Here is a 72,089-nt window from a genome sequence, read left to right on the forward strand (position 1 = left end):
ACCATGGATTTTCCCAGTTGGGTTTCCACATGAAAAATGTGTGTGTCATGTGTGATGCTTTCTTCATGTGATGTTATGATTGTTTCCTGATTAAGCGGTGATGCATGTTGATCTTGTTGTAATATGTACATCTTTCATGGTAGATTGCCTATTCATGCATTAGGGTGAAATGGGAATGAAGAGTTAGATTATATGAGAAGATAAGTGTCAACCGGTCTTTGCTTGTCTCAGTTATCCTGGGTTTTGCCGATTGAACTCTGTTGAAGGACTGGTGTTGTTGTTTGTCTATCAGTGCATAAGTGTTAGTTGACAAACCGGTTTAAGGTTGAGTTTTTGCCTGTACTAATTCACCCCCCCTCTCAGTACCGGTTTGGTACTATTTGTTCATCATTAAGTTATCAGGTTGCGCATCACAGAGGTTGGAGACATGCATAACATGCAGGTTATCTCTATGTAGTAGAGTTCATGGGTTGTAGAGGTGATCATGTGTGGAATTCATGTCACTCAGGTTTGGAATATTTTTCTATAGTGGTCTCTCAATGTGTTTTGTCCTTTGTGTTCCATCTATGTGAGTTGCAAATGGAAAATATTGAAATTCCATGTGATTGACAATTTTTGGCAAGACCCTCCTTCCATCTCAGTGACATCTCTGCATTTCGATGTGAGAGGGTCTATTGTCAAGACCCCTTTTTATCTCTTATCGTCTCTTTGGAGTTATACTGATGTCCTCCTTTGGTGTGATAGTAATCATGTTTTGGCGACATGATGTATTTCAGTGTAATTAGGCAGTTCAACAAGATCATTTTCCTTTCTTATTGACCTTTATGTGCTATGCCAATAGAGTCCCTTTTTGGTGTGATGGAAGTCTCATTTACATGACATGGATTCTAGTTTGGTGTGACATTTCTCAGGTCTGGTCAACATACCTTCATGTGGAGCTGTGAGGTTAGCGTCATTTTTCAAGATCATCTAGTCGTGCAATTGCACGTTAATCTAGACCATCAATTTGAAGAAAATTGGTCTTCATTTAGTGCGTGAGTATCCTTGGAATGTCAGACCCACTTCTCCCTTGTGTCTGTTGATACTCATTTGGCAACTGCTGATTGGTCCACCCAAGTCATGATTTATTCGTGTAGGGCCTTATCGGCCTATCGTGTCCGATTGGAAAAGTGGAAGTGTATTGCTTTTGTTCTCACTTTTGATTTCTAGCTGATCTTTGACCTTCGATATTCGGACCCACTTTGTCCAAAGTGTCTACAAAATTCTAGTTGGCAACTATGTGTTGGTCCACCTAGATGGTGATGTGTGCATGTGGAACCTTCATGTTCTTTCCTGTCTAGCCCTTTCCTTGATTTTGGTGTGACTGTGATGTCTTAACGACATGATGCATTTCAAGGTAACATTGTTTTTTGACATGACCAATTGGAGTCTTATCGGCCTTTGGAAGCTATGTCGATAAGTTCTTTTTTGACATGAATCTTTGAGTGTCTTAGTGATAAGGTTGATCCTTGTATCTTGCACAAAGGAAGGCAAATAAATGAATACCTTGCGAGGTAACAAAGATAGAGGTAGATGAAGGTATCTCGCTACCCCACAACATTGAAAAGGGTGAGATGCAGGCATCCGAGTTAAGATAAAATAAAGAGGAGAGAGGATCCCTCCATCCCTCACTGCAGAAAGTCAAGTTCAAATGAACATGCAGGGTAACTTAGTTATGAGGTCAATGGTTGACCCTGCTACCCCACACCATAGAACACTAGAGCGATATGACCGTGCGGGCTAACATGGACAAAGGCAATATATGGTCACTGGCTATCCCATGTCATGCTTGAGTTGAGAGTCATGGTCATGCAAGGAAACATAAAAGAAAGGCAAACAGAGTTCCCCACCATCCCGTGAAAATAGAGGGTGAAGGAATAGGTGCGTTTGGGGCATCTAGAAGAAAGAAGTAGTGGATTGCTGCCATCCTGCAGGATGGAAAATTGAAATGTGATGGTCGCCTGGGGCAAGAAAAAACAAAGAAGCTCAAGGCTCCCTATTATCACGAGCCATGCAAGATGGATGCGCAATGGCCCTACGGGGTAAGTAATAAAAAGTAGAAGGAAACTCCTACTATCCCGCAATGTCAAAGACCAAATTCTAGAAGTACCGAGGAGAAAGTTAAATAGTCCACATGGGCATTGACTAAGTTTGACCAAGTGACTTGGATGTCCAATGAGAACTCTTTGAGGATACATTTGCATCCCGATATATATGTAGTCCATGTGGACGATGGACTTAGGTTGACCCAATGACATGGACGACCAAATTGGAGACATGAAGCATTCAAAATGGATGAAAGACAAATCAAACTTATAGAAGACATTACTTGTAGAGATGAAGTATATTAATGAGGTAGATTTCTATCCAATCAAAGTAGGTTGAGAGGAGATGAAGTTGTATTTAATGGAGGCCCTGTTGTAGTTCATTGAGAGGCTCAAGAATATCCATGACAAAGACATCAGAGGAAAGATTACTAAATATAGTAATATATGCTTAGAGATATAATCTGAATACAGAAGAATGCCAAGAGGATGCATTTATTATTAACAACTATCTGATTGAGAAGAATGTATAGAGAATCTAATCAACATACAAACACAATCTCTTAGAGACTCAAGAAGATCATATTTTGAATCTATTCTAGGAGGGAAACCATTATTGGTATAGAATTGATTGAACAAAGAAGTGGTTGATGAGCTTTGACAGCTGTAGTTGAGGTAGCTGAGTTGGCAGATGTACACAAGTAGTTGGTGATAAAAGATAGAGACGTGCATTCAGGCTGTTATGAGTAATAGAAAAGAGTGCAGCTAGGGTGACATGAAGCAAGGTGTGAGAAGAAGAAGGAAGTTTTGAGTTGCAGCAGTGTGGGAGCTAAAATTGAAGGAAGAGATAATAGAATATAGTAGTGAAGAGCAGCAGTGTGGATAGATAATAGAGGACAAAAGACAGAGAGACAAGAGGAAAGTTGAGGCAGATAACACAATGGATTATACACACTATAAGAGTCAAAGAAGTAGGGATTATGAGTGTAGAAACTAGATATTTTTTTGCAGAGACAAGGAGACGAGAAAGAGCATAGAACAAAGATTGACAAAAAGTCCAGCAAGAAGAGGTCAAAGCTAGTAAGCACAAAAGGATCAGGTCAATCTCAAAAGAAGAATTTGTAAGTGTTATAAAACACATTTGTAACAAGGCTTTTCATTATATCAAACTGTTTATTAAATCTTTGTAAATCTATGAGTGGGTACTCAGAGAAGGGGTAGGTGCTCCTTTGGGTTGGTGCTCCTTTGGGATGGTGCCCATAAATTTTAAGGGTTGGTGCTCCTTTGGGTTGGTGCCCATAAAAGTTGTAACTAGTGATGTTATTGTGAGGCTGAATTGGAGCAGTAGAATCTAGCAACATTTCTCACCAAGGTTTTTCCCCATTGTGGTTTTTTCTCGTATATTTATGTGTTACGGGCTTGCATTTTATGTGTGTGTGTTTAAATGTGTTTAATACCTCTACTCATAATTTTATGATTACTATTATAAAAGCCTAGATCATTTAGAAGTTAAAGTTTTTGATTACCACTGATTCACCTCCCTCTCAGTGGTCCATTGTGATCCTTCAATTGGTATCAGAGCCCTAGGTTCTTGGTTAGATAAGCTTTCTCTAGCTTGGGTAGATTTTGGTGTGTCAACACAATGGTGATGTATGAGTCATCGTCTGTTGGTGTACCAATGTTTGATTGTTCAAAATATTTCATTTGGAGTTCTAGAATGGATGTCTATTTGTCCTGCTTAGGTTATGATGTCTGGATGTCATTCAAGAATGGTTACACTTCCACTGCCACTCCTCCTACTATACATGAAGCTAAAAGAGAATATAAATGCAATGCTAAAGATAAGAAGGCTATACTCAGCAGGTTGTTTGATATTGTGTATTCAAAAGTTAAGAAAAGTAAATATGCAAAGAGCATGTGGGACAAGCTGAAAAAAATCTATGGAGAAGAGCCTAGCACTACTGAATCAGATTGTGAAAGGAAGAAGATTAAAGGAGCAGCCAAATGTGTAGATGATAAAAGTAGATCTGTTAGTTTTTGCAACATAGATGGAGAGGAAACTCATCTACTTATGGCACAAGAGATCCAAAATGAGGAGAAGACATCAAGTTGTGACAGTGGATCTAATTCTAAAAATCAGAGCTTCTTCGGTAGCGATGATGAAGATGAAGGTAATATTGAACTTGAATTTGGAGGATAACTATTATTTACCCTGGAGGAATGGAAAGAATTAAAAGATTATAAGAAATCAACCACAAAGGAACATGATCAGTTGATGAAAACCCTTGAAGAATCAAATCAAAATATTGTTGCTTTAACAACTGAATTAGAAGAACTCAGAAAGGTGAAGACAAAATACAAATTCTATGAGAATGCTGCTACAGAGGAACAAGATAGATTAAAAAAATACCTTCAAGAGTCAGAGCTAACAATTTCTAGTCTGAAAGCACAAGTTGATGATGTTAAAAGAATAAATGAAGAATCAAAATCAGATTTTGATACCAAAAAGTATAGGTGTAAGGAGTTAGAATAAGAAGTTGAGACAAAACAAAAGGAGTGTCAAATTCTAAAGGATGAAATAGAAAAGCTAACAATAGAGTTGGAGAAGTGCAATGATGAACTCAAGCTAAGGAAGAAGTATGATGGTGGCACCAAAGCACTGGATGAAATGCTGAGTAAACAAAAGCATTATAAGGATATTGCAAGCTTTTGATATGATAGTGATCAATGTTCCACAAGTAAGGATTCTTCCAACAAATAAATACACTTTGTCTCTTCAAGTGATAATGGTAGTAGGCAAACTTTCACAGTTAGGAATGCTCTAAGGAAGAAAATTGATTTAACTACCATTGCTGAAAGTAAAAAGACACAGGCTCCTACTACAAGGAAGAATGACGTTGATCCAAATGGAAAAGGTAAACTGATTGATGATAGATTCAACCAAGTTAAAGATACAAGGAAGAGCTCTAGAAGACCAAGAAATGTTGCTCACAAGACTAAACAATTTTGGAGACAAGAGGGATCAGCTGAAAGGACTACTACAAACATTCAGCCCAAGATCAATCATTGAGGAAGACGAAACAACACAAACAAGTCTACAAGATCTCCACCTTTTTGGTAAAATAAATTTGTAAGTCAAAATTCCCCTTTCTCTAGTTATTGTTTTTCATGCAAAGGTTATGGTCATAGAGAAAATGAATGTATAAAAGGGTCTAGGAATGATCAATGTGCATTTTCTAGAAATAGAAATGTAGTCTATCAAAAATGCAATACATGTGGACATAGTACATCAAGTTGTAGACACATGCATAGATCTGCTCTCATTTATGATATGAAGATTGTAGTTACTGCTCCAAGAAATGTAAATGTTGTATGTCATTAACTGTAACCAAGTTGGTCAGAGGAATTATAATTGTAGAAGAAAATCATTTTAGTCATATGACATCCCCTCCACTTTCTCTTCCAACATAAATGCAAAACATAACCACTATAGGCAACATGAGAGAGTGGGTAGAAGTGATGTAAAACAAAGATATACATAAAAAAAAAATAGAAGGGTTTTAGGTATGTCAAAAAGTTAATTTTTTCCATCTAATGGTTACAAAGGTATGGTTTGGAAAGGGAGATCAATCCAATTTGATAGATACCCCTCTACCTCTCTGTTTGGTATGAACATATTATGCTATAGCTGCAAAATATTGTAGATCAAGGGTGGTCAAGAAAAGAAAGATAATCAATGCTTCTCTGAATGTTGCAAATGAGAGACAAAGGAAGATTTAGCAAATTTGGAGGAGAAAGTGCATCTAAGGAGTTGAAAAAGGCAAGGATTTATTCATGAGCAGACACTATGTATTTCATGCAAAAGGGACATCTCCTCAAGTTTAGGGGAATGCAGGACCTCAGGGGGAGATACATACTGATCACATCCTTTGCCCCCAAATGTTGAAAAGGACAAGTGTAAGAATAGGATGTTGCAGATATGATGAAAACCAACTCTAAGAAGAAGACATGGAGGAAGAAGATGAGATGGCAGATTTTTATAGTTGATAATGAGTTAGTTTAAAATGTTTGTAAATCATCTCTAGTTGTTGGTGTTGGAGATTTTTATGCCTTGGCTGTATATTAAGGCAAAACATTATTGGCATGATGATCTTTGTGAAAAGATGCGGTCAAAACTACACATTTGCATATGTAAGGTTGATTACTGCTGCAAGTGCTAAAGATATTTTGAAGACATCCACATTGTAAAGATGGCTGAGTGGTTGAAGACAATGCATATTGAAGTTTATTGAATAGTAAACGTGGAAACAACAGTGTGTGCATGAAATACTTAATACTACGCTATGTGATTGCAAGGACAAAGACTGCAATAGGATTGATTGATGCATCAGGGCATGCAAAGAAAAATAATAGGGCTAAGAGTATGTGTACAACATATGGAATAAAATAAAGAAGATGGAGTATATTGGTTTTGGCTCTCAAGGGGATACAAAATGCATATGCTAGCCATGGACCATAGGGGGAGCTGAGAAGACTTGATTAGAGTTTAATTTTGTAATGTTGGATCATTTCTAACATATATTGTAATAATGGTTCATCTAGTATATAGGTAGCAGAGGTGCACACAATCATATTGGTGCATTAGACACAGGGGAAAACTAATGAATCGGTTATATTTAGGCACAACAAATAATTAAAAGGGGGAGCTTATTCATATTCATGTTGGAAGCCAACCCCTTTGCCATTGTTTTCAAAGGGGGAGAGTGAGGAGTGGTGTTGAAATCAATGCCAAAGTGGGAGATTGTTGGCATTGAGGTTGTCATTGATGTCAACATGTGTGTGTGTGTGGATTGATTTGATGAAGTTATAGGTTGCAGGTTGCAAACAAGATGATTGATGTCAACTACTGAGGAGTCTTAGTGTATAGGCATGAAGATCATGTCAGTACTAGTGAAGATGTATCATGATATGTTCCTAGCAAGAAGATGAAGATCAGATTGGTCAAAGATGCAGAGGATTAGATTGACAACATAGTGAGAAAGTGTAGATGTATAAATGGATAACACACCAGGTTAGTCGCACTTAGTTATAGGGAGTGTTAATCACAAAAGGGGGATGCATAAGGAAATCATGGAGTATGTACATTTGGATAGGTCAAAGATGACCAAAGGCTACTACAATAAGAAAAGGGTTGCGCATAACACATAGGTTATCTCTATGCAGTAGAGTTCATGGGTTGTAGAGGTCATCATGTGTGGAATTCATGTCATTGAGGGTTGGAATATTTTTCTATAGTGGTCTCTCAAAATGTTTTGTCCTTCGGGTTCCATCTATGTGAGTTGCAAATTGAAAATGTTGAAATTCCATGTGATTGGCAGTTTTCGGCAAGATCCTTCTTTTGTCTTAGCGACATCTCTGCATTTTGGTGTGAGAGGTGTTGGAAAATTGGAGGAATTGATTATGTGTTGCATTTATGTTTTGTCATTGATGGCAACACCGACTATTTTGATTGTTTATCGGTTTTTGGTAGGTTCCGGTAGAGCGGTTGGATTATGATATTGATCCAGTATGCTTCGATATGCTTCGGTTTGTGGAATTAGTTTGGATCTATCATTCATGCTATTCAGATATATATCACAATCAGTTGATTCAGGATTTGATGACTTAGGAGCTATCATTTGTTCTAGTAAGCCTTTTGGTCACCGATAAGGGTTTTACCGATAGAGCTTTGTTGAAGATATTTTGATGCACTTGATAAGTGGTGTTAGTGTGACTTCTAGATGGCTTTTAGGATGTTGTTGGTTATCTTGTTCATGTTCCTATTGATCGGTGGTGTTGAATTTGGGTCCGGACCTAATGCTATCTTATTCTGCTAGGTTATGGACTAGTTTATGTAATGTGTTGGTGGATGATCCCTATGAGTTTCTAGTTGGATCTATTGATTAGATTATGTTGTTTCAGTCTTAGGCCGACTTGGTTGATCATTGGATTGCAGGTTTATGTTATGAAATTATTGTATTATCTTTTAGGTGGCCAACCTAATTATTTAGGTCCTGGGTTGGTATAAATATGATGTAAGATCTCTTTGTAGATCATGGGCATATGCATGGGTTTTTTGGATATAGGATTATCTATGTGCGAATAAGGTTGTAATCATATGGAGAGGTTTTGGTTGATCATAGGTGATTGAATTGGGGTGGTGGAAGAGGTTTAAGACCTTCGGTACTGAGATTAACCAAAACTGTATGCGGGCATAGGAGATGCTATTCTTGCAGTTCACTCTTCTTTCCGGACCGTATTCTGGATTTATTTTGTAGTCAGTAAGGCTGCTTTTGTGATGAGCAATGCGCTCTACATTGTTGTCCTTCTTTCATGTGCATGACCCTCTTTTTGTAATCACACACTTACTACAAAAGTATTATCTGACTATGGGTAGGCTTCCCACCATGGTTTTTCCCTTTACCGGGTTTTCCACGTACAAATCTTGGTGTTATCTTTTGTGGATGGTTGGTAAATATTCCGTGGTTTATATTTGTGCTTAACTATTATATTTTCTATTATGGTAATAAGGTTTTAATGCTTAAAGTTCTATAATATGTTAACAATTGATTCACCCCTCCCTCTCAGTTGTTCACCGATTATCTGATTTGTCTAACAATTGGTATTAGAGCCTAATCCTCTCTACAGAAGCTTAACCACTCGAAGAAGATCCCATGTCATCTAATATTTCAATTTTATCAAGTTCATTTGCAACTGTTTTCCGGAGAGAAATTCCTAGGCTTGATGGAACAAATTATAGAGCATGGAAGATTCAGATGGAGACTCATCTGAGATGTCTTTGTAAGGAGATTTGGGAGATCAATGAGAAAGGATATATACCTCATAATCCGGCATCTGGCAATGCTCCTCTGACAGGATTGGATAATGACATTGAAAATGATTGTAGAATTAGAGAAGCCCTTTTGTGTGCACTTTCTAATCAACAAGTTATGAGACTAATCAACAAATCAACTACAAAGGCTATATGGGATAAATTGGAGACTCTGAATGAAGGTGACCCTACTGTTAAAATTGCTAAACATGATGGTTACCAGGTGAGATATGAGAACCTGAAGATGGAAGAATATGAAAGGATTACTGCTTTTATGGAGAGAGTTAATGAAATTGTTCTGGGAATTTAGTGCTATGGTGGATCCCTGAGCGAAGATGAAATAGTTTCTAAAGTATTGAGAGCTTTGCCACCAGCTTATAAGATGAAGGCTACTACAATTAATGAGTTGAGAACAATGGAAAACACCTTTTTTAATAGGGATACCTTGTTTGGGAATTTATCTGCTTTTGAGCTTGAGGAATTTGGTCCTTCTAGAGTTGCAAAATCTGAACCTGCTTTTCATGCATCTACTTCATCTACCGGCAAGAGTGATTGGAAAGCCTTATATGATAAGGAACTAGAGGAAATGAGGAAAGAAGATGAAGAGTTTGAGAAACTTGATGCCCTATTTTATAGAAGAGTACCTAAAGGTCCAACAAGAAGTAAGTATGAAGGAAAATCACCTTTTAAATGTTTCGCATGTAATAAGATAGGTCATTTCGTATCTAGATGTCCTGAAAGGAACTCAAGATTTGAGGAAAGAGATAGAAGATCTTTTAGGCCTAAAAATGATTATCAGAACAAGAATAAATACAAGAGGAACAAAGACAAATCATGCTACTATGCGGATGAGGAAGGTGTGAATGATTCTGATGATGAATCAACATAAGATTCAGCTAGTGGATCTTGCAATGGAAAGGAATGGGTATTCTTGGCTATCAAGGAAGATGATCTGGTACCTGAAGAAAAGGCCCTTGCTTCTAAATTTGAAGACAAAGATGAATGGGTGAAAGACAGTGGATGTTCACATCATATGACTAGAGATAAAAGGAGGTTTTTATCTTTACAAGAATTTGATGGTGGTCTAGTTAGATTTGGAGATGACAAAGCATTCATGATCAAGGGAAGAAGAACTATATCATTTGATGGTAAGCATGATAATGATAATGTTTATTATGTTGAAGGTTTAAGGCATAATGTTTTGAGTGTAGGATAGTTGATGGATAAGGGATTTCAGTTACAGTTCAGGGATGAAAAATGCAATATTATCAACAGATCTAGATTGGAGATTGCAACCGGTACTCAGAATAAAGGTAACATCTTTCATTTGAACTCCGGTGAGAAGACATGTTTGATTTCACAAATTGATGAGAGTTGGCTATGGCATAAGAGGTTGTGTCATGCAACTTTTGATTGTATTGTAAAGATTAGTTCTACTAAGGCAATTAGATATATACATAAGATTGTGAAGCCCTATAATCCGGTATGTAAGAAATGTCAAATGGGAAAGCAAGTCAAAACTTATTTTAAGAGTATACAAGATAAATCTAATGATGTTCTTGATCTTATTCATACTGATTTGTGTGGTCCTGCTAGAATCAAAAGTTTTCAGGGTGATAGATTTTTTATGCTAATCATTGATGACTATTCTAGAATGATGTGGGTTACTTTTCTAAGGGAGAAATCTAAAGAATTCAAAAAGTTAAAGCTAAAGTTAAGACAGAGACAAGATTGAAGATTAAATGCTTAAGGTCTGATTAGGGTGGATAATTCACATCCAGTGAATTTAATAGTTATTGTGAAAAGAATGGGATAAGGAGACAGCTATCTGCACCCTGAACACCTCAACAAAATGGAGTTGTGGAAAGGAAGAACAAAACTATCTTGGATACGACTAGAACTATGATGATGGAAGCTAGTCTGCCTCATATCTATTGGAGAGAAGCTGTGAGCACGATGATATACACATTCAATAGAGTTCATATTAAAGGAGACACTGGTAAGACACCTTATGAGTTATGGTTTAGTCATACACCTACAGTTAAGTATTTCAAAATCTTTGGTAGTAAATGCTATATCAAAAGAGATGATTCCATTGGAAAGTTTGATCCTAGATGTGATGAAGGGATATTTCTTGGCTATTCTAAAGAAAACAAATCATATAGATGTTATAATAAAAGATTGCATAGAATTGTAGAGAGCACTAATGTCAAGGTGGATGAGCTGAACAGAAGTCAAATTAGAACTTATGAGAGAGAACTGGTAGTGGAAATGATCATAACTGAATTGGTAGTACCTACACCAGAACATAATGTTGAACTAGTTAATTTAGTAGTATTAGAAAATTCAACAATAACTGAAGATCAGAGAAGAGGAACAAAAAATCAGAAAACTCCTAAGCATGTTAGGTTAAATCATTCAAAAGATCAGATCATTGGAGACAAGAATAAAGGAGTGATGACAAGAAGAAGGTTGGCAACTGATGAGGTATGTTTAATTTCTCAAACTGAACCTGTATTGGTAATTGAAGCATGTAAAGATGAATGTTGGATAAAAGCTATGGAAGAGGAATTAGATCAGATATAAAATAATAATACATGGACTTTAGTTCCCCGAGCTAAAAATTAGAATGTTATTGGGACTAAATGGGTTTTTAGGAATGAATTGAATGAATATGGACAAGTTGTGAGGAATAAGGCTAGATTGGTTTGTAAAGGATATTCTCAAAAGGAAGGAATTGATTATGATGAAACTTTTGCTCTGGTATCTAGGATTGAAGCTACACTAATACATTTGGGGTCAAATTCCGACGGAGGTTTCCGACAGACAAGGAGCATTGTGTGAAAGTTTGATTTTTCTTTTTAAAAATGCCTGTGTTCGTCGGAATTTCGATGACCTCGGGCATTTTATTTTAAAAAAAAAACACAACGCATTTTCATTTTGAAAGCAAACCGAAGCAAGCGGCGACCGTCTTGCCTCCCTGCCCTTCCCCGTTGGAGCGATCTTTGCACAAGCAAGGTAAGGTTTTTTTTGCAATCAAAGGAACTCTTTGTTTTTCAATGAAGGGCAACTAATTTTTTTCGCAATCAAGGGCAACTGGTTTTTTTTTGCGAATTAATCCATTTTGTGCATATCCTGCGATCTTAAAATTCCATGAAATGACATCTCTTTGAGGTATTCCGTCATACAATTCACATGCCATGTGTATGCTACCCCATTTTGTGATTTTTGTTATTGGAGCATTTGCAACTAATTTCTGACAAAAAACCCCCTTTGATTATGCTTTGATGGATGTCCATACCTTGTTCCAAAGCTCCTATTTTGGCACACGCAGGGAGGATGCTGGCAAACGTTGCATTGAGATAAACATGACTGTATTTCATGAGGATTTGAACTCAAAGCATTGGCACTATCACTTATGGCTATATTATCTTTTTAAGACACTTTCATAGTGCACTTCACCTGTCCTCATAATGGACTATCATGAGATTCTTAAGAATGGAAATACTCCAAACATTCATGCCCTCTATGTTGTCATTGTGGTTTTCAATCATTGCGACTACATGCTTTTCAAGGACCAAGTAGTGTTCTTTTTTCATTGTTCTATTGTGCTTCTCAAGCTGCACCAACATAGTTTTATTTAATGGCTTTGTTTTGATAGTGATTTCTCCATGGTTTCCACTGTCTTTTTCTTGGCACATTCAATGCATTGTCATCTATCACTACTATTTTTTGTCATTTTTACCTTTATTGAGGTTGTTCTCATACATGTCATTCACTTTGTCTATGAGTATATCTCAACCAATTCACTGTTGTAAGTAGAAATAAAAGATTAGTCTCATCTCTTTTACTATTTTAGACCTTCATAGTAATCTTTGCAATATATCATTTCCTTCTAATTATATGGAATAATGATTTTCTTTTCATGGAATGTGATGAAGGCTTGAGTGTGTCTTCTTGAACTCACTTATTATCAGCTCCTCTATGATTACCTTAGATCTTTGTGGCTAAGAATTGTTCTTGATGAACTTATGCTCTTTATTGATTTCTTTTAATACCATTATATTATCCTGAAAAAGGCTTGTTCAATGCTCCCTTAGCATGCATGTGCTCTCTTTGTATTGATCTAGGGCTACTCATTAATGTATCTATGGATTTCCCTTATTCACTATGTTGTGACAGTCATTTGCAGATTTGGGACTATCATCTTTCATAATTTGATGTCTTTAAGATGTGGGTACATTGCTTGACAAGAAAAGCTCAAGCATTTGTGAAGTTCAAAGAGTTTAAACCCCTTGTTGAATGGTCATCCAGTTGTTCTCTAAATGCAAAATGCTCAAGTAAATGAGAAATTAACTCAAAATGGTTTATCCACAACTAAAAGAAAACGACTAACCACTACATATATGCATCAACAAAATAGTGTTGTATAGAGACCTAATCATGCCTTCATGGATATGTAGATCAAGTTCCTACATTTTAGACAAAAGCAATTCACACAATAATATATTTGTTGAACTCACCCACCACAAAGATTTGCTTATGCAATAATATATTTGTTGTTAACTTTATCATGGAGGATTTGGTTATGCTTGTTACAATCAAGGTTTGACCAAACTAATTCTTAAATATACAAATGAAGAGAGTGGTTGGTTGGTGACTAATTACTCTTTTTAACACCATTTACAAGATCATATCTAAATCAAGTGTCTCAAGAATTAAGCTACTACTAAGAAGATAGTTTTCCTAAAGAAAATGGGTTTCTTGTGTGGCTATTTATTGTAGATAACTTAGTTCCTTCATGAGAATCAATCAATTTGGAACATGTATAACTCACATTTGTGACATGTCACTAATGCAATTCCTTAGTACTTGTTTGAGTACTATCTCCTCTATTGTTTTCTATCCACTTTTGTGTCCTTCCTAGAACAAATAATAGATTAATGAGAAGGTGGAAAAGGTGGATTCACCTAAGAGGGAGTGGATTTTCCCAATAATATGTTAGATTCTCCCAAGGATGGATGGACTATACACTTGAAAGGTAGATGATTAAGGATGATGACAAGGTGAATTTTCCTTAGAATGATAGGGTTGATTTTCCTAAGAACAAGTAGATTCATGTAAACTAGAGGATACAAATTTGAACAAAATAATGGAAGGAGACTAAAACTAGATAGATTCACCTAAATGGGAGTGTAGTCATCTAAGGATAGGAAAAATTCACCATTTGCGTAAGAAAGATGGATAAGATAAATGATTTATGTGAAATAGATTCACCTAAGAGAAAGTAGATTCACATAAGGATAGGTGGATTTTCCTAAAGATGAAGGGATAAGACTTAACAAAAAGAGGTCTTAGGATGATGGCAACGAGGATTCATTTAAGGATATGGCATATTCACCTAAGGGATAGTGTATTCTCCCAAGAATAAGGAAAAATTATTGATTGGTGGAATGACATACTAGATCAAGGAATGATACAAGGGTAGATTCACCTAAATATAGGGTAAATTCAGCTAAAAGGGTACCCATGAGATTGCGGTACTGAGTACCTATCTATGGATGGTGTATTTGGATACAAGTATGATGAAACAAAGTCCAAATCTCTATTATAGGTCCAACATAATCTCTATTATTTGAGACACCATTTTATTAGCATATCCAATTAGGGTAATTTATGGGTTTAATTATGGATCATGTTGTCTATTTCCATGCACTATTGAACTTATTTGGATGTATTGTGATTATTTTAATTTTGAAGTTATAAATAAATTATGTTTGTACCTTAGAAAGGGTAACTCCAATTGATGTTTGGGCAGTTTATTTGAAAACTTATGGTGATTATTGCCCTATGTTATGTAATGGAGTTATTTTTACACTAAGTAATTAACTAGAAAAATGAATTTGTATTGTTGTACAAGTATTATGAAACCATGCTTGTGTGTTTACATGTTTGCGCATCCTATTGAGAACCAACCTCGCTGTTGAGGAACTCAATAAATGTGGTGTTAAGTAGAAGAATGGAAAACTCAAGAAGCTATGGTGACATATTGTGGCATTAGTAGGGATTATCTCTATTGACCACACCTTTCAAAGATAGTATCCCCTAGTTCTCCTCATAGAATGGACTATTGGGTGGCTCATAGTGGTATCCTATCCTACATTAATCTTGATGGCATTGCTGATAGTTGGTATGTGGTTCTTGGTACGGGTTTCGTCGTACCCTATTATCTTATTTATATCTTTGTTCCAACATGTGGAGATTGATTTTTGTCATGCTATGATGATTTTCATGTTTGCATGTGTTCTGACATTATGCAAATAGATATGATGTCACACCATACTTATGTTTTGATATAGTGTAGGTGATGGTTACATGTTGTTGATGGTAGTGATTTGGGTTCAATGACACAATTCCGCACACACACACAAATATTTGAAGATGCATTTTATATTATTCCTTCTTAGTGGTGATTAGTGTTGGAAGATTTGCACACATGTAGAGAGGAACTCAAGTTAGATACAATAGGTTGTGTTTGATAACATATGAATGTGCCTCATGATGTATACATATAGCTTTGGTGTGTGACATGCATGCACATTTTTCCATAAGACACATTGCTATGTGGCATGTGCCCTATGCATGTCTTCTTTGTGAGGCACGTTGCTATGTGCAATGTGGCCCTAGGTGTGTCTTCTCTATGAGGTGTATTGCCATGATATGTTAGGATTTGTAGTGTGCAGGCCACAAATGCATGCATGAGGGACTATTATTATAGTCATGTTTTTTGGGCATGTAGCCTAGGCATGTCTTCTCCATTAGGTACATGGCCATGCCATGTGGGATTTTTTGTGTTCATGCCACAAATGCACACATGAGGGACTATTATTGGAGTCATGATGAATCTTCACTCTATTTAGCCAGAATTTCTAGTCGTATAGTTATGTAATGTGCACTTTTAAGGATTGTGAAGTTTCCTTCAATTATTGATGATCTCTCATCTTTGTTGCATGGACCAACAATTTTATTTTATCTTGTTTGAATTAGTTTAATCACTATTGTGAGATTTCTCTATTGTGTAGTTATTGTGGCTATGTTTGATTTTCTATTGGAATTGAACACATTTATTTGACTTATTATTGGTACTATTTTTCCTTTCTTTCAATATTTATGATCTTTGGTAGTTTAGTGAAACTCTTGCTATTTTTAAATGTTGCCTTATTTGTTGTGATGTGATTCCTCACCAAGATCAACGTAGATAACCTTGGATGAGTGTATATAAGGAATCAAACATTGGGAAAATTTGAGGATAGGGGTAAGTGTTTGTTGTATGGGTAGCTACGATCCACTTGTACATTCTTAGCGATTATTGATGGCTATGTCTTGGAGGCTAATCCCATTAAACAAACAAGGGGGAAGTCATACATAATTGTATGGATCCTCCCTAGTTGTGTGTGGATTCAAGACCATCATTTCATATGGTTCTTGGTTACTTTGTGAGACCATGGCATCCTCTTAGACCAATATGTGAGCCTTGTATTGTTATCCCTGCAATGTGGATGAATAAGTGTATGTTAAAATAAATGCTTTGCATGCCATATAGTTGCATATGAGTTGTTCACATCATCAGATCATGATTTAGAATATGTGAATTCTTTTATCCATGTGAAGTCGAATGATTGATTATGAAAATGTGTTATGCATTGAAGCATAATCTGTAAGATGTTCTCTTCAAGAAAAAATATTTATGCTTTCATAGTGAAATGTTGACGAAATGGGGTCCTAGTCTAGGAAAGTAAACTACAAACTTATACATTCACCATTTCAAAACATTTTATTGGGGAATAGTCAATTTGGTTCAATTTAATTCCTCTAGGAGAGACGAGCAATCTGATTAATTGTTCCATTTTGATGTGATTGGATATGATTAGATATAATTTCATTGAAGATGCAAGAACTAAGTAAAATTATGCAAAATTGACAAGATTAAGCATAAACAGGCAAATAATAAAGCAAAAAGCTAACATAGAGGTACATATTTGGAAATAAGACTCTAAAATGAACCTAATAAGTTACCTATAGGGAAAATGAGGTTAGAGATAATCTACCTATATGGAAAGTGGTTAAACTCTACCTCTAAGTGGCTCATCATGAGCATTGTCGGTATATGGGCATTGATGGCATATTATATCTGGGTCTATCATTTTTGTGGGTGCAAAATTAACAAGGCAAAATAGTATTAGTGGGATCATGATCTCATCAAAATGGTTTTGGCTTTGCATTTATGATAGCACATTGATCACACCTTACAAAAGGTTCCAATCTCATACATAGCATCCCAAAGTAAGGTCAATAATGATGTAACTTAATGCTTAAACTGGAGTTCTAGGTAGTCATATACCGATCATTTCCAAGATTGATGCTTAAACTAGAGTTCTGGGTAGTCATATACCCATGGCATAGGGTAGGGGTGACCTGCAAACAATGCTAGTTCTAGATGCCTGTTTGCTTGGTGTATAACTTCTCAAAATTAGATCAATCGGCTATAGGTCTGCCATAAATTTTCCAACTTATCACCAGTGAAAATACAAGAACCAAGGCTTAGAATACTCAAAAATGTCTCTCAAAAAGTCTGCGACAGGCAAACTTTTAGTAAGAATTTGTAGACACAATGCTCAGAAATTCACACAATCAGCTACATTAAATACATTCTCTATTAAGTTCAATGCTTTAAGATGAAAAAGAAGAGTTAAATGGTTTTGGTTCGATTTGCAATTTTTGTGAAGCTTTTGCACTGAAGTTTCCATAGCCTAATTTTTTTGCCTATGAAGAAAGACCATGTCAAATAATATCAGTGAAGAACAAAATAAGGAGACAATTGCTAGATTATGGTCTAACTTGAAAAGAAAAGGTGATGGGAAATGTTATTGTCCCTACAAAATTTGTAAGGGCTTAAAGACTAGAAGACTTCTAATCAAAACAGCTAAGAAACATTGTAGGCAGCATGGTCGCATTGAAGGGGGACATAATTATCTTCCACTGGTAAGTTGTTCATTATATCGTTTTAACAATTTATATACATAAGAAATCACTTGATAATGAGATCATGATCATGGTTTATTTATGTTGATCATTTTTATATAGGTCAAGCACCCCAGGGCACATGATATGGACCAACACAACTCGAAGAATATGGTTTTCGAAGTGGAGGAACATGGAGGTGTGAATATCGAAGCTAAAGATAATGATCCCATGGAAGATGACGATCATGCACCAGAAAACACAATTGAAGATGATGGTACAAATACATTGATCCATGACACATTTAGTACTGGCACAGCTGATCATGATGATCAGGATGACCTTGATGTTCATGATTTACCTCTTCTTGAGAAGGAATATGAGCCCCTTTACAAAGGCTCCCAAACAACTCTTCTCTTTGTTGTATTGTTGTTGGTGAACTTGAAGGTTATGAATGGTTTATCCAACATAACAATCTCACGCATGTTAAGGTGTGTCATACATGTCATTACAGTTAATAAATGGTGAATCATGTACCATTAATATTCTTTATATTAACACCTCAAACTTCTTTTTTTTGCTGTAGATTGATAGGTGAGTTTTTCTTACCACCATCAAATATTCTACCTCGCTCATACCGAGAATTATCTGCCATTATGAAATATATTGGAATGGAGTATCAAACAATAGATGCTTGTCCCAATGATCATATTATATATCATAAACAACATGAATTTGGAACGAAATGCCCTGAATGTCAAATCAGTAGATATCAAATAGATCAAATAACAAAAAAGGTGCCTCGCAAGGTTCTTCGTTATATTCCCATTATTCCACGTATGCAACGATTATTCAGGTGCACTAGCTCGGCACAATTTATGGATTACCATGCACGCAATAGAAGTCGAGATAACATTATTCGAATGCATGCAGATGGTTCAACATTTATGGACATAGAGGAAAAGTGGCCAAACTTTAAAGAAGAACCTCGTAATCTCAGGCTTTCATTGGCAGCGGACGGTGTCAATCCATTTCGAGAGTTGAGATCTGTTTACTCGGCGTGGCCTATTTTTGTTATGAACAATAATATTCATCCATGGATGTCAATAAAGAGGGAGCACATAATGTTGGCAATGATTGTTCCAAGTATTTTATCATTTAATAGTCATCTACATTTAATTATAAATATTGCAGTAAAATGGTCATAATAATTATGTAATGTTTTTGTTCATTCCACTAGGCAAGTACCAAGTTAAAGATATGAATGTATATATTGAGCCTCTTATCAATGAGTTGGTGGAGTTATGGAATGGTGTGACCATGTATGACATCTTTAGACCAATAGGACAAAGACAATTTCAATTCCATGCAATGCTTGTATGGACAATACATGATGCCCCAAGGCTAACACATTTTTGTGGTACATTATAGTGTTCAAGTTGCGCATGATAATTATAATTATAAAAATTAATAGATTTAATAGAATTATACATTATCTTGTAGGTCTTCAAACAAAGAGAAAATTTGCATGTCTAGTTTGTGGTCCAAAGATGAAATCCCATCATTCAAAAAGTTTAGGAAAGCAGGCGTTTGATGAGTATAGGCACTTCCTTCACAAAAATCATAAGTACCGGAATACTGAAAAACATCTTTTCAATGGGAAAGAAGAGACTACATCAAAGCCACGAAGAATGACTCCTCACTTATGGAAGTTGGAATATAATAGAATTAATCGTCAAGGTAATGTCATTCCATCTAATGGTTTATGTTTGGAATTTGAATTTTTCTATCCTGTTTTGTTTATTGATGATGTAATTGATGATACTGAAGGTCGTCAAGGCATGGATGACCACCTTCGAAAGGGACTAAAAAGTTATCCTAGACAATTCAGTAGGTTGCCTTACTACGAGCAGCTACAAATTGTGCATTTATTTGATATAATGCATATTAGAAAGAATATAACAGAGACATTATGGAAAATATTGGATGGAAGTCGTGACAAAGAAAAAATTGTCAAAATTTGTAGTGACATTGTGGAATCCAATCATGCAATGAAAAATGTCATTCAATCAAATAGCAATGGAGATCAGATTAATATAAGTGCCCTTCCTTGGTTATTAACGGAGCAGCAAAGCAATTCTATAAAAGAAGTCATATGAAAAATTCGATTTCCCACAGGATTTGCTGTGAACATAAACAATCTCATATCAAAGAAGAGTGAATTTGGGCCAGGGATGAAAACGCATGATTGGCATACCTTCATTAAGGTAATTCGCGTTCTTGTGTATTTACTATATATTTGTATACTGTGCATGTACTTTTCATTGTATTATGTTAGAAAACAATGAAAAGGTCATTTTATAATTGTTGCAGTACGTTCTACCTCTATCTCTCCCAAACCACTTCGACAATAATATCAAGCAAGTCATATATGATCTTGGAAAATACATGAGGCAATTAGTGATGTTTGGTCAATTTGTTGTATAGATATTATATTTGCCATTTGTTTTACTTGTTATGCAATATATTGTATATTATTTTGTAAAGTCTCGTTTATATATTTTTGCATCTTCAATCTCTTTTAGGTGGTTGTCATCTAAAGAAATCCACAAGGAAGATATAAAATATTGGAAGAGAAAAATCCCTCATCTAATGTGTGAAATGCAAAAGTGTCTACCTTCAAATTTTTTCAATGCACAAGAACACTACCTCATACACCAAGTTGAGGAGATCGAATTGTGTGGACCTGTACACACTAGGTCAATGTGGATGGTTGAGAGGCACTTGAAATTTTTGAAGGCTTTGGTTCGACAAAGAGCACATCCTGAGGGTTCTATGGTGGAGGGATATATGGTATACCAAACTATGGTGTACATTACTAAATATCTTCCTAAGTTTGCAGCAAAAATCCACGTAGATCGCATTTGGGATCCCAACCCCATTAATAAATTCAAAGGGGAGCACTTGATGGGGAAAGGTAGATTGAATAAAGTGAGAGGTAATTAGAAGATGTTATTGTAGTAAATTAATTCTTCATCTTCTAAATAAATCAGTTGTAAGTGGTCTATTAATTATTTGTACAGTTGGTCAGGAGTGGGATGCGCTACATTTGTATATTGCAAACAATCTTGATTGGATGACGGTGTGGATTGAACGATGTCAACATTCTGGTCGCACATTAACATGGGATGGTGTCACTTCATTGGTTAAAGAAGCTCATCATAATGGAGATTCCAATGTTACACAAAGGGAAATTGATTTAGCATATGGTTTAAGAGATCAATAGGTACGTATAATTTTATTAATCACTCGTATGTTTATCAACTCATGATGCAATAATTTTAATATGTTAGACATATTGCAGGTCAAACACCACAAGGCTATGTGTTGCAATGGTCATAAATTTCACATCAAACAGTTGGATGACACGAAGAAAACTTGTGATTCTGGGATAACTGCAGTCTTTGAGGTGACCAATATTTCATCTAGAAATGACATGCTGTTGGCATTATGTGAACCGGCATGAGCCTTATGTAAACTGGCATGAAGACATAATGATATTGTATGTTGTCATTGATGTCAATATGAGACATGGTAAGAACCGGCACATGTGATAGGTGAAGAGAGAGGAACCGACATATGTATGAACTGGTTTATATGCCAAAGTGAAGCGGCACATTTGTTCAAGGTGAACCGGCATGTAGTTATGTGAACTGGCACATGGAAGCACTGTATGGCTACCGAGTTGTAGGTAGCTTCCACTTCAGGGTTTCCGGTTGGAGCAACTCAAGTGACTCAATCGGTAATCTTCGTGTGATGAGTTAGTAGTATGATGGAGGACAGATTGTGTTGCATACAGTGGAGCACATCAAGTGGAGCATTATCAAGGGGTGCCTTCACTTCATCAAGCTCAATCCGAAGGAGAAGGTAAAATAGCAAGGTGAAATGGTCTTTTAATGATATTTTAGCATTCTGCATGTTTATTTTGTTATGTTTTGATCAGTTTACCTTTCAAATCTATTTTTCCCTCTTCATTTTGGCATGCGCGGTGGGACTCACGTCCCTGAGGACTAATGTTGTTGTTTTTTAAAGGTTTTTTGTGAGTTGTGAGACGCAGGTTCTAGAATAGTACAACTGCAGAAATATATATATATATATATATATATCTATCTTTTTCACAGGTTCCAGAATCGCGGCTCTGCATTTCTACGCGACAACTCCTCCTTATTCTGTTCTGTTTCTATTTTTTTTTTATGTTTATGTTTCTGTTTCTGTTGCAGCACGACAACTCTGTTATCTGATTTATTATTTGATTTGTTGTCTGTTCTGTTTTAGTATAATCTGTGTGAAAGTAGGAGAGTATGCTCTTGTCTATATAGATAATCAGAAATCCAGACCTTTCACTTTTCTATTATGTTTAGCACGACTGTATGCTCTGACCGTAGGAAAGTGTGAAAATAGGAGAGTATGCTCTTGTCTATCTAGACAACCAGAAATCCGGACCTTTGACACTTTTCTATCTGTGTAGTGCTACTGTCTGCTCTATTAATCTGTCTGAAAATTTTAGGCGCTAACTGTAATCTGCATTTAATTTATTTATTTCTTGTTATCTGCTTTATTTAAATATAATTTGTCCGCCCGCAGGAAAGTGTGAAAGTAGGAGAGTATGCTCTTGTCTATCTAGACAATCAGAAATCCAGACCTTTGACATTTTTATTTTATTCTGTTTAGTGAGACAATTTGCTCTGTTAAATCTAGGGTTTCTGTTTGCTCTGTTAAATCTAGGGTTATTGTCTGCTCTGTTAAATCTAGGGTTTCTGTTTTGTTAAATTTAGGGTTTCTGTTCTGTTAAATTTAGGGTTTTTGTTCCATTAAATTTATTCTATTTTTTCGCCATATCTTCTTTATCTTGACTCCATTTCCCTTCAAACTTCACCAGATTCTCCACATTGCCATTTTCCACATTTTCTTTCTTAGAGGCCTTATCTCAAAAATCCACTTTTTGAAGCCCAAAATCCCATATTTCTCTATTTTTAGGGTTTGCCATAACTTCTTCCCTTTTCATCCAATCACCTCCAAATTTTTCACATATTATCCATCTTCAACTTTTGCTTCTTTGTCCCTCTTGGACAAATTTTCCCATTCCTTCATCTCTCCTCCAAAATCCCCATTTTTCACTTGCCTATCCCTTGGAAAGTGATAAAAACCTAGTCAAACTCTATTTACCCATCAAAGCTTTCTTCAAATCCACATTTGTCATTAGTAAAAAAGTTTTTATTCATGTTTTTCTATTCATTCCCAAAAAATAAAAAAAATTAATATTTTTGTCATTTTGTTGATTTTTGCAGGACGCTTGTTGAAGACTATTTTTCCAAACTACTAGTCAAGTTGTTTTGCAGGACACTTTTTGAAGACTCCATTTTTCAAAATACTAATCAAGTGGTTTTACAGGTTGCCTAGCTGATTAAACCAAATATTGTGCATTTATTTAAATTAGGCACCTAGATATTAATTAAAATGGAATGAACCATTGTCTTATGTATCTTTAAGAAAAGCGTAAAAGTAGGAAAGTATGCTCTCGTCTTACTAGATGATCAGAAATCCAGACCCTCCAACCTTTTCTTGTTTGATTGTGTGTTTACCTCTAGCGGGCCTGCCCTCCCAACTTGCTCTTTGAGAAGGTAAGAGGGGAATGACCCAAGTGAGTACACCCAGACCTAGGGTTCCCAACTCACTATAATAAATAGGCCCTTGACTACGAAAGGGTTAATGGTTGGGGCTATATGAGAGTTCACTCTCACATTGGGTGCTTAGTAGGATCCTAGAGATCTCAATCATGCTTGCGTGACTACTAAGTTCTTGGTGCTTCGTTGGGCTATAGGCCTCAATTGCGCTTGCACAACTTCGAAGGGTAACTCCTAATAGGAAGACTTACTAAACATTTTGTTCATAGTGGCCAAAAACCCTCTAGTCATTGGTGCAGGAGGTCCGACCTCTGAAGCAGCCCATATTCTTACGGCCCTTAGTAGAGACACAAAGTTAGCCATGAGGAGTTTTCATGAGAATTGATGCTTGGCTGCCCCTAGAAGTGAGTGTCGTGGAGGGGAGCCAATGGGGTCAAGCATCTAAGTGTTCGCTCTCGGTAAGCGTAGATGGGAAACCAATTGGGATTCAATGACTATTGTCCTTGCCAGCCTTAAGAATGTTGTATATGAGCATGAGTGTCTTTGAGATAATATGCATTTATTCATTGTGTTTGCTTTGTTTGATACATACTTGCCAAGAGTAGACTAAAAACACATTACTATCCCCAAACACTTTGCAAAAATATTTGTCAAGACACAAACAAATTGTCCAAGTCATTACCCACGCCAAGTCCAAAATTGCATCAAAACTCCACCTGTCCCATTTTTCATAAGCCTAAGAGAGAAGGTAAGAGTTTATCCTTTACGTCAACATTCAAGTTTATCCTTTGAAACACCTACTATCGTCCAAATCAGGGTGGTCATATCCCTTCATACAACTTGCCATTTAAATAGATCCTTCATGTTCATGCCAAAGACAACCTAATCATCAAGTTTTCTTCTAAACCATCACTACCATACTTTCTTCATCAATCATCCTCAAATTTCTTAAGTCCTTTCATCCTCAAATTTCTTAAGTCCTTTCATCACAAATTTCTTAAGTCCTTTCATCCTCAAATTTCTTAAGTCCTTTCATCATCAAATTTCTTAAGTCCTTTCACAAATTTCTTAAGTCCTTCCATCCTCAAATTTCTTAAGTCCTTTCATCACAAATTTCTTAAGTCCTTCCATCCTCAAATTTCTTAAGTCCTTTCATCACAAATTTCTTAGGTCCTTCCATCCTCAAATTTCTTAAGTCCTTTCATCACAAATTTCTTAGGTCCTTCCTGTAGACACCTAAAATTGTCATGTCTAATTAAATAAATATTTTATTTATTTAATTATCTAAGTCTAATTCTTCTATTAATTAAATAAATCCTTATTTATTTAATTAATTCATTTATCCTCTTCTAGCCTTATTTCTCATTTAAATAAATACATTTATTTATTTAAATTATCTTTTTCCTAAATTAAATAAATATTCTTATTTATTTAATTATCCTACTTCTTCTATTAATTAAATAAATCTTTATTTATTTAATTAATTCATTAGCCTTTTCTACCTATGACACATGTCATTCATCTCTTAATTCATACACTACCTACCCCTTTTATTATTTTATTATTTCTTTTACCTACCCTCTAATCATAGCTGACCTCCTTTTACACCTCTCAATCTTATCCCTCCATTTCATATAGTGTCTTCTATATAAGGAGATGCTTCCTTCATTATCAAACCTGAATCATTCATGCTAATCATCTTTTATGCAATTGACTACACTACGATCCTACTTGCAACCACATTTCGTTCTTTGTTGAGCTCTTGTGCATATAAAATCTGAGAGCAAATATATCAAGCAAGATCAATGGAGATAGGAAGAATGGAGATCCAAACCCTATTGGACATGTGATGGTATAATCTTTGTGATTTCATGTGATTTGCATTGTCTTAGGTAATCTTCATATGTTATGGTGGATCTTTGTTGTTGTTAGGCTAGGGTTTTGTGGTTGAATTCATTTAGCCTTTCAATATTGTTATTATTGTTATCCATTTTCACCATATACACTTCCATCCTCAAATTTCGTAAGTCCTTTCATCCCAAATTTCTTAAATCCTTTCATCCTCAAATTTCTTAAATCCTTTCATCCTCAAATTTCTGAAGTCCTTTCATCACAAATTTTTTAAGTCCTTTCATCCTCAAATTTCTTAAGTCCTTTCATCACAAGTTTCTAAAATCCTTCCATCATAAATTTTCTAAGTCATTTCATCACATTTTTCCTAAGTCTCTTCATCACAAATATCGTGTATGGTCACAACTCGATCCCAAAAGAAAAAGATGGCTGATCAACAATATGGCATGCCAGACATTGGTGTCCTATATGGAGATCCCACGCAAGATCATACAAAAAGTGGGCAACCAAGCGATCAATATCAAAGCCAAAATCTTGACATGGTTAACCAGGATGAACTTTGTCCGGAAGTGCAAACTTTCCTAGTGGATTCTTATAACCAAGAGATGATGGAAAAGTTTATTAAACACAATCCTACTGCACTTCTGAAAACTCTTCTTGAACATGGAGCTCAACTTCCACCTGAATTTAATAGATCCGCTCTTGTCCAACAACCACAAGGAGACCTCGCTCCCACACAAAGTGTTGCACCTACTATTCAAACTCAATCAATTGCAACCCTATCAATCATCCAAGCCCAATCAATGCCACCCGTGACACCTCCCACCACGGTCTCCATCCCACCTTCTTCCTCCTTACCATTCATACCACTATCAAATCCAATCTCATCCATTCTCCAACAAACTTCTATACCACCTCCTATTCAACCACATATTTCTATTCCACAAACTTCCCTTTCTCCCAACAATGTTGCAAATTTTATCTAGACCGCATTCAATCCCGTCACAATAGTTGACAGACCGCAACCAACTATCACACAAACCCCAATGACATCAGTCATCACATCCCACATTCCCACCTCCTCATCATATCAATATATTGGTGGTGGTGCACCTTCTTTGGTTCATCCAATTCTTGGGGCAAATACAATCCATTAATATCAAAGTCCACAACAAGACCTCATCAAGGAAATTCAAGACATGAAGAATATCATCAAAAACATGAAAGAAAATACTAATAAAAGGAAAGCTTACTCCTTCGAAGAGTTTTGCCCTTTTCCTTATGACCCATCCATATCAGTTGCATCGTATCCCCTGGGATTTGAGATCCCTAAATTCACCAAGTATGAAGGCAAAGGAGACCCCCGCGACTATGTCCGCGAATTCCACATCTTATGCCAAGAAGTCTCCTATAGTGACCTTTATCTTCACAGACTCTTTCCCAAGAGTCTTACGGGAGACGCCTTGGCATGGTTCTCATCTTTACCATGAGGTTCCATTGTCTCTTTTCCAGACTTGGCAAAAAAATTTGTGGCCCACTATGCATACAACATGGGTAATGATGTTTCTATGATGGACCTATGTAATACAAAACAAAGGCCTGGAGAAACCTTTGCCAATTTCCTACAAAGATGGCAACATCTTATCAAAAAATTTCAGTGGGACATGCCAGAACAACATCAAATTGAACTATTTCAAAAGAACTTGGTGCCTGAACTTTCAAGACCTTTAATATCTCAATGTATCAAATCCTTCCAAAAATTGACTGATAAGGGCCTCACCCTCGAACGTGTCTTGTTGGAGGAAGGAACCTTGAAACATTACCAGAAGTCATCACAAAGTTCTTCCTCTTATCATAACGACAAGCCAAAATTCTAGGCTAAAAATAAAAACGTGGTCAATGATGGTGTAACTGATGCAAAGCGGGTCCAAACCGTGGCCGCTCCCCCAAAATCCAACAATCAAAACAATTCAAATCAATCTCAAAAACCTCACAACAATGTCTCAATCCAGGGATGACCACCCAGATCGAATAACAGGACTCCAAGAGATTTCACTCCTCTTGCTGAGCCTATTGAAGTGGTGTTTCAAAAACTTGTCCAAGCAGGTATAGTGGTTTTTCCAATCACTCGCCCGTTTGATCCCAATCAACCTAAACCAAGATGGTATAATGAAAATGAGTATTGTGAATACCATCGTATCAAGGGACATGATACACGAAAGTGTATGAAACTGAAGATCTACATACAAGATCTTATTGATAGAGGTGAAATTGAGGTAGCAAATGCAAAACCTGGTAATAACAATGACAAACTCAAAATGTACCAGGAACCCTTCCCAAAGCATGATAAAGGACAAGGCTCATCATCTAACGCAATGGGTTATGACTACACAAATCACGTAACCAGTTTTGATTTTCTAGTAAGTCGCATTGAACCTGCAGACAATCATGTCAATGTCATAACCATCCAAGGAGTTAATCCTCCTTCTTCCCAAAGCAGACCAAATCTGGCTAAAATAGTCATTCAGGGTGCCACGCCTTCCACCTCCCATTTCTAGAATGACTGTAATGCAACTACACACCGAGGAAGAGTCACCATCTAAGGAGTTCCTCCCCCACCAAACCCCCAACCCATGTCGTCCACCCGCCGATATGACCTCCTTGATCAACTTGGGAAGACACCCGCGCAGATCTCCATTTTGGAACTTCTCAAGACTTCTCCGATCCATAAAGAAATTTTGGAACAAGCCCTTCTCCAATCACGCGTGCCTAATAACATCAATACCACCCAATTTCAAATCCTCATTGGAAACCTTGTTGCCCAACAGCACATTGTATTTAACTCCAAAGATGCTCCCGTAGATGAGGACCATAACAAACCTTTGCACATTGAAGCTCTCATCCACAAGCACAAGGTCAAACGTATCCTGATAGACAGTGAATCCGGGCTTAATCTGTGTACAACAAATTGATAAAACAACTAGGACTTTCTGAGGATCTGATAGACACATCAAGAAGGATCACAATAAAGGCATATGATGATGCAGAAAGAATTTCAAAAGGCGTGATCACCTTACCTCTTCAAGTGGGCCCCATTACAATTGAAACCCCTTGCCAAGTACTTGATCTTGATCTCCCCTACAACATTCTCCTCAGGAGGCCATGGATTCATTCCTTGTAGGCCGTACCCTCCACCTATCACCAATGCATCAAATTCCCCTATAATGGAAAAGTGATCACTGTCAAAGGTGATCCCCAACCTTTTCAATATTGCAAACTATTAGAGGGGAAGCATCCATATCATTGCCCACTAAATAGACCTTCGCCAACGCCTCCATCTGACACATCGAATGTTGCCTCCACATCATCCCAACCAAATAATCAAATCAATATCTTGGACAATGGCTATAGAGAATACAAATTGGAGGACGTCTTATTAATAGGCAACCTCCCTCTCTCTCCTAAGTCATTTGGTAAACCAAAAGAGCTAAAAAAGGACCCGAAACCAGCCATGCAATGCCAAAACACCACCTTCAAGCAATGGGGCCCACTTGATAATGAGAACCTCGAAACAGATATCTCTTCATGGCTGTATCGGGAAGAGGATGATGATCCAACAAGAATATCCAAAGAAATGTACCCAAAAGCATTCGCCATAGTTGAAAAAATGGGTTACAAAGGACACGGTCTGGGACCAGAGGAGAAAGGAAGAAAAACACCCATAAATCCTATCTCCTACAGATACAACAGAGGCTTGGGGTACACCCCAGTGCCTAAGATTACTATCGTCGGTGCCCCTTCTAGTCCTTCTTCGGATATTGAAAGCGTCGACGAAGAGGAATTCCACGAAATGCCTTATGAATATGAGAAAGATACCTTCTTCGATGCTTACATCAATACCATCACCCCCGTAACCCCTCCCACTTCACATGAGCTACATCTTGTCCATCCTAAACTCACTGACTGGGGCCAACAAGACAAACCCACTTTAGATATCTGCACCAATGATAATGCTCTCATTGCTCTCCTAACAGTGCAAAATATGGAAGATTGTAATAGAATTGAGGGTATTCAACTACACAAAAAGGGATACTTTGGTAGTCAAGTCAATGCCCTTATCCACAAAAAAGATAATAAAAGAAAAAGATATGATTTCCTAGGTGAAAACCTCCCTGAGGTGCCTTTGGATGAACAAGAAATAAAAACAAAGGGCGTATCTGAAAGTGAAAACCTAGAAAAGGCACTTGACGATAAGAGATTTGACCTCCCTACCATTGGTTACCTTCCACAGGACAAATCAAATTTATTGATAGAAGAAACAGAAATCATCAACATGGGCATCAAAGTCATTCCAAAAAATGTGCTCATTGCCAAATCCCTCACTGAAATCGAGAAACAAGACTTCATCAACTTCCTTACAGAGGTTAAAATCAATTTTGCATGGTCCTATTCCGATATGCCAGGGTTGGATCTTGCCTTGGTGGTTCACAATCTCACCGTCCGCCCAGATGCAAAACTTGTAAAACAAAAACTCCGCAAAATGCACCCGCATATTGCTCTCTTGGTCAAGGTAGAACTTCAAAAGTTGTTAGATGCAGAATTTATCAAACCCATAGACTATGCTGAATGGGTCTCCAACATTGTACCTATCAGCAAACCTATTGGGGGCATCCGCATTTGCACAGATTTTCAAGATCTAAATATAGCTTGTCCTAAAGATGATTTCCCACTCCCAAACATAGATATGATTGTGGATCTTACAGCAGGACATGAAATGCTATCACTAATGGATGGGTTTTCTGGATACAACCAAATCAGGATAGCAGATGAGGATTAGCATAAAACCACATTCACAACACCATGGGGTACTTTCTGTTACCAGGTCATGCCTTTTGGCCTTAAAAATGCTGGAGCTACATATCAATGGGAAATGACAACAATTTTTCATGACCTCTTGTACAAAATTATGGAGGACTACGTGGATGATCTGCTAGGAAAATCCAAGACAAGACAAGAGCACATCCCTATTCTAAAACAGATCTTCGAAAGTTTAGAAAAATACAACCTGCGCCTAAATCCCAAAAAGTGTGTGTTTGGCATCACATCAGGAAAACTACTAGGATTCATTGTTTCCCGCAGAGGCATCAAGGTTGATTCCGCAAAGGTAAAAGCTATTATGGAAATGCCTCCGCCAAAAATTCTCAGACAACTACGCAGTCTCCAGGGAAATCTCCAGTCTGTCAGGCGTTTCATTTCACAGCTAGCCGACAAGTGCCATCCATTTGCACACCTGTTATGTAAAGACACAAAATTCAAATGGGATTGCCTCTATCAAAAGGCCTTTGAAAAATTAAAAGAATATCTAGCATCACCTCCAGTTTTGATGCCACCTACCCCTGGAAAACCCCTCATTTTGTACATATGTGCTACTATAGTGGCATTGGGGGCATTACTGGCACAAACAGATGATCAACGGAAGGAACACGCCATTTACTACATTAGTCGAACATTGGTAGGATATGAACTCAATTACACCCCCATTGAAAGAGAATGTTTGGCATTAGTGTTCAGCACACAGAAACTACGACACTATATGCTAAATAATAAGACAAAATTAATTGCTAAAATTGATCCTCTTAAATATCTCTTGTCCAAAGCTGCTCTCACTGGTAGAACCGCCAAATGGGTCATGCTCTTAAGCAAGTTTGACATTGAATATGTGGACAGAAAGGAAATCAAGGGACAAGTCATTGCAGATCAGTTGGTTGAAGCTCCACTTCCAAACGACCATCCTCTTCTCACAGAATTACTAGATGAGTTCATTATGACTGTTACCACATCCTCCACATGGAAATTGTATTTTGATGGCTCCTACACTCAAAATGGATCAGGGGCAGGAATATTATTGGTCACACCTCAAGGAGATGGCATCCCCAAATCATACAAGATAGCCTTTGCATGTACTAATAACATAGCAGAATACAAGGCCCTCATCATAGGTTTATGCTTGGCTATCCATTGGAAAATAAAGGAATTACAAGTCTATGGTGATTCCCAGCTCGTCATAAAACAAGTCAATGATGAATACCAGACAAAAGATGATAAACTCCTTCCCTACTGTACCATGGTTGAAGATCTTAAGCAACATTTCATGGCAATCAAGTTTGATCAAATCCCACGAACAAACAACAGGGCTGCAGATGCAATGGCCACCATTGGCTCCCTCCTTCAAATGCCAGCACACAGTCAGAAGTGCAAGTTCTTGGTCAAGCAATTATTTATACCGGCATATGACCTACCAGAGTCTGAAATGGTGTGTGTTCTCATTGGTCCCGAGTCCCCTTGGTACCAAGAAACCTTCACTTTCCTCAAAAACAACACCATTCCCCCACATCTCACCAAAACCCAAGAACAAACTTTCATCCGCCGATGTGCCCGTTACACCATCCTTGCAGACACCTTGTTCAGAAGGCATTTTGATGGTTCCCTCCTAAGGTGTTTAGATAAACAAGAAGCCAAATGGGCATTACGTGAAGTACATGAGGGCATCTGTGGGGCACACTCAAGTGGACTCACATTGGCTAAAAAACTTTTGAGAATATGATACTATTGGCCTAAAATGGAAGAAGATGCATACAACTATGTGAAGAAATGCATCCCTTGCCAGCAGCATGGCAACAAGATTCATGCACCATCACAAGAATTGCAGCCATTCATTACACCATGGCCCTTCTCACAGTGGGGGCTCGATCTCATTGGGAAAATCCACCCTTCATCTTCCAACGGACATAAATTCATTATCACCGCCACCGAATACTTCACCAAGTGGGTAGAGGCTATCCCTCTTACTTTCACCACTGGCAAGTAAATATCCAAATTCATCTTAAACTACCTAATCTATCGATATGGCATCCCAAAAGTTATCATCACAGATAATGGTAAACAATTTAAAAACCAGGATGTCAAAGAACTCTGCCACAAATTCAACATCCAACACCGCTTCTCCACTCCATATTATCCCCAAGGCAATGGCCAAGCTGAGGATTCTAATAAAACCCTAATAAAAATCCTCAAAAAGACAGTCAATGAAGTGGGCCATGATTGGCACCTCCAAATCCATCATGCATTGTGGGCCTACCGCACCTCCATCCGCACCCCCACAGGTGCCACTCCTTATTCCCTAGTATTTGGTTCTGAAGCTATCCTTCCCCTTGAGATCGAGATCCCCTCTCTAAGGGTATTGCTGCAAAACATCCTACCAGAGGAAGAATACAGAATTGCCCACTTACAAGAGCTAGAATTGCTAGATGAAAGGCACCTCAAGGCCTTGAATCATCTTCGGGTATATCAAAACCATCTGTGCATGAGTTATCATAAAAAATTCAGAACCCAAGAATTCCAAGTTGCTGATCTTGTCCTCATGGAGAATCAAAAAAATCTACAAGAAAGAGAAAAGAAAGGCAAGTTCGAGCCTAATTGGCTTGGACCATATGTAATCACACCAAAATATGGATCAGGAGCTTATCAGTTGGCTATTCCTGAAGGCAATCCTTTGGATGATCCGATGAATATCATGCACCTCAAAAGGTTTTATGCTTAGTCCTCAGAAAGTCTGAAATTGTCAAAAAAATAAAAAAATGAAAAAAAAATTGTCACTTTGGTGCAAACCTGGCAAACAGGCACCTTATGATACAAAAAAATTAAAAAAAAAAATCAAAAAAAGAAAGAAAAACAATTTGTGGCGCTATGGGCAAGTATCTTGGTGAAAACCTCTGTGCAGGCGCCTTTGGATGAATCCTTGTCTTATATAGGATGAATCCTTCCTGAAACTAGACAATCTGATCATGTCTTATACAGGATGAATCCTTCCTGAAACCAGACGATCTGATCGTGTCTTATATAGGATGAATCCTTCTTGAAACTAGATGATCTAATCATGTCTTATACATGATGAATCCTTCTTGAAACCAGACGCTCTGATCATGTCTTATATAGGATGAATCCTTCCTGAAACCAGACGCTCTTATCATGTCTTATACAGGATGAATCCTTCCTGAAACCAGACGTTGTGATCAATCATGTCTTATACAGGATGAATCCTTCCTGAAACCAAACACTTTGATCATCTTTGTCTTATATAGGATGAATTCTTCTTGAAACCAGACTGAATCTAGATCTTATCAATTGAATCAAATCAAATCTATCGAGATATCAATTTTGCAAAACTCCAAAGATCAAATACCTCAATTGATCTCCTGAGGGGGCGTCACCATACCATAATCTATAAATTAAGAGCTAGGGAATCCTATCAAACCAATATCAACATCAAAACAAGATTATTCTTTGAATCAATGTGTCATCACACCTCGCTTCAAAGAGGGGCAAAATGTAGACACTTAAAAATAATTATTTTAATTATTTTTAATTCCTCACATAATTAATTAATTAATTATGTTAATTAAAATTCTTCTCAATATTAATTAAATATAATTAATATTGTCACTATAGCATATGATTTATTTAATAAATCAATCCCTTTCTTTATTCTTCTAAAAACTCAAATCCTCACAAATCTTCCTCTTAGCTAATTAATTTCAATTAATTAGTTAACCTACATGATTCCTACAAATCATCTTCTTAATTCATCATTAACCAAATAAATTCTTCTAGAAACTCCCTAAACTCACTTAACATTATTCTTCTAATTTTTTATTCCCTCCACTCATTCTCTCTCCTAGTCAAATTCTCCTACAAATATAAATCCCACCTAACATTTCCTTTAATCCCCCTCCTAATGAGTCATTAATGGCTAATCATCATGATTAGCCACAAAGTCAACTCTTTGTCCTTTCATCCAACCACTAGCTTTAAATGCTCTTTTTCTAGATGAATGTAAGATTTTTGAAATCTCACATTCCTCTAGGCATTTCCCTCTCCCAAGGAATTTTTAATTCCTTTTTATTCTTCTAATCCCCATAATATCCATTTTTGGAGAATTTTTAATTCCTCCAATGCATCTTGTAGAGTGTGGAGATATGAAATGCCTTTAAGGCATATTTCTTGGTCTCCACACCCTCTCTTGGAGCTTGTGTGAGCTCACAAGTAAATCTTAGCCCTTCATCTCGAATTCATCCTAGCCATCCATTTTCCTCTCCTCTTCCTATAAAATAGGGTTCCATCCCTTCATTCAAAACATCTTGAAATCCAGTAAGCTTATGCTGCCCTTTTGAGCCCAGGAAATCATCTTGGCAACTTGATCATCTCACCTTTATCATTCATCCTAATCATTTGTGCACAATATTGGAGAGTCATCCACATCCAGCAATCAAAGGAGCACATCAAGTGCAACATTATCAAGGGGCGCCTTCACTTCATCAAGCTCAATCCGAAGGAGAAGGTAAAATAGCAAGGTGAAATGGTCTTTTAATGATATTTTAGCATTCTGCATATTTATTTCGTTATATTTTGATCAGTTTACCTTTCAAATCTGTTTTCCCCTCTTCAGCTCTATGCGTGTGAAGGATCTTGCATGAAGAAGACTATTCCTATCCACCTCGGGAAAGTGTGAAGTCTGTCAAACGGTGATAATGCGTGATGGGTTATCAGCCGCTATGAAAATGGTGGATAATGGACGATGGAGAATGTCTTGAGATCGACTCAAGATTGTTGCATTTAATGCAGTATGATTCAACAATCCGGATCGAACCATTTGAATTGCTTAACCTAACAGGTTTAGGGTTTAGGGTTTTTGCTACCAACCTGTATGTTTCCTATAAGGTCAATGTTGGGTTTCTATTTGAGGCTATTGGCAAAAGTTGTGTGTATCCAAGGAAAGTGATACGAGATTCCTGCTAGACCATAGGAGAGAAGAGATACCTACAAAGTGAATGTGCAGAAGGAAAAGAGGAGCCTAAATGGATCTGCATTAGCTTTAATTGTTGTTAACAGATCATTGTAATAGTTGTTGATTTCTAACCACTTCAACAACTGTAAAATCCCCTAACAGGGTAGCCTTAACTGGGTTGATTCAAAATCCCTTAAATTGGGTGGTCTTAACCGGCTTGTTTCAAATCTGTTAACCAAGTAACTCGAGGCTAATGAGTTCTAAGAAGCTTGAGAAGCTTAGGAGATCCTTTCATCTATTGAGTTCTTGAAATCCTCTAACAAGGTGACCCTACTGGGTTTAACCCTTAACCAGATATCCCTTAACCGGGTGATTCCTAACAGGATCGGTTCCTACCAGAACCTATTGTAATGTCCTTAACCAGACAAGGCTCCTAACAGAGTGGACTTCTAAAGAGTTCAAAAAGAAGCTTGTGGGTATTCATCCCCACCATGGTTTTTCTCAGTTGGGTTTCCACGTGAAAAATATGTGTGTCATGTGAAATGCTTTTGTCTTGTGATGCTTTGTCTTACCTGTTAAGCATATGAAGGTTCTATGTTTTATGCCTGTCTATAAACCACATTGAACTCACTATTGTGAAGATCTGATGGTTAAGTTTACTTATTTATGCATGAGAATATAATGATAATGTGGTATTGAGCTAAGAGGAAAGCTTATTGAGTGACCGGTTCATGACTGGTTGAGCTATACTGGATGTTGCCGGTTGCACTCTATTTTACCGGTATCCTTGTTTGTTAGTATTTTGGAGTATTTGTTGTCAAACCGGTTTTGGATGCTATTGGTGTTTGTACTGATTCACCCCCCCCCCTCTCAGTACCGGTTTGGTACTAGTGGTTCATCATTGAGTTATCAATTGGTATCAGAGCACTCCAGGTCCTCTGTGTTGTAAGCTTAATCGCTTGAGGAAAAGATCCTAGCCAAATGATGAAGAGGGAAGGTCCAAAGTTCAACAAGGAAAACTTTGGTAATGGAAGGACAGGATGAAGATATTCATCAAAAGCATGGATGTTCAACACTGGAGTTATGTTGAAAATGTATATGTTGTTCCTACCGGTACTCTCACCGATGACCAAAAGAGAGAAATACAAGAAAATGGGCAAGTCATGGAAGCCCTCATCAGTAGTCTTTCTGACATTGAGTTTATTGATGTTCAGGACAAGGCAAATCCCAAAGAGGTATGGGATGCTCTTGAAAATATCTATGGTGGTGATGAGCATGTAAAACAGGCTAAGGAAGAGAGCCTGAGAGGAAAGTTTGAAGACATGTGAATGGTTGAAGGAGAGACCATTCAACAGTATGGAATAAGAATCAAAATAGCTGTTGGAGAAATAAAGAGTGCAGGTGGCAAAATAGAAGATTCCACCATGGTAAGTAAAGTCCTGAGATCCCTGTTGCCGGTCAATGCAATAAGGGTTGCTGCTATTTAGGAGCCGAGATCAATAGACAAGTCTAAGGCATCCTTGGACTCCATCATAGCCAAGTTGATAGCCTATGAGCTGAATAGCTTTGATGGTAGTGTTCAAAAGTCAGAATCAGCTTTTAAAGCTTCTGCTATACCATCTAGAAAAGGAAAAGAGGCTAGCACTAGTGGAGAACCCAATCAGAACAGAGAAATGAAGGATGAAGAGTTTCTGATGGAATTTGAAGCTCTTCTTGCCAGAAGATTTCCAAAAGGGACTGGTAAATAAAAAGGTAAGCTTCCTTTGAAATGTTTCTCTTGTAACCGGATAGGACATATTGCTATGAACTATCCTATTAGTGACAACAAGGACAAACTAGAAAGGTTCAAGAAATTCAAAGGAGGAAACTAGAGAAATTATTTTGTGGTAGTTGATGAAGGTGTCACAGATGAGGAATCAGAAGATGAAGAGAATGAAGACATTGTGTTCGTTGCTGTAAAGGAAGATGTGGTAGACAAGAAGGCTCTTGTCTCCCAGTTTGATGATTCCAATGAGTGGATCAGTGACAGTGGCTTCTCTCACCATATGACTGGTGACCGGAGCAAGTTTCTATCATTAGAAGAGTATGATGGTGGTGTGGTTCGCTTTGGCAATGATGCACCATGCAGGGTCAAAGGTAGAGGGTCCATCTCCTTGAATGGAAAGAGTAGTGCTGACAATGTGTATTGGGTTGATGGGCTCAGACACAACCTTCTAAGTGTCGCCCAGTTAAATGATAGTGGACTCACTGTGCAATTCAAGAATGGAGTTTGCAGAATCAAAGGTGAAGATGGTAAATTGGTAGCCACCGGCATGCAGACTAAAGGTAACCTATTTCATCTAAATGCTAATATAAGTACATGTCTTATGGCTAAGCTTGATGATAGCTGGATATGGCATAGGAGATTCTATCATGTGAACTTTGACAACATTGTGAAGGCTAGTAAGATCAAGGCAGTTAGAGGGTTGTCGGTGCTGAGAAAACCGGATAATACCTTGTGTAGAGAATGTCAATTGGGGAAAATGTCTTCCTCAACTTTTAAAGGTAAATCTTTCACTACTGACAACTTGCTTGATCTTGTGCATACTGATTTATGTGGTCCCATGAAAACTAGAAGTGTGCAGGGTGATAGGTACTTCATGATTCTCACTGATGATTGCTCAAGAATGATGTGGGTCACATTCTTGAAAGACAAGTCTGAAGCTTTTGGGAAATTCAAAGCTTTCAGAGCATTAGTGGAGAAGGAAAGCGGTGAAAGGATCAAGTGTCTCAGAACTGATCAAGGAGGGGAATTCACTTCCATTGAATTCAACAAGTACTGTGAAGAATTTGGCATCAAGAGACAGTTGTCTGCCCCCCAGACTCCACAGCAGAATGGCCTAGCAGAGAGGAATAACCGGACTGTGGTTGAAGTATCTAGAACTATGTTGATCCAAGGAAAGGTTGCTCACACCTTTTGGAGAGAAGCGGTGAGCACTGCAGTCTACACTATGAACCGGGTACTCATCAAAAAGGGTAAGGACAAAACTCCTTATGAGTATTGGACCGGTAAGACACCTGTGGTTAACTACTTTAAGGTATTTGGTAGAAAATGTTACATCAAGAGGAGTGAACATCAGGGCAAATTTGAAGCTAAATGTGATGAAGGAATATTTCTAGGATATTCCACCAAGAGTAAAGCTTTCAAGTGCTACAACAATAGGACTCAGAGAATTATGGAAAGCATCAATGTAAGAGTTGATGAATCCTGTGAGAAGACTGAGGAAACCGACAGTGAGCAAGTTGTAAAGAATTGATTCCCTTGAAGATACAGAAGGTTCCAGGTACTTTAAAATTATTATTATATATAGTCTAATTGTAATTTACTTACTGATCACTCATTTTGGACTAATGATCCCATGTTTTTTTTGCAGGAAATGATATTTTTTATAAAAATCTTAATGACATTACATTGTAGATATTTGGGCCCACCATACGTAAAAGGTGGAACATCATACGTGAACTAACCCTTATCCACTATTTTGATTTCATATCATTGCTATAATAGTTTTCCTTTTATCCATTTCTTGAACTATATCAAAGGTATCTTCAGTTTCTTTCTAAATCTAACAGGTTTGTTTTTGCTTTAAAGGTGGAATGACCAAGAAAAAAAGTTAAAAGATGAACTCACAAACCGTATGGTAGGGTTGTTTGGAAATGACACATTCGACAAGACTAAGCTCCTGAAAAAAGCTAGCACATATCTAAAGTATGTGAGGGACCAATACATGACACATTTAGAGAAGAACGTAAAGTATGAGCGTCCCCCCATGATTCCAGAGAGGGAGTGGAAGGACTTGATTTTGGATGCAAAGGAGAGAATTGAAAGGAAAAAAGGAAATACACCACCAGACGCCAGAAGAAGGTATGTGATACTATTAAGAATGTGAATATGTACTAATTATTCATTATATTTATATAATCTAACATATTTCAAACTTTTCATAGATTGAGTGACACGTCAAAGGCAACCAAGGCAAGACAAGAAAAGCATGGGCAACACAAACTTGGCTCTGGTGGTTATATGAAACTTGTCGCACGAATTGTAAGAATCAGTAAATTAAGTATCACATCAAAATATTTATAAATTGTAAACAATTTTTTTTTGATCAAACAATGCAAGCAAAATTCACAATACTAAGCAAAAATGCAAGGCTTTGAATTCAATAGAGTGCCCACAGAAGATGACAAGAGTATTGGCTACCAGCAAGGCTATATAGCTGTGGTTGAACGACTACGAGAATTGAGTGGGCAAACACGAGATTCTGATGCATCTGTCACAATGGTAAATAAGCTAAATGAAAATTATTTCAAATTGAATACTTAACCAATAATCTATTTGAAGTTAAGTTTCAACATAAAGTGATTATATATTTTTTAAATAAGCAAGCAATGATAACACTGCGCGTGACATTGGAATGTAGCATGAAAATCGTGGAATAGAACTTGTACATGAAGGTCCGGATGTGCATCCTAGTAGTGGAGGTATTCATTTGCTATTCAAATTTTTCTATGTAATTATTAATACAATTAAACATCTTAAATTGAAAATTAGTGTAGTAATTATTGTAACCTTTATTGTTAATATTTTAGAGCATGTAGTCGGTGGTGACCAAGTGGAGCATGATCCGGGTAGACAACATCAGGAACGTGATGTTCCCCACTCAGGTAAAGAGGACCACTGTTATTCCTTTAAACAAATTTAATTGCAATTGATGTATTGATTAATGTAACGTTTCGTATTTCAACTCTAGAGGATCTAGAGGGTGTTCAACATGTCGAGGTTGAGGCTAGACAAAATGATGTGGAGGATGATGTGGCCCCATCAGGTAAAGAGTGTAACGGTTGTGTTCTTTAAATTAATGAAATACTTGTAACAATAATAAAAAAATGTTTTGAATTTAACCCAATTCTTTGTTATTGCAGAGGACCCCCCTTTGGTTCAACATCCTCGTCCTTTGTATAGGACTAGGCATACATCAAGAGCATGAGAAGAGGGCAGAACATCCGAAGATGGGGGAAATGATGAAGAAGACGATGCTCCACTTAGACTTTACATAGCTTCAAAAAAAAAACAGAGAAATAAATGATTGTAATCTACCTTATTTGATAATAACTGATTTTTATGTGTTAATGAATGTAATTATGTGCTAATGAATGTTCATGAATGATATGTGTTGATGATTTTGATGAATGTAGTGTGTTAATGAAAGTTAATGAATTTTATGTGTTAATGAACGTTATGTGATAATGAATGAATGTTAGATGTTAACGGGGAATTTAGAGTGATGTTAGGGGGGGGAGGGGCCAAATGAGCTTCCACCTTCACATGGTTGGCCCTGTTAAGTAGAGAATATTAAACTATTCTTGAAACAAAGCAAAGCTCAATAAGATAACACACTTTTCAATATTTCATTATGTTGCACAGTTAATCTTATTGAATAATGTACGTATATTGAATCTTAATTGCAGGGTCCAACAGAGCCAACACGAACAACACCATGGTGCGACTGTAAAAGTTGTGAATATGCCTCATCATGAATAAAGTTGAATTAGCACATTCTCTATAAAATCTCAAATGCTCTATACTTTGGAAGTTTTGAAATTTTTATGATCATATCGGTCCCCTGCCTAAAAGCTTTTTTCCTTGATTTGTTTGTGATACACATTGAGAGATTTTTGTTTTCCTTTTATTTATGCATGTCTTAACCATTCTCCACATGCTTCCCATTCTTATTTAGATTGTTGTATTTTTACATATGTTGGAATCTGTAGTTCCACGTACATGTTTTCTATGTTCTTTGTAACTGTATGAAAAGGTGTAAAAAGTGGGTATAGTCCAAAATCTTGATTACCAACAAGCTATTGTTGTTTAATAGTTCCAGTGTTTGTATTAATTGAAACAGTTTAACCCTTTTAACATGTTTCATAGCAAACCTGCACTTTGTATGCAATCTTATTGTTACAGTTCAATTACTGAGTTGATGTGATTTTCAAAAGTATTCCGATGAAAACAAAATTGGTTTTCGTTTGTGTATTTTACTAAAATTTTAGAGTTTCCTCGTGAACATTTAAACTTAGAAGGATTTAAAAATTCAATACAAGAGTACTGGACATAATTTCTGGAGATAGAACTAAAACTCTCTCCCATGACTTCAGATTGTTTCCATGCTCTCTAGGCTAGTAGCTTTCAGACACAAAACATAGGTCTTCTAAATTCTGTCCCAACATTAATTAGTTCCTTTCTCTTCTTTTTCATACTTTTGGAAAGAGAATTGGAAATTGTTAGGAACGAACATCTTCCTAGGTGATTTGTTAAAATACAATGGGGAACTCAATCAAATTTTAATTCACTTCATTTTAAGTTATTATCACAATTCATTGAATTATACTTACAAAAGGCTTATATTTCCAAGGTAAAATATCAGTATCTTTCTTGGGTGATATTAGATAGCAGGGTCTCTTGGCTTAGACAAAATCACCCTCTCATTGTATTCAAAGTAGATGCATAGCAAAGCTAGATGCATAGATTGTTAAATCATAAACAAACACAAGCTCAAAAATTGTGTTACCAAGTACGCTTGGAACCTAGCCTGTAACTAACTAGTTCATACTAGATATTGTTTGGGTATGGTATTCAATTCTATTAGAATCTACAAAATAAATATTAACCTAAAAATTAATGTAAGTGATAACATTTTTAAAATTGTTAAATATAAATGATAATAAAATCAAAATAGCATAACATAGTTGATTTCATAAGAGAGAAAATGAAAAAGTTCACAATATATTCACTCGATATCCAAGATTTTTAATCCATGAGGATGAAGATGAGGATGAGATAGAAAACCAAAAGATAAGGAATTGTTTATCCAAGTTTCCAAATTTTTGAGGATAAGGAGAAAAACATAATCCTATGAAAGAAGAAGAATGTGCAAGTCATTATCTCAAGTTAAAAGAAATTACTTAAGTAAACTAAACAAACAAATGCAATATCATACTTACAATAAAACATATCCACTTGGTGAATAAAATGGTACATTGGCACACCCCCTTAAGTGCAATTAAGGTAAGAAGAAATGGGTCACAAGGTTAGGTATCCATGTAAAATATGAAATAACCCCAAATTATAAAGAGAGTGTACCCTCTTGAAGTAGAGACTAGAAAATCCATAGGACAAAACTCCATCCCAAGTGACATATGTGAAGGATAATATAGACCCACCCCATCCCCTAAAGTTGGTGCCTCCACAAAGAAGAGAGAAAAGCAATGCAAAATGTTGAATGGTGAATGTTGTAGTAGGTTCATTTGCAACAAATGATGCACCTTCCTTTCACAATATGGAAATCTTGAGTTGTCAAATTGTTGAATTCCCATTCAAGTGGAATGTAGAAAGGAATTCAGATGTATGGTTTTTGAAGCGACTCATGTGTCTTGATGTTGATGTTAAGCTGTGATTGTTCCATAGAAGATTCAGGAACTACAATCATTGAAGTGTGAGACCTTTATTAATGTGAAATAGAATGTGTCATGTTGCATGATATGGTGGGGATAGAACAAGTGAATTTACAATGGGAGACGATGTAACTCGATGGGCATTGTCATCAACGAGAAGACAAATATTCTCAATTGTTTCATCAATATTTGAAAGGTGAGAGTCCACAAACAGATGTGAAATGTTTAAGTAGGCCTCGCAATGAAGTGGATTTCATATACATGAAGAATCCTATATAGAGAATCATTGAGAGCCCTTGAAGAAGTAAATTTGAACTTCGATGAAGCAATACATGATGGAGGAATATCTTGCAAGAGGAAATCAAAGTCATTATGGTGTCATCTAGATCTAAAATATGGTCTACTTTTCAAAAAAGTAAAGATGCTTGATAGGAATGTGTCCTAGTGGGGTGAATCTAGAAGACATATAATACTATTGCAAAGAATCATGGAAAGTTCTAGAAGAAGCAACTTTTAATTCTGAAGTAGCAACGTGTATAAGAGATGTTCTCATTTGTAGATGGAGTATCAAGAGGAGGATCACTAGTCCATGGACCATGTCATTGTTGTTAAATACCTACGCTTTTGTTCATAGTCACTTGGTGTAGGAATGAATTCAATGAGATAGGGTAGGAGATCCTACATAATGTAATTTTTCACTGTCCCTTGTTTAGAGTACAAATGGTTCTCTGAATTTATCTTGACAATAGAATGTCAGAATTTAATACCATAATCCATGATGAAAACTGCCAAAAATGGAAATTATCTTAGGTCGCAATTACAAAATGCTTTTGTATAGGCCTCTCGAAGATTAAGTACATCAAATTGAGACTTTATAAATTGAGTGTATGTATTAGCAATCTCCCAAATTGTTCAATGGTCTCCAAACCTTGTCAATTTTTTATTTTTATTTTAACTCAAATATGTATGGTATAGGCATATCATTGGTTGTGTGATTTTGTTTTTCCTTAAATGCTTCTACGACCAAAAGAGACAAGTTTTAGATGAAAATGGGGTCTTATGGACCTTTTTGACACAATGGTAGGTTCTTTAGACCTGAAAATGCCCCAAAAACTAGTCGATTGCCTTAAGTTACAAACAAATCCTTGTTTGTGAGCATGCTTCTTGATCTCCAATTTTGGTGGAATGAAAGATAATATTGAATTTCTCAAGCCTTTTGAATGCTTCGAAACCACCAAAAAAAAGCTACTTTGATCATTGAAATGTTGTAGTGACTTGGATAAAAAAAGAAAACTAAGTCTAAACTTTAGAAGTTAGTTTTTTCTTGTCAAATTGTTTTCAATTTTCAAATCATCCAAGGATGCAAGAGGAGTATATTTTGTTATGACAAGATTAAAAAAAAAACTTAGAATCTTTTGAAACCATTGAAACATGGGGACCCCTTCACCCCCTCCAAAATCCCTATTTTTTTAGGATGCAATACTTATGGGAAACATCCCCTTGCCGCACCACTTAGGGACGTCCTAGGGACTCCAAGGAGTCTCTTGACCATCTTGAGGATGCCTATGAGTCTCCCATGGCCCCCAATTAGAAACTCCAATTATAAACAAAAATGGTGAAATTATTGTGAAAATGTCATCCGTATTAAAGGTTTGGCAATGCCCCCTAACCTTGATGGGGGCTCTGCCCCAAACCCTCCACAAGGGGCACTACCCATTGACCCCAAACCTCTACCCACCATTCTTATTGTTAATGCAATCATTTCCATTTTTTTTATGTTGACTAGTTTAAACACTTAGTATGTCAAAGTTTCATTTGCAATTCTTATACTTATTCTTAGTTTGTTCCCAAAGTTCCAAAACTCTACCACCATTGTTAATGTTCAAATTTCAACGCAATCATTGAAATATTTTTAATGTTTATTGTAAAATTTACATAGTGTGGAAAATTTTTATTTACAGTTGTTATACTTATTCTATACACATTCATTTATAATTAATTTTTTAAGCTGTATATATATTTGCATCCCACCCTGCCCCCTTTGTCATCCCCCTGTCATCCCCAAACTTAAGCCCTTGGTATGTTAAGATATGAAATCTCACAATAGTTTCATTTGATATGTTAATCGAGGAAAAACCTACAATATATAGCTTCCAAGATTCCAAATCCATGAGGATCATGAAGAGGTAGAAAACCAAAAAAAGAAATTGCTTATCCAAGTTTCCAAATTTGTGACAAGGAAAAAGTAGAATCTCAATCAAAGAAGGAGAATGTGCAACTCATTATCTTATTCTACCTAAGTAAAAATATTACCTAATTAAGCTTTTTAATAGTGGAATATCACACTTAGGATAAAACATATCCAAGGTAAATAAAATATTACATTGATAGGCTTCTTTGGTTACTCTAAACGTGGTGCCTTATGAATTATGTTCTTGGATAGTAAAGTTTCCAAATTCTGGGCACTCTTGATAGCTTCTCATAGAGATTGTGATTCAAAGGCTTTAACCAAACCTTTCAATGGTTTTTGTTGATGTGTTTTTTATGCACTATGCAACACAAAATAAAATACTAAGTATTCTATCCTCTCTTGAACAAAATCCTCCCAAGTGCTAAACTACGTGATCAAATGGGATGACGCCAAGATTCCAATAGTCAAGTCTTGACTTTATATTGTAGATAGACTCAATGATTGTGATGTGATATCTTCTGGAATCATAAGGGGGACTTACGTTGCTTGGGTCAAGACCTATCCATTCTCATGTTTCATGATTGATTTACACTCCATGATTTAGGTCATCCTTGAGCAACATCTCAACTTAGCCAAATTTTGTTTTTTACCCTAATTCTTTAATTTTGACCCCTTACTAGCATTGCCTTAGGTTTTATTGGAATTCTTGCTTCTCTAGCATGGGCACATTTCTAGGGTTCATTCACACAAATTGCTCTTGATGAGCAAGCTAGTATCATGACCATGACCTAAACAAAATTTTAACTTAGTCAAATTATCTCCTCCAAACTTCTATGAGTTCATCGCCTTCATTCTTCATCATTTGGATGTCTTTTGTCATTGGAAGGTAATTCTTGACCACCATACCTCAATCTTGACCTATGCTACCCTAAAACCCTAGAACCTAGTCATGTTTACAATTGAGATCTTGGTGACTTGATCACTTAATACAGCTTAATCATGTAGGTCTCATCTAACTCCAACTCCAACACTTAAGCAAATCAACCCTAGCAACCAAGTACTTTGGGAAATATCTTGCAAATTGACAACATGGGTAATTATGGAGGAATGGAAGGTGAGACCTATAGAGGTGAGAGAGAGAGAGAGGGTGAGAGGAAGAGATAATGACCTGGAGAGGGTAGAGAAAGAGAAGTAGAGAGGGAAAGAAGAAGAGAGGGATGGAGAAAGAGACCTAGAGAGGGGAGAGAGAAGAGAGATAGTAGAGAGGGATAGAGAAGAGAGATAGAAGACAGCTACCAATGTCAATCTTTTTCTATAAAAAAAAATTTCTGAAAAATCAGCCTATCATCAGAATTCCGACTCCAAAGGGTAAAATTCTGACAGAGGAGTGTCGTCGGATGCACAGCATCCTCGTCGGAACTCTCCTGGAGGCCGTTGAGGAATTCTGACGATAGGCCGAGATCGCAACGGTATTCTTTCGAGGTATGAGCATCCATGGCAGCCGTCGGAAAGGTTGGAGGTGATGTCGGAACTTCCGACACAAAGTTTTCGACGGCTTTTTTTGTCAGTAGTGCAACGAAATTGTGTCAGAATCCTGACGATTTGCCATCAAAATTTTGACCCGAATGTACTAGTGCTATGAGATTGTTTCTTGCTTATGCTGCCCATAAGAACTACAAGGTTTATCAGATGGATGTTAAGTGTGCAATTCTGAATGGAGATCTTGAAGAGGAAGTTTACATTGAGCAACTTGATGGATTTTCACTTTCAGATGACAAAAAACATGGTTTGCAGGTTAAGGAAAGCTTTATATGGATTGAAACAAGCTCCTAGAGCCTGGTATGCAAGATTGGATAAATATCTTTTGAAGCTTGGTTTCACTAAAGGTAATGCTAACAATAATTTATATTATAAGATCACTGATGATGACATATTGATTGTTGAAGTCTTTGTTGATGATATCATTTTTGGAGGTGAGGATAAGTTATGTATGGAATTCTCTAATAATATGAACAATGAATTTGAGATGTCTATGATTGGGGAGGTGAAAGTTTTCTGAGGTTTGCAGATTACTAAGACTGATAAAGGTATTTTCATCTGTCAAACTATGTATGCTAGGGAGTTATTGAAGAAATTTGGTATATAAAATTCTAAACCGGTTGGTACTCCTATGGTTACAAGTGAGAAATGGACTAAGATAGATGCATCAACATTGGTAAATCCTACAAGGTACAAGTCTATGATTGGAGGTTTGTTATATCTGACTTAGACTAGACCAGATATAATGAATGTAGTTTGTATTGTATCAAGATATCAAAGTGATCCTAGAGAGAATCATGAGAGTGCGGTGAAAAGGATTTTCAGGTATTTGCAAGGAACAACTTAATATGGTTTGTGGTATCCTAAAAATGATGATTTTACACTATATGAATATACAGATGCTAATTGGGTTGTAGATATTGATGACCGGAAGAGCACATCCGGTGGAGCTTTCTTTCTTGGAAAGAAACTTGTTTCATGGATCAACAAGAAGCAGTCATGTACCTCTTTATCTATTGCTGAAGCTGAGTATGTTGTTGCTGCTACTAACTATACACAAGTTCTATGGATGAAGAAAATGTTGAAGGATATAAGGGTGGATTTTAATGAACTGGTAGTTATTCACTATGATAACTCTGTTGCTATTGACATATCAAAAAATCCGGTATTTCATTCTAAGACAAAGCACATATCTATCAAGTACAACTTTTTGAAGAAGGTGGAAGTAAATGAAGTTAGACTAGTTTATGTGAGCACTAAAGAGCAGATTGTAGATATCTTCACTAAACCTTTGCTTAAGGAATCATTTGAGTACTTCAGAGATAGATTGGGGGTTTCTGCCCCTCCGGTAGAGACCTAAATGATGCTAATTGGCATCAGTCCAGTATGCATTTATAGAGATACTATTCATTCTGGATTGATGTGTTGGTGCTACTACTCGAGGGGAGTAGTCAGTTGTGTGGTTCAGTGGATTTATGATTTTTATTTGATGTTTATGTTAGATATTTGACATTGATGTCAAAGGGGGAGAGATATATGTGAAAAACAGAGCTTAACAAAATATCAGTCAAAGTGAGATCAGAGATTAACAGGGATACAATTCAAAAAAGGAGTTTATTAACTTCATTGTAATATCATCTTATGGGATATTGATGGTTGTCTTCCTTTGGGGGTGACTTGTTTGGCATTTCTTGGCACTTCAATGTTTTTCACATCTAGCGTTGCCATCAATGCTAAAGGGGGAGGATTTTGTAAAATTGGAGGAATTGATTATGTGTTGCATTTATGTTTTGTCATTGATGGCAACACCGACTGTTTTGGTTGTTTACCGGTTTCCGGTAGGTTCTGGTAGAGTGAATGGATTATGATATTGATCTGGTATGCTACGGTATGCTTCAATTTGTGGAATTGGTTTGGATCTATCATTCATGCTATTCAGATGTGTATCACGATCAGTTGGTTCAGGATTTGATGACTCGGGAGCTATCATTTTTTCTAGTAAGCCCTTTGGTCACCGGTAAGGGTTTTACCGACATATCTTTGTTGAAGATATGTTGATACACTTGATAAGTCATGTTGGTGCGCCTTCTAGATGGCTTTCGGGATGTTGTTGGTTATCTTGTTCGTGTTCCTATTAATCGGTGGTGTTGGATTTGGGTCCGGTCCTAATGCTATCATATTCTGCTAGGTTATGGACTGGTTTATGTAACATGGTGGTGGATGATCCTGATGCATTTCCGGTTGGATCTATTGATTGGATTATGTTTATTTGGTCTTAGGCCGACTTGGTTGATCATTGGATTGCAGGTTTATTTTATGAATTTATTGTAGTATCTTTTGGGTGGCCAACCTAATTGTTTAGGTCCCGGGTTGGTATAAATATGATGAAAGATCTCTTTGTAGATCATGGACATATGCATGGGTTTTTGGGATATAGGATTATCTGTGTGTGAATAAGGTTGTAATTATATGCAGAGGTTTTGGTCGATCATAGGTGATCGAATTGGGTTGGTGGAAGAGGTTTAAGACCTCTGGTACTGAGCTTAACCAAAACTGTATTCAGACATAGGAGATGCTATTCTTGCAGTTCACTCTTCTTTCCAGATTGTAGTCTGGATTTATTTTGTAGTCAGTGAGGCTCCTTTTGTGATGAGCAATGCGCTCTAGGCTGTTGGCCTTCTTGCATGTGCAGGCCCCTCTTTTTGTAATCACATACTTATTGCAGAAGTATTATCTGACTATGGGTAGGCTTCCCACCGTGGTTTTTCCCTTTACCGGGTTTTCCACGTACAAATCTTGGTGTTATCTTTTGTGGATGGTCTGTAAATATTTTTTGGTTTATATTTGTGCTTAACTGTTATATCTGTTATTCCGGTAATAAGGTTTTAATGCTTAAAGTTCTATAATTTGTTAACAACTGATTCACCCCCCCTCTCAGTTGTTCATCGGTTATCTGAGCTATCTAATAAGAGGGTCTATCGGCAAGACCCATTTTATCTCTTATCATCTCTTTGGAGTTATACCAATATCCTCCTTCTTTGGTGTGACAGTAATCATTTTTGGTGACATGATGCATTGGTGCCGAAGCATCCCCGGTTCTTGGCAATCTTGCATCAACCAAAAAAATTTCCTTTCTGTTTTGCAGTTTCAACATTTCATTTTGCATTTTTTGGCATTGGCTCATCGGATCTTGAGTAGTTAGATTTTTCTTGAGGACTTGATCATCTACTTTATTCCCAAACCGTGGAGCATTTGGATCATTTTTTGACAAGTTATCGCTATCGGTTTGTAAGACAGTTTTATGGTACTAGTTGCCTATACCTATTTGCATTAGTGATCTAGCAGATCTCTTCGATCATTTAAATCATTGCAATTAAGCATTAGAATGGGATTGAAGGTGGTAGACAAAACATAGAAGATAGATCTTAAGATTTGAGGTTCCAGTTTTGACTTGTTCTTGTAATTGAGCATATTTTAGTAGGCCAGTGAGTCAGTTTCTGTAACTCGAATGTTACAGGTTGATTGTAATCAGTTTTCATGATATAATTCATTTTGTTCTGCATTGTTTCCATCATATCCTTTTGTTTCCAATGTGTTTACTTTTGTTGACCGGTCCAAATTGATCTCTTTGAGGTCCCTCCTAACTAGTGACTGCACCAAGTGGTATCAGAGCGAGATTTCATTCCAGAGATTGCGTTGTCCTAAGAAATTTTGTTGTAGGGTGATAGACTATGGATCTGACCTGCAGCTCCAGAGGACTGGCATGAAGATGATGCGAAGAGGAAATATGAATGGTGGAGCATGTGGGAATGCAGACCCTGTTGTGATGGAAATTTTGTGAGGAATTGTAGATTGGTTGGAAGCCATTGAGAGAGCACAAAAAAGAGGCTAACATATTGAAGATGTGAGTGAAGATGAAGGAGAAGAAGCCTTGACAGAATAAGTAAACCCACCGACGATTGATCTAGATGAAGAGAGGGATTTTAGTGTTTTGAGTAGGGAAAATACTAAACCTCATTTTACCCCACCAGAATATGATGGAAAGTTGGATTCACATGAATTGATGGATTGGATCTTGGAGATGGAGAATATTTTGATTTTGAGAACACTGCAGACAAAAGGAAGGTGAAGTATGACTATACCTGGTTGAAAGGACATGAATCTCTTTTGTGGGAGCATTTGCAAGTTGATAGACATAGAAGAGGTAAAGAGAAGATCAAGACATGGGATTGGATGGTTGCTAAGTTGAAATCAAAATTTATGCCAGCTGATTATCAAGTGAATCTATTTTAGAAGTTGCAGAATTTGAAGCAAAATGAATCTAGTGTGCAGGAGTACAATGAAGCATTTTACAAATTGAATATCAAATCTGAACATGTTGATGATGAGGTTGAACAAGTTGCAAAATATTTGAATGGATTGCGGATGTCTATACAAGATGAACTCAGTTTGATCAAATTGCAGTGTTGAAGACGCTTATCAGTATGCCCTGAAAGCAGAAGAGAAGCTGAACAAAAGACATGAGTAGAGACAGAGAGGTAGAGGTGGAAGGTTTTTTGTAGGAAGATTTCAAGGAGGAAGAGGATATACCAGAGGAAGAGGAACATGTACGGATCAAAACAAGGACAAGGAAGTAAGAAAAGAAGGTAATTCATACCGGAAGGATGGTAGAAATTTCTACCAGAGGAGAGAATCGGATGGGTACCAGAGTAAATTCTTTGGAAAAGATGATAGAAGACAGGATAAGAGAGTGTTTAGAGGAACTTTATATAAGTGTGGAGGAGAAGGACATCGTGATTTCGAGTGTAAGAAGGCAGAGAATACCAGGAGAACAATAGTGGTGGAAGAAAGCCCCACTAGATCAGCTAACAAACCAGAAGATGGAGAACTATTGATGATGAGGAGAGCTTTGTGTCATAGCGGAGGAGATGAAGAGCTCTTGCAGAGGAAAAATTTGTTCAAGACCATATGTAAGGTATCTGGTAAGTGTTGTAAAGTTATTATTGATAGTGGTAGTTTAGATAACCTTGTTTCAGAAGAGATGGTGAATAAGTTGAATTTGGAAAGATTGAAACACCCTAAGCCTTATCATATAGAATGGATTCAGAATGAACATAAGTTGTTGGTAAGTGAAGTAGTTGGTGAAAATGAAAATTGGGAATTATCATGATGAAGTCTTGTGTGATATTATGCCTATGGATATTTGTCACATTTTGCTGGGTAGACCTTGGCAATTTGATAGACAAGCAATAAATGATGGGAGAAAGAATATATACATTATTGTGGCCAATGGGATGAAGCAAACCTTGTTGCCCTTGGAGGAACCTTTGAAGAGTGAAGTATACATGAATACTAGAATTTGTTTGGTGGATGGAAGGAAATTCCTGGATGGGATGAGACATGAGAATGTGTAATTTACCTTAGTTCCTAAGAAGATGAAGAATTCAGAGGATGAAGAAGATCAACCAGAACAGATAAAGCAGTTCCCGTAGAGTATGAAGACATCATTTCAGATAATGTGCCTGATGGATTACCACCTATGAGAAGTATCGGTCATTGCATGGACTTGGTTCGCAGAGCTCATTTTCCTAACAAAGTTGCACACCAGATGACACCGACAAAGAATGAAGAGTTGAATAGACAACTGCAAGAATTGTTGAAGAAAGGTTTGATCAAAGAAAGTTCGAGTCCTTGTGCAGTACCAACAATATTAACACTTAAGAAAAATGTAGAATAGAGGATGTTAACTGATTCCAGAGCAAAAAACAAGATCATAGTGAAATATTGATTTCCTTTGCCTAGGATGGATGACATAATGGTTTGTTTGAGTGGAGCCAAATACTACACAAAGATAGACTTGAAGAGTGGATATCATCAGTTCAGGATCAGAGAAGGAGATGAGTGGAATACAACATTCAAGACAAATGAAGGACTGTATGAGTGGTTGGTGATGCCTTTTGGATTGACTAATGCATTGAGTACTTTCATGAGGTTGATAAATGAGGTATTGAAGAAATTCTTGGATAAGTTGTCATTGTATATTTGGATGACATTTTGATTTTCCATAAGACAAAAAAGGAGCAATTGTTGCATTTAAGACAATTTTTGCAGAGGTTAAGAGAAGAAAAGTTGTTGATAAACCTTAAGAAGTGTACTTTCATGAAGGAAGAGTTAGTCTATTTGGGATTTGTGATATCTGAGGATGGTTTGAAGATGGACCCTAAGAAAGTAAAATCAGTTGTTGAATGGCCTACACCAGAAAGCATTGGAGAGGTAAGATCATTTCATGGATTGGCTAGTTTCTACCAGAAGTTTATCATAAATTTTAGTTATGTTTGTAACCCTATGACTGAGACAATGAGGGGAGATAGGAAGGAATTAAAGTGGACCACCAAAGCAAACAAAAGTTTTGAATTGCTGAAGCATAAAGTGACTAAGCAGCCTGTGTTAGCTTTACCCGATTTCAACAAAGTATTTCAAGTAGATTGTGATGCAAGTGGACCACCAGAGAAAACATAAGTTTTGAATTGCTGAAGCAGAAAGTGACTGAGCAGCCTATGTTAGCTTTACCCGATTTCAACAAAGTATTTCAAGTAGATTGTAATGCAAGTGGAACAACAATTGGAGCAGTAGTGTGTTAGGAAGGGAGAACAATAGCTTATTTCAGTGAGAAATTGAATAATGCCCATAGGAGATATTTAGTGTATGATCAAGAATTTTACGCCATAGTTCAAGCCTTGAAGAAGTGGATACATTAATTATTTCCTAAGGAGTTTGTGTTGTATACAGATCATCAAGCTTTGCAGTATTTGAATAGTTAGAGTAAGTTGGATCAGAGACATATGAGACGGGTAGAATTTTTGCAGAATTGCACCTTTGTGTTGAAGCATACAAGTGGGAAATCTAACAAAGTTGTTGATGCATTGAGTAGAAGAAGGAATTTTCTAACAGAGATGAGAGTGACAGTATTAGGATTTGAGGAGTTGAAGACCTTGTATGATGATGACCCGGATTTTGCAGAGCCTTGGAGAGCATGTAGAGAACCGGTTATGGTAGATAGAAGCAAGTGGTTGGATTACTTCATTCAGGATAGGATGTTATTTAGAGGAGTTTAGTTGTGCATACCTAAGAGTTCTATGAGGGAGAATCTGATAAAGGAGAAACATAGTGGAGGATTAGCCAGACACTTTGGTGTTGATAAAATAATAGCATGGTGAGTGAACATTACTTTTGGCCCCAAATTCATAAGGATGTTAGGAAATATGTGCAAAGTTATAGAGTTTGTCAAGTTGCAAAGGGTCGTAGTCAGAATGTGGGATTTTATAAACCTTTGACAGTACTGGAGAGACCTTAGGAGGATATCAACATGGATTTCATACTAGGATTGCCTAAAACACATAGAGGGAATGATTATGTATTTGCGGTGTTGGATAGATTATTGAAGATGGCTCATTTCATACCTTGTAAGAAAATATCAGATGCAGTTCATATAGCTGACCTATTTTTTAAGGAAGTGGCGAGATTGCATGGATTACCTAAGAGCATAGTTTCAGATAGAGATGCTAAGTTTGTTGGTTATTTTTGGAGAACACTTTGGAAGAAGATGAAGACAAATTTGAAGTTTAGTTCTACTTTTCACCCACAGACTGATTGGCAGACATAAGTGTTGGCATTTTGAGTTTGTTGGCATTTTTGCATATAGATTGCATTAATGATATGTAGTCATTGATGTCAATTGAACCGGCAATGGTATTCATATTATTGTTGATATTGTTGTTTTTGATATTGGCTAGTAACTAGTAAGATGAGATTTGTGGAAGATGTTGTAACTGTTGTGAAATATGGATCGAAGAATAATGACAGTGATTCTGGAAGACTGATTGTCGTGAGTTATTGATCGTCTCCATCATTGAATCTGGTTTAAATACAAGAGGAAAGGTTGCCTACGTAGGGACATGTCCATATGTGGCAATCGCCACATATGGACATGTCCCTACGGAGGCAACCGTTCATAACAATTAGTTTGTTTATGTTTAATTTCCAAATTGTATGCTCTGTTAATATATCACTCTCCAGATAATAATTGATTTACCATCAGTTAGATTCATGAGGGCTATATCTTAACACTCCCTCTTAGCAGGAGTGGATCTAAGTAATTTTCTTGGGAGCATATTCTGTCATGACTTCCGACACAATTCGGGACAACATTTAATATAGTCTTGTCATGACAATAAACTCAATATCATGATATCTGGCTCAGTCCAGAACAATCACTTAAGAAGTCAATCATGAGATGATCACATACTTTAGGATCAAGATATCCGGCACAGTGCAGGACAACAACTTAATGTAGTCAATCTTGACACTTGGTCAACTATTGTCAAGATCGTCACCTTGAAATAGTAACCTTAAACATAAGAAGATCGTCATCTTCTTGAACATAGTTAGAATATTGCAATATACATTTTATTTATTTATTCATGAACAAATTACACATGGTAGGAATTTCATCCTAATAATCTCAATTATAATCTAGTCATACCAAGTTTACTTCTGAAGTATTCTATCTTCAATCTTGCAAGTGGCTTGGTGAAGATATCAGCATTTTGTTCTTCAGTGCTGATGTACAGTAGTTTTATGACATTTTGATCTACCATATCTCTTATGTAGTGATAAGGGATCTCAATATGTTTGGATTGATTGTGAAAAACTGGATTTATTGAGTGCTTGATACAGCTCTGATTATCACAGTGAATTATTGTTGAATTCAAAGTTTTTCCAAATAATCCAAATAATAACTTTCTTAGCCATGCCACTTCACGAGCTCCCATGGAGGCTGCCATATATTCTGCTTTGGTGGAGCTTTGTGCAACTGCTGATTGTTTTCTGCTGAACCAAGATATCATACCAGAACCAAGACTGAAGCAACACCCTGTAGTACTTTTCCGGTCAGTAGTACTTCCGGCCCAATCAGAATCAGAATATCCTTCAAGTTGAATCTCAACATTTTCATACTTTAAGCCAAGTTCGATTATGCCTCGTAAATATCTTAGAATGTGTTTAGCAGCCATTAGATGTATCTTCTTAGGTTCACACATGAAGTGGCTTAATACATTTGTAGCATAGCAGATATCAGGATAAGTATTTACCAAATACATGAGTGAACCGACGATTTGTCTGTAGAGTGTGGGATCTGTAGGTTTTGAATCTTCTGCCTCAATTTTCAGCTTGTGCAAATTAGTTTCCATTGGTGTAGCTAATGGCTTACACTCCATCATCCCAAATCTAGTTAGAATATCGGTGGTGTACTTTCCTTGATTTAGGAAGATGTAAATTTTCTTCTGCCATACTTCTAATCCCAGAAAATAATGTAGAAGCCCTAGATCCTTCATATCGAATTCTACTGCCAAATCTTGCTTACATTTCTCAATGAGATTATCCTCTCCTATTATCAAAAGATCATCCACTTAAAGGACCAATATAATCATATTTCCATTTGAAGCCTTGAAGTAGATGTTGGGATCTGCTAGGTTCTTGGAGTACCCTAGTTTGGAGAGATAGTTGTCTATCCTTGCATACCAGGCCCTAGGTGCTTGTTTTAACCCATAGAGAGCTTTCTTTAGTTTACAAACATAGCAATTTTTATCACGTATGGTGAATCCTTCTAGTTGTTCTATATATACTTCTTCTTCAATTGAACCATTTAGGAAGGCAGTCTTTATGTCCATTTGGTGAATTTTCCATCCTTTGGATGCTACAATTGCAATGATTGTTCTTACTGACGTATACCGGGCAACTAGGGCAAATGTCTCTTCATAATCAATTCCTGCTTTTTGAGAGAATCCCCTGGCCACAAAGCGAGCTTTATGTTTTTCAATGCTGCCATCAGATGCATATTTGATCTTGAATAACCACTTGGATGAGACAACTGATTTGTCTTTTAGTCTAGGCACTATATCCCAAACATCATTCTTTAGTATAGATTGATATTCTTCAACCATAGCATCTTTCCAAGCATGTTTTGATAAGGCTTCTCTAACATTTGTTGGTTCAGAATTTGTGAGTTCGATTAGAAGTGCAGCATAACATTTTATAGTTCTTTTTCTCTTATTTTCTTTGGAAATTTCATTTGGTTCTACATTATTCTCTTCAATCATTTTCCTTGCCCATAGAGGTCTTTTCTTGTTATTGAGTGTTTCAATATTTTCATCAACAAGAGGTTCAGAAGCTCTTATGATGTCCTCCCTCTCAGTGTCTGAAGGTTTGGAATTTTCTATGATATTCTCCCTCTCAATCTCAGTTATGTGATCTTCTTCTTCTTTAGTAATGTTATCATCCTCAAGTTCTTTGAGTGTAGTGTTTTTTTCAAACTTTACATCTCTACTTATCTCAACATTTTTTTTCCCTGGAATGTAAATGCGATATCCTTTAGTATTTTCACTATAGCCAATGAAGATACCTCTTTTTCCGGATGGTTCTAGTTTTGTCCTCTTTTCTTTAGGAACATGTATATATACGGGACAGCCAAATATCCTTAAATGACTTAAGTCTGGTTTGTTCCCTGTAAAAGCTTCTTCAAGAGTTATGTTTTCTAGAATTGAGTGCGGACATCTATTTTCAATGTAGACTGTTGTATTTGAAGCTTCTACCCAAAATGAAGTGTGTAGGTTTTGGTCATGCATCATGGCTTTTGCTGCTTCAATTATGGTTATGTTCTTTCTTTCTGCTACTCCATTTTGTTGTGGATTATATGGTACAGTATACTCGCTCTTAATCCCAACAGAATTACAAAAGTCTTTGACATTGTCAGATGTATATTCTCCCCCGCTGTCGGATCTTAACACCTTAATTTTCTTCCCTGACTGGTTTTCTACTACTGGTTTTTTGAGAGTAGTCATCAACAAAGATTATGTAGTATAAGGATCCAGTTAGGGATGGTGTTGACATGGGACCGCATAGGTTTGAGTGAATTAGTTCTAAAATAACTTTTGATTTGTGCTCACTTGAGGGAAAAGAAACTTTCACATTCTTTCCCAAGGCACATCCTTTACAAATGCCTGTGTGTTCAGATTTTAGTTGGGGCAGTCTTGAAGTAATCTTCTTTATGTTGGATAAAGCACTATATCTTAGGTGTCCTAATCTTTTGTGTCATAATTCATTATTATTTGAAACTTCAAGATTTAGTGCTTCCTTTTGATCACTGCATAGTTTGTATAGGCTACCATCTCTTGAACCTACTATTATGGCATTTTTTATATTTGTATTTTTAGGCTAGAGTAGAACTTTATCTTCATTGAAGGTAACCCGATATCCTTGATCAGCTAGGCCTGAGATTGAGACTAGATTTCTTTTTATTCCAGGTACAAACAGAACATCCTTTAATTGTAGAGATACTCCATTTCTTAGTTTGATAGTACAGGTCCCAATTCCTTTCACAGGATATGTGGAGTTATCTCCAATAGTAACCTCTTCACTTGAGTGCCCGCTAAGTGTTTCAAACTGATTTCTGAATCCAGTTATATGCCTTGATGCTCCATTGTCTACGATCCAAGTGTTTTTATTTGTATTTATTTCGCTTGATAGGGCTAAGAAGAAAAGTGAGTTTTCTCCTTTGACTTCGGCTAGAGTAGCTTGTGTTTTCTTCCTTTCTGGACAATTCCTGTGAGTGTGCCCATATTTGTTGCATTTGCAACACTGAATTTTAGACATATCTCTTTTCTGATGGTTTTTATTTCCTCTCTTTTGTTTGGAGAACTTTTTATTTTTGTTGAAGGTATTTGTATTAAGTGCTTGGATTTCTCCTTCTTTATTTGTCCCTAATCCTCTTGAGATTAGTCGAGATTCCTCTTGAATGCACTCATTCTTAAGTTGTTCAAATTTGGGTAAGGGGGGTGTTCTGCTAATACATTGAATGTAGGATTCCCATGAAATTGGTAATCCTCTTAGGGCTATGAGAGAGATTTCTTGATCATCTACCTCATTTCCAATAGTTTGTAATTGGTCTTTTACTTCAGATATCCTTGAAAAGTATGTAGATATTGTATCATCTTTATTCATCTTTATGTTTAAAAGTTGTTGTTTCAAGGTTAACATTCTGCTTGCATTGTTAACTTCATATGTATTTTTAATGGTTTTAAATACTTCATATGCTTTAGGCAGTGTGGCTATAGATGGAAGAATATGATCTTTGACTGAGTCATTAATACTCTGGTTCATCATTTGGCATGTCTAGATTTTCTTCTATGTAAGACTCTAATTCTAGTTCTTCAAGAATGGCAATGATTCGTATCTTCCAAGAAACGAAGTTGGAGGCTCCTTCGAGTCTATCTTCCACTCTCATATTACTTGACATTTTGAATATTTTCTTAGTCGGATATATCCTCTACGTATATAGTCTCTGCGTTGATTTGTTATTTACTTCCGATAAATGCTTATGAGTAATATGGCTGTCTAATTTATTCTCTTAATATGTTGGCTCTGATACCATGTTGTGAAATATGGATCGAAGAATAATGACAGCGATTTTGGAAGACTGATTGTCATGAGTTATTGATCGTCTCCATCATTGAATCCGGTTTAAATACAAGAGGAAAGGTTGCCTACGTAGGGACATGTCCATACGTGGCAGTTGCCACGTGTGGACATGTCCCTACGGAGGCAACCGTTCATAACAATTAGTTTATTTATGTTTAATTTCCAAACTGTATGCTCTGTTAATATATCACTCTCCAGATAATAACCGATTTACCATCAGTTAGATTCACGAGGGCTATATCTTAACAGTAACCGGTATGTAAAGTTTTGTAAGTTGAACCGGTAAACCGGTGCAAAGGGTTAAACCTTTCTCTGCAATGTAACTAGTAAACCCTATCAGATGTTAAAACCTAACCGATCAAGTTTGTTGGTTTATTATCTGATGAGCGGTAATGATGGAGACATGTGTGATCATTGTATGAGGATACGTTCAAATTGTTTTAGCGCGTTTGTTTATTGTCTAGGGAAGGAGCAAAGTGGATTGCATGTAATGCACAGCACGCGATGAGTTACAAAGTCCATGTTAGGATTAGAATTCCTAAAGATACTGAGAGGGGGGATGAATCAGTATTTGACCAATTAATAAATTTACTTGACTTAAAACATGAAAAGCATATTAAAACTGTGTATGGGTAAACCAGAAAGAATGCAATAAACAAGAATAACAACAACCACATGAGAAGCACACCATAACACAGTATTTTAACGAGGAAACCCAGTGTGGGAAAAACCTCAGTGGGATTTGTGACCCACAATATTAGCTTACTGGCCAATAAGGGAATATTACTCTTACAATAGGGGCATGCACATGCAGGAAGGCCAAGTGCCTAGAGCTCACTGCTCAATTAGAAAAGAAGTCACACTGACTTACAAAAATGGATTATATTAATCCAATGTCTTGTACTGCTTCAGATTAGTATCTACTATGCTAGATCCAGTACCGGTTTAAGTTCTACTACATACATAAACCCTTATCCTATAGTTCACATATTAGGTATGCTTATCTCGCATCCTATCACACATATTTCCTATTACAAAATGATCTCATACATATATGAGTCATATTACAACTTGCCATGTCATCTTACAATGATTTTACAATTAATTACAAAATATATTACAAATAAAATTCTTGTCGGCCAGGGTGTCAGTATCCTTCCTTTCACTGTCAGTGTTCTAAGTGTCGTTGTAGAGTTTGTCGTTGCCAATGTCGGTATCCTGTCTTGTTGGTATCACATGATTGCAAGGTTGCCATCAATGACAAAACCTTCAACCACCTACAATTTCTCATTGGAGTGTGCATTTGCCAACAATCTCCCCCTTTGGCATTGATGGCAACACTCATGAGAAAAATCAAAAGTGTTTAAAATGATATCCAAAAATAGTCTGCCAAAATTGTCTTGCCAAAACTATATGCTACCCCTGAGTAGATGAAGTCCCTTCCTTCTGACCATTTTTCTCATCCCGCTACTCCCCCTTTGACATCAATGACAAAGGTTGTCATTCGTTGTCAGTGGAGTCCTGCCTAGATTCTTGTAACCGGTGGGTTACAATTTGAATGATATCTGTCAAAACTAAATTTATGCCATTGCTGAATGTTTTGTAGTCTTTTATTGCCTCGTGTTCTTTGTACTGTACCAGTGAGTATGTGCATTTACTCTTCTAGTTTCTTCAGTTCGGGAACCAGAGGCTCAGATATTTCTTTTCTCAAGGAAATAAGATACTCTAGTCTTGGACTAAGTCTGCATTTTAAGTCTTTTGCCTTATCCTTTATTCCATGTTTGTCTTTCTCCAATTTCTTGATTTTCTCTTCTAGCTCTGCAATTTTCTTTTCTAATTCCAAAAATGAATCTGATGTTCCAATCAACTTGTCAACAATATTATTTAACTTATCTTGAGATTTGTTGATCTCCTTGTCAAGATCCTCTGTTAAGACCTTTGTTTTGCAAGTATCCCTGTACAGTTTCTTGAAGTCAAGAATTATTTCTCCAAGTTCTGGTAATAGAGTATCCATTTTCTCCTTGTTCTTATTTACAATATCCTCAAAGAATTTCTCTTTTTCCTTTATCATTTTCTCCTTAAATGTATCCTCATTTATTTGATCAACATTTATTAGGTTGTCGATGATAAATTTAGACAATGTGTCTAGTTGTCCTAAAGAATCTTTATTCTCAACACTGCACTTTGGTGCTATCAATTTAAGAATTGGTATAGTATCATCAATAGTCTTATAGGCTTGTGCATTGCATTTTGTGATCTTCTTTATTGAATCTAATAAGACCTCAGTTACATTAGTAGGTCTGAATTCTGTCATAGCTATACCAGATGTTTGTCCAATAGTTTTTACAATAGCCATGCTACCGGTTGTAGTTATTTTCTTGCTTTGTTCGACCTCTGGTAGGTCTGTCTGAGTTTGCATTTCCACAAACAAAGTTTTAGGCTTTTCAGTTTGGTCGGGTGGCACTGTCTCTATCTATACCTGTGCTTCAACCTATACTGGTTTGGGTTTCTCCAAATGTGTCTCAGATGGTTTCTCTAAGCTTTCAGTTGCTAGTTTCTCAGTTTGTGCCTCTAAACTTTGCTTAGCCGGTTCTTCAGATGGTTTGTATGTTATATCTACCCGTTTCTCAGTGGTATCCTCTACCAGTTGCTCTGTCTGTGAAGGTTTTTCTGTGTTTAACTCAACCTCTGCAGTCGGTGACTCAGTGATCACATCTTTCTCCTTACCCTCAGTGGTCTCTCTGTCAACCACGACATTAAATTCTTGAGTATCGACATTTACAGTATACAAAATTTTTGATTCGGGGTTTGTATCTTCTATTGGAGTCTCCATACTCTTAGTGGCCAGTTGATTTGCAGTAGTGTCTACCGGTGGAGTATCTGAAGGAGGTGGGGGCATATTGTTAGTTATTTTAAAACTTGGTGGTCCACCTACCTTACCTTTACCCTTGTCTTTGTCCTTTTGATATACTCTGATAGTTTTAGGTCTAAGTAATTCTTTCTCTTTTTCTTTCTCCACAAAGAAAATATCCCATCCATCAGTTGTTTCCTTAGATACTTAAGCTACTCTGCCAGCCATTAATGCTACATGTCGGTGAGCAGTAGAGAATACTATCCAGTTAGCCTCACTAATCAATTTGTCTATTTCATCAGGTGAGTTAACTGGATGTACTGCCAACAATTTTTCAATTTTAATCTTTTTATCTAGTTCAACAATAGATAATATTCTATCTTCTAATCTCCTATACAAGTCATTTGGAATTTCAACAACAATTTGCATCAAAAATTTCTTGTATATATCTAGGTGTAGAATTACACTGTTCTTTATACTTTCCTTATCATTAGCTGATAGTGTATTGTACATTTTATTGATGTTCTTCAGCTTACCATCCTCTGTAATTTCACTAAGAAGTTTGTCAATGGGGGCAATAGTTTGTTTCACCTTCTTCTTTGTCGGAGGCCTTACTGCCTGTTGCTTCTGTCTTGTCCTTTTTGGTGTAGGAGAAGGTGTCGGTGAAGGTTTTCTTTTCCTCTCAACTCTCTTGAATACAACAGGTATGTCACTTTTTGAAGAAGATCTAATCGGTGAAAGGTGAGTTTCTAGTTGAAGTGCTTCCAACTCACTTTCAGTTATACCAGTTTGTTTTAGCACATCTTCCTTGATTTCCTTTGTCTATCGGGTTCCTTTTCTAACGGTTGCTTCTACCTTCTTAACTCTTTTCCTTGATTGTATAGTGCTCTCAATTGTTTTTGCACTACCAAATACTTTCTCTTCCGGTTCATTAGGAGCTTCAAGGAGGGATTTTGCATAAGTTTCTATGATGTTATCATCTGTCTCATAGCCCATTTCAGTTACCCAGATGGTTCTAGGGATAATTGCCTCCATCCAGATTTCATCTTTCTTGATCATAAAACAGATTTCCTTTTGATATTTATCCACAATAGCTTGTGATAGTCTTACTCTGTTCTTCATTCAAGCCTTAAATGCTTGAAAATGCTCATTTATGTTTTTCTCCCTGTTCTCTCCCATATTGTTTAATAGTTCTGATAGTTGCTTTCCTACCGGTATATCAAATCCAAAATCTCTAGCACCAATACCGGGTACTTGTTTGGTTATGTATAACATCACACAAACAAGTTTCCAAATATGAATATCCCTTTCTTGTCTCTTTTGATGTTACGCAAATTGTCTATCAACTCATCTTTGAACCATTCACATATGTCTATTCTTGCATTATCATTTACCATATCATAGGCACTCTTAATACATAGGCTAGAAACTGAGTTTAACCTATTTGCATGTGTAGCCTTGTAACCTAAGATCATACTGATAAATCTGATATTTGTATCCTGCACATCGTTTATCCTTAGAGATCTCTTATCAAATGTTGCACCAGTTAGGTTTGTCACTAAGTCATTTGAGACCTTCTTAGTTTTGTCAAGTCTATTGCCGATGAAGGGTAACCCTGTTACAGCTTTTACTACTTCTTTTGTGATTTTATGAATAGAGTCTAACCAGAAGAATTCACCATGTACTCTACTTAACACAATCCTTATGATATCCATGGGGAAATCTGGGATACTAAGTATTTCAGTGAAACCTAGGGTTTCTACTATCTTATGTTTAGGTTTGACATTTCCAGATTCATCACAAATTACAGTCTCATACATATTTTTAATTTCATCATCACCTAGTTCATCAATATGATAATGTATATACATTCTAGGGTCTTCAGCATATACTACTCCTTTAGGGATTTGAGAGAATGCACCTATGCTATCATCTTTCTTAGCAATTTCGGGAACTAGCTGAAAAACGGGTCTAGGTCGCTTAACAACTTCAACAACAGTAGGGTTTGCAATAAATTCAGGAGTGGATGAAGATGCCATAGCTATAAATACCTCAATCTGCCTTAAGGATGAATGCTTGGATGGATTTCTTCACTTCTTTGCTTGGAGTACCTTCACTCAGGAATTTTTGCACTCTCGAAGATTTGAATGCTCGGTGAATGAAAAAAGAGCCAAAACACTTGCTTTATAATGTTATTTTTGCCAACTACCACATTTAATGCTTGTCGGTTAAGTCACAACTTAAGTCATCTACCGGTATAGAAGTAATTTCAACTTCTCATCATCAACCAAGGGAATAATAGCATGTTTTTTATTTTGTTGCTAAACCCCCATAAGAATTTTCTTCAGTTAGATGAAGAGACTCCTGTTGGTGGAGTGTTACTCTGTTCTGCCGGTGGAGGAGTAATCACATCAAAATTCTGATCTGACTTTCTGATCCATTGTTTTGAGAATTCTTGTTTAACCTCTTCAACTTTTTCTTTACCTTTCAAACTAGGACCTTTGTTATTTGTCGGTGATGCCTTACTTCTGCAAATTTTAGCAATATGTCCAATCTTGTTGCAGGCATAACAAGTCACATTGTTCTTTTGAATAGCTTTCCCATATCCTATGCTAGTATGTGTTCTGCATTGATTAGATAAGTGCCCAAATCTTCCACAAACATAACATCTCACATTCATTTTGCAGTTTTCTGAATTATGACCAACTTTGTTGCATTTAGAACATTGCCCGGTGGGTGTATTATTATTCTGCTAATTTCTAGATCTACACTGATTTTCTCTATGACCATACTTGTTACAGTTAAAGAATTTTCCATTAAACTTGTAAGCAGTAGGTTGTCTTACCGGTTTGCTATGATCATGATTGTTTGCAGTACTGGAGCTTTCACCAACTTCAAAGCCAAGGCCATTTGTATCACCATTAGGTTTCTGATTCTTCAGCATGTCACCAAGTTCTTCTGAACTTTTCTTGAATTTTTCCTTGTGGTAATTTGCAACAGTTAGTTCACTTTCCAAGATTCCTTTCTGTCTTATGAGTTTAGTTATGTGATTTTGTGTGTGCATCAGATCTATCTTCAACATATCATTTTCATGACTAAGTCTTGTATTTTCATTTCCATCATCATTTAGTCTTCTGACCAAGTCTTCTTCATTCTTCTTTCTATCTTCAATTTCTTTACAAAATCTCATAGTCATATCCTGCATCTCATTCTATGTTGTACTGGTCTCTTGTCTTGGCTTGTTTACCAGATCATTAAGAGTTTCCTTTTCATCATTCTCATTCTACATCTTTTCACAAAGTTCTCTTCTTTTATTTCTTGCAATGGCAAGATTTTCTTGAAGCGCTTGAATGATATCCCGAGCAGCCTTTAGATCATCTTCAAGTTTGATATTCTTCACCTTTTCTGCATCATAGTCTGAAAGAGCTATTTTCAATTGTTCTCTCAAGTTTTCCATCTCTACCGGTGACAAGATCTTCCTCAAGCTGTTAGGCTTTTGAAAATAGAGGACCAAGCTCTGATACCAATTGTTTGGATTAGGATTCCCAAAGATACAGAGAGGGGGGGGGCTGAATCAGTATCTGACCGGTTAATAAATTTACTTGACTTAAAACATGAAAAGCATATTAAAACTATGTACCGGTAAACCAGAAATAATGCAGTAAACAAGAATAACAACAACCACATGAGAAGAACACCATAACACAGTATTTTAACGAGGAAAACTGGTGTGGAAAAACCTCAGTGGGATTTGTGACCCACAATATTCGCTTACTGGCCAATAAGGGAATATTACTCTTACAATAGGGGCCTGCACATGCAGGAAGGCCAAGTGCCTAGAGATCACTGCTCAATTACAAAAGAAGTCGCACTAACTTACAAAAATGGATTATATTAATCCAATGTCTTGTACTGCTTGAGATTGGCATCTGCTATGCCAGATCCAGTACCGGTTTAAGCTCTGCTACGTACATAAACCCTTAACCTATAGTTCGCATATTAGGTCTGCTTATCTCGCATCCTATCACACATATTTCCTATTACAAAATGATCTCATACATATATGAGTCATATTACAACTCACCATGTCGGCTTACAATGATTTTACAATTAATTACAAAATATATTACAAACAAAATTCATGTCGGCCAGGGTGCCGGTATCCTTCCTTTCACTGCTGGTGTTCTGAGTGTCGGTGTAGAGTTTGTCATTGCCAGTGTCGGTATCATATGATTGCAAGGTTGCCATCAATGATAAAACCTTCAATCACCTACAATTTCTCATTGGAGTGTGCATTTGCCAACAGTCCGATGAAGCGGTGATCATGGAGCGGTTGGAATTTCTTGAAGAATGTGAAGAGATTGGCATGATTTCTAACAGTCAAGATTGTACCTACTTGTTTGTAATATTGATGATGAGAATTAGGTTTTTGTTGTGTTATCAACCTAATTGATTTGTATTTAAGGTCGATGAATGTTTGTAAAGGTTGTTGGCAAGATTGGAAAAAACCTATTGAGTGCGTAGTTGCCTAATCAGTGAATGGATTTGCACTTTGAGTGAAGGCAGATTGAAGCTTAAAAGGATCTAATCAAGCAAATGTAGTTCTATTCAGACAGATCAAGATAACCTGTTGTTTTCTAACAATTGCAACATAAGTGAAATCACTTAACCGGGTAAGCTCTAACAAGCTTGGTTACTCATTAAATCCTCTAACAAGGTGGTCCATTAGCATGGATTCTTAAATACTCCAGTGAGGTTACTCCTAACAGGGTATTGTGCTTTTCATCAAGGCATATTTGTAAATCCTTTCATTGGGTGATTCCTAACCAGAATTAGTTCTTAATAAGACTTATTGTAAAGCTTTAACAGGCTTGGCTCCTAACAGGGCGAACTTCAGAAGAGTTCAGATAGCTATCCTTGTGAGTCTCATCTCACCGTGGTTTTTACCTATTTGGGTTTTCCATGTATAAACATTTGTGTCAAGTGGTGAATGTTTTTATGGTTATGATCTTATTTGTTGATTTGATTAACTTCTGATAAGGCATGATAACTAGAAGCATTGAGAGATGAATATGTTGAGTTATGATTAAGCATTGTTGATGTTTACAAGATTAAATTTGTTTACTGTTAAGTTATCATAATAGTCAAACAGGTTGATGTCAAGTATTCTTATGAATATTGATCTTGACTGAGATATGTTTACTTTCTGTGATTGAATTTGAGTTTGGGAACTTTGTATCAGTTTTTCAGTATACTGATTCACCCCCCCACATCTCAATATTCTACCGAATACTTATTATTTCATCATACCATCAATAAGTAGTTAACTGAAGCTTGGGAAATTTGTTAAGATGCTTAGTTGGAGACAAAACTGGAAGTTTGGATTTGATTCTTGCACAAGTAGAGTTTTCCTACAATAATTCAATAAACATGAGTACCAAAAGGACACCTTTTGAGATTGTTACCAGAGCATACCATAGAGGTATATCAGAATTAAGAGATATCAACAGTGAAGACCGGAGAAGTTCAGAAGCAGAAGAATTTGCAAATCACATAAAGGGAGGTATATCAAAATTAAGAGATATCAATAGTGAAGACCAGAGAAGTTTAGAAGCAGAAGAATTTGCAGATCACATAAAGGACTTACATATTCAAGTTAAGCAACATTTGGAGGACATGAACAACAAGTATAATGAGAAATAAAATGAGAAGAGAAGACATAAGGAATTTAAAGTTGGTGATTAAGTGATGGTGTATCTGAGAAAATAAATATTCCTGGTTGGAACTTATAACAAGTTGCAGATGAGAAAGTTTGGACCTTGCAAGATTTTGAGAAAGTTCAATTCTGGAAATGCATATGAAGTGGAGTTACCAAATAGTCTGAGTATTTCACCTATATTCAACATTGCAGATCTACATCAGTATCATGAACCAAAATTCAATGAGGACAGTATTGCAAACCTAGAGAAACAATTGCCCCAAAAGGAACTGGATCAAATTGAAGACATTTTGGACAGTAGGATTGGGCGTAGTACCTAGAGCAGTCAGTATAAGGAGTATCTAATAAAGTGGAAGGAAAGACCAGTTGAAGACTCATCTTGGATTTCTCAGGTAGAGGTAGAATTCCTTGGTTTTCCTCTAGCCCCAGCAAATTGAGAGACTCACTTTTTCAACAACCCCAGATGTCTGATGTAGGAGCATCCCCGGTTCTTGGCAATCTTGCATCAACTAAAAATATTTCCTTTCTATTTTGCAGTTTCAACATTTCATTCTGCATTTTCTAGCATTGGCTCACCGGATATTGAGGAGTTAGATTTTTCTTAAGGACTTTATCATCTACCTTATTCCCAAACCGCAGAGTATTTGGATCATTTTCTGGCAAGTTATCGCTACCGGTTTCTAAGACAATTTTCTGTTACCGGTTGCCTGGACTTATTTGCATTAGTGATCTAACGGATCCCTTGGATCATATAAATAATTGTAATTAAGCATTACAATGGGATCAAAGGTGGTAGACAGAACATAGAAGCTAGATCTTAAGATTTGAGGTCCTGGTTGTGACCTGTTCTGTAATTGAGCATGTTTTAGTAGGCTAGTGAGTCGGTTTCTGTAACTCGGATGTTACCGGTTAATTGTAATCAGTTTTTATGATATAATTAATTTTGTTCTACATTGCCTCCATATATCCTTGTGTTTTTTTTGTGTTTACTCTTTCTGACCGGTCCAGATTGATCTCTTTGAGGTCCCTCCTAATCGGTGACTGCACCATGCATTTCAGTGTAATCAGGTAGTTCAACAAGATCACTTTCCTTTCTTATTAGCATTTATGTGCTATGTCGATAGAGTCCTTTTTTGGTGTGATGGATGTCTAGTTTGACGGACATGGGTTCTGGTTCGGTGTGACATTAATTGGGTCTTGTCAACACACCTTCATGCGGAGCTGCAAGGTTAGCGTCTTTTTGCAAGATCATCTAGTCGCACAATTGCGTGTTAATTCAGATCATCAAATTGAAGAAAATTGGTCTTTATTTAGTGCATGAGTATTCTTGGAATGTCAAGTCCACTTCTCCCTCGTGTGTGTTGATACTCTTCTGGCAACTGCTGATTGGTCCACCCAGGTCATGATTTATTCATGTGGGGCCTAGCCAAGTCTCTTATCGGTCTATCACGTCTGATTGGAAAAGTGGAAGTGTATCGCTTTTCTTCTGACTTTTGATTTTTGGCTGATCTCCAACCTCTGATATTCGGGCCCACTTTGTCCAAAGTGTCTGCAGAGTTCCAGTTGGCAACTATGTGTTGGTCTACCTAGATGATGCTGAGTGCATGTGGAACCTTTGTGTTCTTTCTTGTTTGGCCCTTTCCTTGATTTTCTCACAATGAATTTTCTAACAAATTTTCTCACAATGGATTTTATGAAGATGGTAAAAGGAAGCAGAAAGGGAAAGAGGTGGAGATAAGGGTGTCATTGAATAATGGTAATATTTTGCAAGATGGATCTCGTACAGATATTTTAGTGTCACAAAAAGGGAAAGAGGTAGAGATTAGGGTTTCATTGTCTAATGATGATATTTTACAAAATGGATATATTGAAAAGAAGCAAAAAGGATCCCCCTTCATGGTGCAAGGGCAAGGGATGGAGTTAGGTGTATCTTTGTTGATGCCTTAGCCTAATATCTCCATATATTAGACTTAAAAGTGAAAGGTAGAAAGAGGGTTTGGTGGAAAGGTGAATTGGCGAAGGAACCAATAGACAAAGTAAATTATTTTAGACGCCATGTGATGTGTTTAGATCCCCAGAGTGGAGTTTGGGAACTTGGAGTCACAAAACCACACATATGCTTTAGAATACAAGCCTAATTAGGCCTAATTGCAGCATTACTAGTTCATTTTTGAGAGAGACATTATGAAACAGCTCATACAAATTATTTTATATGTTTTAGGGAAGCCAAAAGGGTATCCAAAAATGATTTCATAGTTTTGGAATGGGGTCTTCTCTGAAAGTTATGAGTGTCTGTCATACTTAGAGGGCTATAAGGAAACTAGGTAGCTAGTGAAGAAAAGGCCTTGAGGTGAAACCCCCTAACACATTGTGTGATCAAATGTTGTTGTACGTGTCATTTACACCCTATGGAAGCCTTGTAAAGAGAGAGAGTATGAATCTCTAATTGCATTATTGAGTTGTTGAATCCTTGAACGACCTATGTATGCCAAGTTGGGACAATCAAACAATGGAGTTCTTGAACGGGAGAAGTAAATCATCAAGTGTGAGAATTGATACCATAATTGTAATTTCCACCCCTTCTCTACATCACTTCATTCCAAAAAAATTAATCATGGAGATGGAGATAATTGAAAGAAAGGTGCTAGACAAATTAGTAAATATCCACAAGATGAAAGGGGCAAAAGTGCAGTACGCCAAAGAAAGGGAAAAAAGAAGCTTAATAAGAACAAAATAGGCAAGAATAGAAAAAAAAGCTAAAACAGTCATGCAATGAAGGCATAAAGAGGCAATTAATTGTGACACCATTCAACATACAAGTTCATTTGAGCAAATTCGGGCTAAAAAGACAAAACTCGAGCAAGAAGGATCGATCAACATCACACTTTCCGAGGATCTTCTACAAGCTCAAATTCATGACTTGCGTCAACGTTCGATAATCTGTAAGTTTTGGAGCCTTACTCTAGATATAGAGTTTTTGAAGGATCTATTATTTGAAGAATGGATAGGGGTATTTAAGGTATTTCATCTAGATCAATCAAAGGGCATTTTTTTGTCCTCTTTCACTTAAAAGATGGGAGAGACACTATTTATAAAGTTAAATATTGGGTTTTTGAAGGCTCTGGTTTATCCATACAACCATGGACACCAAACTTTAAACCAGAGTAGTTTGAGGATAGGTTTGTCCCTTCTTGGGTTCAATTGCAATCTTGTGCTCTTAAATATAGAGAACTCAATCTGATTGAAATCATGGCAAACCGTGTAGGGATTTTTACCAAGCATGACATGACATAGATTTTTTTAGGGGTCCTTCAAAACTTGTTAGTGCCTATTTATTGTTGGATACCAATAAGCCATTCCCAAACAAAATTCATATGAACTCAAAAGTTGGTAAGTGGATTCAAGAAATCTTCATAGAAAATCCACAAAATGTATGTGCTATTTTCTATGCCACTAATCATAACAAATCAACATGTTATACTTTTCAGGGACTTAAAGAGAAAGTAGATCCTTTGAATCATTCATCTACATCTCTTAAAAATAAACATATAGAATCGGTAGTGCACAAGGCAAAAGAAATGGTTCAAGGCTTTCAAGAACAACTAGGGAAGGTAGATCATCTCAGCAAGAGTTTGAAATTCCTAAGGTGTTATTTTCCAAAAAGAATCCTACTTTTATCTCTGATACCAATGTTTTTCTTAGTAAAGATAACATATATTTCATGCAATTGTTGGCTCACAACAGCAAAGAATCTACAAACTTCATTTCATCATCCTCTTTAAGCCAAATAGATACTATTGTTCATCCACTAATATTAAGTAAATAGCCCATTCAGATAACTCTAAAGCTAGAATGTAAAAACTCTCTCAACTTGATAAAGGTTTTTTCTCAATATCAATTGATGGACAATAGAGAGTTAGATAATGAAATTAATCAGGGCTTTTCTAAGGAAAATGATGTCTGCTTTAAGGCAATATTCCTTAAATAGGGAGGTTGTCCAGATAGACTGGAAGAGTTTGCTAATAAACTTCTTTACTCAGTAGGCTCAGATCTTTTTGATGAGATAGTAGAGGAGATTCATCTTGAGGAAGAAGATTTTTTGCTTTCACATGAAGACCCATCTCAAATACCTAGTGTTGAGGAAGTGTCTAAGGAAAGCAACATGGAAGTTTATGCACAATTAGTACCTAAGTTTGATTTTTCCCAATCATTATCTTTATCACAGATGCCCTCCTCTCAGATGCCAGTCAAGAAATCTCTAGGGAAAAGGAATAATTATAAGGTTACTGAATTAAAGGAAGAGATAGATGCAGGAGTACATACTACTTTGGATGGAAGGTTCTCAATAAGTAAAAGGTCGTGGAGGACGTGCTTCTTTCCTCAAACACAATGGCAGTGGTGTCTTG

Source organism: Cryptomeria japonica, chromosome 10 (genome assembly GCF_030272615.1).
Source record: "Cryptomeria japonica chromosome 10, Sugi_1.0, whole genome shotgun sequence".
Classification (NCBI taxonomy): domain Eukaryota; kingdom Viridiplantae; phylum Streptophyta; class Pinopsida; order Cupressales; family Cupressaceae; genus Cryptomeria; species Cryptomeria japonica.